The 68,136-nt window shown below is 33.5% G+C and overlaps 6 protein-coding genes, 1 long non-coding RNA gene and 1 pseudogene across 8 annotated transcripts; 5 read left to right on the top strand and 3 right to left on the bottom strand.

The window, feature by feature from the left end:
• Positions 1-10,508: 10,508 nt before the first annotated feature.
• On the top strand, positions 10,509-14,016 carry LOC105769413 (receptor-like protein kinase 7). The gene is made up of 2 exons (XM_012590030.2): positions 10,509-13,302; positions 13,405-14,016. The coding sequence occupies exons 1-2, from the start codon at positions 10,749-10,751 to the stop codon at positions 13,800-13,802; spliced, it is 2,952 nt and encodes a 983-aa protein (XP_012445484.1). The 5' UTR covers positions 10,509-10,748; the 3' UTR covers positions 13,803-14,016.
• Positions 14,017-17,131: 3,115 nt separating this feature from the next.
• On the bottom strand, positions 17,132-17,623 carry LOC128040995 (NAD(P)H-quinone oxidoreductase subunit J, chloroplastic-like; annotated as a pseudogene).
• Positions 17,624-24,185: 6,562 nt separating this feature from the next.
• On the top strand, positions 24,186-27,624 carry LOC105770197 (receptor protein-tyrosine kinase CEPR1). Its single transcript, XM_012591286.2, has 2 exons — positions 24,186-26,891; positions 26,975-27,624. The coding sequence occupies exons 1-2, from the start codon at positions 24,413-24,415 to the stop codon at positions 27,370-27,372; spliced, it is 2,877 nt and encodes a 958-aa protein (XP_012446740.1). The 5' UTR covers positions 24,186-24,412; the 3' UTR covers positions 27,373-27,624.
• Positions 27,625-29,575: 1,951 nt separating this feature from the next.
• On the top strand, positions 29,576-30,606 carry LOC105770926 (uncharacterized). The gene is made up of 2 exons (XM_012592299.2): positions 29,576-30,017; positions 30,328-30,606. The coding sequence occupies exons 1-2, from the start codon at positions 29,661-29,663 to the stop codon at positions 30,355-30,357; spliced, it is 387 nt and encodes a 128-aa protein (XP_012447753.1). The 5' UTR covers positions 29,576-29,660; the 3' UTR covers positions 30,358-30,606.
• A 10,378-nt stretch (positions 30,607-40,984) lies between these two features.
• On the top strand, positions 40,985-42,951 carry LOC105769397 (tubulin alpha-4 chain). The gene is made up of 3 exons (XM_012590006.2): positions 40,985-41,182; positions 41,459-42,064; positions 42,161-42,951. Exons 1-3 carry the CDS (start codon positions 41,090-41,092, stop codon positions 42,812-42,814), a joined length of 1,353 nt encoding a protein of 450 aa, XP_012445460.1. The 5' UTR covers positions 40,985-41,089; the 3' UTR covers positions 42,815-42,951.
• Positions 42,952-43,222: 271 nt separating this feature from the next.
• LOC105769396 (xylulose kinase 2) lies at positions 43,223-47,939 on the bottom strand. Of its 2 annotated transcripts, XM_012590005.2 has the most exons (11): positions 47,653-47,938; positions 46,626-47,280; positions 46,395-46,483; positions 45,992-46,056; positions 45,615-45,670; positions 44,765-44,885; positions 44,621-44,695; positions 44,484-44,537; positions 44,102-44,196; positions 43,835-44,009; positions 43,223-43,709 (listed from the first exon to the last, which is right to left on the bottom strand). In XM_012590005.2, the coding sequence occupies exons 1-11, from the start codon at positions 47,709-47,711 to the stop codon at positions 43,480-43,482; spliced, it is 1,674 nt and encodes a 557-aa protein (XP_012445459.1). In that variant the 5' UTR covers positions 47,712-47,938; the 3' UTR covers positions 43,223-43,479. The 2 variants fall into 2 exon arrangements, with proteins under 2 accessions (XP_012445459.1, XP_012445458.1); XM_012590004.2 differs by having other exon boundaries at positions 44,621-44,885; positions 47,653-47,939.
• Positions 47,940-49,145: 1,206 nt separating this feature from the next.
• Positions 49,146-52,240, top strand: LOC105767518 (uncharacterized). The gene is made up of 2 exons (XR_001125499.2): positions 49,146-49,456; positions 51,998-52,240. It is a non-coding gene; the product is annotated as an uncharacterized LOC105767518 (long non-coding RNA).
• Positions 52,241-57,677: 5,437 nt separating this feature from the next.
• On the bottom strand, positions 57,678-62,462 carry LOC105770262 (uncharacterized; the record flags this gene model as incomplete). Its single annotated transcript, XM_012591383.2, has 15 exons — positions 57,678-58,342; positions 58,424-58,474; positions 58,547-58,752; positions 58,829-59,087; positions 59,261-59,515; positions 59,586-59,645; positions 59,769-59,961; positions 60,026-60,159; positions 60,276-60,521; positions 60,700-60,757; positions 60,887-61,081; positions 61,179-61,243; positions 61,614-61,771; positions 62,121-62,206; positions 62,284-62,462. Coding segments are annotated over 15 exons (2,436 nt in total), but the record flags the coding sequence as incomplete, so codon positions are not given.
• Positions 62,463-68,136: the final 5,674 nt, after the last annotated feature.

Here is a 68,136-nt window from a genome sequence, read left to right as displayed (position 1 = left end):
TCTTCCATACAGAGCTTCAAATGGTGCCATTTTAATACTAGTTTGATAACTATTATTATAAGCAAATTCGACTAAAGGTAAATACCTTTCCCAGCTACCGCCGAACTCAAGTACACAACACCTTAACATATCTTCTAGGATCTGAATCACTCGCTCTGACTGCCCGTCTGTCTGGGGATGAAAAGCTGTGCTAAAATTTAATTTGGTGTCCAAAGCTTCCTGTAATTTACTCCAAAATCTCGAGGTAAATCTCGGATCTCGATCCGAAATAATAGATATCGAGACCCATGTAACCTCACTATCTCGACACATATAACTCCGCTTAACTTTTCAAGTCGATAATCGCTTCGACGGAATAAAATGTGCCGACTTAGTTAACCGATCAACAATCACCCATATCGAATCTTTCTTCTTCGGAGTTACTGGTAATCCAGATACAAAATCCATTGTGACATGTTCCCATTTCCACTCTGGAATCATAATGGGTCAGAACAACCTCGTCGCACTTGATGCTCACTTTCACCGTTGACAAATCAAACATCTTGCTACATACTCACAGATTTCCGCTTCATTCCGTGCCACCAATACATTTTCTTCAAATCACAATACATTTTGTACTACCCGGTGAATAGAACACATACTATCGTGAGCCTCTGATAAAATATCATTTTTCAAGTCTAAGTTATTCGGAACACATATTCTATTACGATAATATAACATACCATTTTCATCAATGGAGTATTCTGAACTTAACTTATCTTGAACCATCTGTCGTTTTATCATCAATTTTGGGTCATCATCCTGTAACTCCCGAATCCGTTGAAAGAACACAGGTTTAGCCTTTAATTCTGCTAGTACAGAACCATCCTCATTAATAGATAAATGAGCATTCAATGCCCGTAGTGCAAATAATGATGATTTCCGACTAAGTGCATCTGCTACGACATTTGCTTTTCCTTGGGTGATAGTCAATAACAAGATCATAATCTTTCAGCAACTCTAACCATCGTCTCTGTCTTAAATTTAACTCTTTCTGAGTCATTAAATACTTCAAGCTTTTATGATCAGTATACACATAACATTTCTCACCATATAAGTAGTGTCTCCATATCTTTAAAGCAAACACGATCGCTGCCAATTCCAAATCATGTATAGGATAATTTTTCTCGTGCGGTTTCAATTGCCGAGAAGCATATGCCACCACTTTGCCTGACTGCATAAGTACACAGCCCAACCCATTCAGAGACGCATCACTATATACTACAAACGGTACACCCGATTCTGGTTGAGTCAACACTTGAGCCTCTGTCAACATCTTTTTCAACTGATCGAAACTCCGCTGACATTCATCTAACCACATAAATTCAACATTCTTTTGTAGTAATCGAGTCAACGGTAAGGTAATTATTGAAAAATCTTTGACAAATCGGCGATAATAACCTGCCAATCCTAGAAAACTCCGCACTTCAGTAACATTCTTCGAAACTTTCCAATTTACCACTGCCGCTACCTTACTTTGATCCACTCTTATTCCATCAGCTGATACAATATGACCCAAAAACGCAACTTCATGGAGCCAAAATTCACATTTGCTGAATTTGGCATACAACTGTTTCTCCCGCAAAGTCTGTAGTACAATCCTTAGATGTTGTACATGTTCGGACTCTGTCTTTGAATAAATCAATATATCATTAATGAACACAACCATAAATCTATCCAAATATGACTGAAAAATTCTATTCATCAAATCCATAAAAGCAGCAGGGGCATTGGTTAAACCAAATGGCATCACCAAAAATTCATAATGACCATATCGAGTTCGAAAGGCAGTTTTCGGCACATCACACTCTTTAACTTTCAACTGATAATACCCGGATCGAAGATCTATCTTAGAAAATACTGCAGCACATTTCAATTGATCAAACAGATCATCAATACGAGGCAAAGGATATTTATTCTTTACCGTTACCTTGTTCAGTTGCCTGTAATCTATACACAGTCTTAAAGAACTGTCTTTCTTTTTCTCAAACAAGACAGGTGCACCCCAAGGCGACATACTCGGTCTGATGAACCCTTTATCTAATAACTCCTGCAATTGCGTCTTCAATTCTTTTAACTCGGTTGGAGCCATTCTGTACGGTGTCATTGATATAGGAGTTGTTCCGGGGATCACATCAATTACAAATTCAACTTCTCTATCAGGTGGTAGACCGGGTAACTCTTCAGGGAACACATTAGGAAATTCATTCACCACTAGCACTTGTTCGAGCTTTAATTCAGAACCCCGAGTATCTAGGATATAGGCCAAGAATGCTTCATTACCTTTGCGTAATAATCTCTGAGCAGAGATAGCTGAAATAATTCTGACTGTATCACCCATATTTTCTGACCCAACTGAAATTACATCTCCTGTTTGACATTTCAAACTGATTTGCTTATCACGACAATTCACTACCGCATCATGTCTCATTAACCAGTCTATCCCCAGAATAATGTCAAATTCACGGAAGGGTAACAACATCAAATTAGCGGGAAATTCATAGCCTTCCACTTTCAGTGGACAATTACGACATATCAAATTAACCATAACACTATGACCTAATGGATTTGTGACTTGTATATCAAATTCAGTGGACTCAACAGATAAATTCTTTTCAGATGCTAACATAGTGCAAATATATGAATGAGTAGACCCAGGGTCTATCAACGCATAAACAATAACATCATAAAGATAGAAAGTACCAGCAATTACATCAGGAGCAGTAGCCTCTTCCCTTGCTCGAATGGCGTAGGTACGTGCTGGTCCTCTATTCTCTGATCGACTAACTGATTCCCTCGTGCCCGAACGGGTAGTCCCTGTAGCACTGCTCTGGCCCGAACGTCTACTTCTTTGGGGAATGGTTCTCTGTATTTCCTTCTGTTCCACTTCATCTTTTTACAGCCGGGGACAATCTCGAATAAGATGATCAGTAGCCCCATATTTATAACAAGCCCCCCATCTTAGTCCTGCATTCTCTGAAATGATATCTTCCACAATATTGACATTTAGGCCTAGGAGCATTCTGAACACTGCTCACACTTGCTGCAGGTCTGTCAAATACCCTAAAATCAGATTGTCTTGGTCTATCTCTACCCGATCTTCCCATCACTGATGTAGTTCGACTAATTTCTTCTCTAGATTTCTTCACTGGAAAATCTGAAAATGACTTAGAAGCACTTCTTTTGAATGACTCTTTACTTTTCCGATCCCGCTGCATTTTTCTGTTGTATACTTCTTCGAGCTTTTGAGCACGGTCTGATAGAACAACGAACTCTCGTATTTCATTACCCCCAATCATCCTTCTAATTTCATCATTTAACCCTTCTTCAAACCTGATACACATTTCTTCTTCAGTAGGTACAATGTCTCGGGCATATTTGCTGAGGTAGACAAATTCTCTTTCGTATTCAGCTACTGATTTATTTCCCTGCCGTAGGTCAAGAAATTCCCTTTTCTTTTTATCCAAATACCGTCTGCCCACATATTTCTTCTTAAATTCATTTTGGAAAAATTCCCAAGAAATTTTTTCTGCCGGAACCACAGCCTCAATCGTCTCCCACCAACTATAAGCTTCTTCTTTCAACAGAGACACAGCACATCTCAAATAATCATCTGGTGAGCAAGCCATTTCTTTAAAAATTCTTATCAAACTCTGTAACCAATATTCAGCTTTGACGGGATCATCATCAGTCCTTCCCCGAAATTCTTCTGCTCCAAATTTTCTAAGCCTTTCCAATGGAGAACGCTTACTGGATTCAGTCGTTGTAGGAGGTGGAGGAGCAACCGGGGGTACCATCGATGGAGCAGTAGGGGGAGGAGGTGGTTCAGCCTGATTTCTTTCTTGCCTCATTTCAGTATACCACTAATTCATAATCCCATAAATCATATTCTTTAGTTCTTGCTCTCGCATTTGGGAAATCGGAACATCACTGATTGTTCTTTGTTTAGAATTTTGTATTCTACTGTTGACTTCTTCTTGCTCAGTACGTTCAGATATATCTGACATCTTTATAATTGAAGAATATCTATAAAAATAACAAAGATTAGATCCGATCATACACATCACACTATCACAGATTTATATGGCATGTATTTCTAAACACTTTACACTTCACACATATTCCGAGAACCGGCTAAACCGGGCTCTGATACCAATAAAATATAACACCCCTTACCCAATATCATTTCCGGAGTCGAGTATGATGCGTTACTTGACTTAACTTAAAAGTTCGGGGCATAAAAATTTACTTTCAAATTTAATTTCATCATTCATAATAAAGCTGTCCACCTGCGCAGCAGTCACTAAAATAATTATAATTCAAGCTACAAAACTCAAAATTTAGATCCGTAAATTTTCCCTAAAACTAGACTCATATATCTATTCACCATAAAATTTTCAGAATTTTTGTTTCAGCCAATTAGTACAGTTTATTAGTTGAAGTCCCCTTTTCTGACTTTAGAAATTCATTAAAAATTTTACAGAAGGAATTATGAGTTATAATTTATATGTATAGATTCCTTAATGAGTCTATTTTCAGTAGAAATAAGTTTAAGCACCATATTAAGTCTGTAATAAGAGATAATTAAATTTTAGTGATGAGTGGTCAGGATAGTCGTTCAGAGAAACAGGGGAGACTTCAACTAATAAAATGTACTAATTGGCTAAACCAAAAATTCTGAAAAATTTATGGTGAATAGATATATGAGTCTAGTTTTAGGGAAAATTTACGGATCTAAATTTCGAGTTTTGTAGCTTGAATTATAATTATTTTAGTGACTGGTGCGCAGGTGGACAACTTTATTATGAATGATGAAATTAAATTTGAAAGTAAATTTTTATTCCCCGAACTTTTAAGTTAAGTCAAGTAACGCCTCATACTCGACTCCGGAAACAGTATTGGGTAAGGGGTGTTATATTCCGAATCTAGGATCCAGTCAGACGTAAGCTTGGAGCTATCGCTCGTTGACACTAACAATAAATCATCACCACTTTCGTCGGCTAAATTAGCACTAGCTACATTTTCCTCGTTACTTTCAGCAGCCCTTTTATTTCACAATTTATGACAATCTGCTTTGATGTGACCTAACTTTTTACAATAGCGACACATTTTGTCTCGCTTCTTTGATGATACCAAAATGAAAGCTTGCTTATCTGCCTTGCGATCCGAGCCAAACTCATTGTCGAGTTTGTTTTTCCTCAACAAATGACCATTCACATCCTCGAATGAGAGTTTGTCTCCATCATAAATCAGAGTCTCTCTGAAAAACTTTTATGAAGAGGATAAAGAGCACAATAATAGCATAATCTAATCCTCATTGTCAATCTTAACCTCAATATTTTTTAAATCATTCAAAAGATTAATAAATTGACTAATGTGATCTCTAAGAAACTCACCTTCGTACATAGGGGTGTGCATTCGGTTAACCGACCGGTTAACCGACCCGAATTAGTTAAAATCGAATTAACCGACCTCCAAAATTTTTTAACCGTTAACCGAACCGAAATTTTTTTAAAAAATATTAACTGAACCGAATTTTTTTCGGTTAAACCGGTCGGTTAACCGAATTAACCGAAAATCATATGATTTTTTTTGGTTAAAAATTAACCGATTTAACCTATTTAACCGATTAACCGATTTAACCGACTTAACCGATTTAACCGACTTGACCGATCACTATATAATTAAAAAAATTACACAAGTCTTTGAATTACTACATAACTAAAAATATTACATAAGTCTTTGAATCACTACATAATTAAAAATATTACATAAGTCTTTAACACATAAAGTAAATTTACAATTAATTCATATTTTGAAAGACACCTACTGCTGCTCAAGAGAAGATGTGGATATAAATTTGGGTTCAGATTGTTTATAAAATTTTTATTTAAAAATAAATAAACTTACATTACAAACTTGGGAAAGAAAACATGAAACATGCAGTATTGCATGAAACATGAAACATGCAGTATAATGCACTATTTACATTATAAATTTGCGTGCACTATAATGTACAGAAGAAAACATGAAACATGCAGTATGAAACATGAAAACATGAAACATGAATTATTCTTGGGCTTAGTTCTTGGGCTTGGAGCCTGGAGGAGAAAAAATATATTGGGCTGGCTTAGTGGGCTTAATTTAAGGCCTATTACCTTACAAAATTGGTTAATCAATTTTTTGATTAACCGACCGATTTCGAACCGATTTAACCGTTAACCGAAAATTTAAAAACTCTTAACCGACCCCCGACCGAAAATATTCGGTTAACCGACTGATTAACCGAATTCAGTCGGTTAACCGAATTTTTTCGGTTTTAACCGAATTTTGCACACCCCTATTCGTACATGCGAAACGTAAATAGACGTTGTTTCAACACTAAACGGTTAGCCAAAAATTTAGTTGCATAAAGAGTTTTTGACCTTTTCCATAAGGCGGATGAAGTTTTCTCCATCAATACCTCCTGCAATACCCTATTCGCGAGGCACAACTGTGTTGCAAATAGGGCATTTTCATCAAGTGTTTCCCATTCTGTCTAATCTAGATTCTCAGGCTTTTTTCTGGTAATGACCTTTTTTCAAGCCGGTCTGAACTAGATTTGTCATGATTCGAACTTGCCACAGATTTTGTGACCCATCGAACTTCTCAATGTTAAACATTGTTATTTCCATCTCCAAACGGGCTGATCTACGAAAATTGAACTAGCTCTAATATCACTTATTGAGGATCGACCCAATTAAGCAATGAACAAGTAAAAAATAATAGAAGAAATTGAGAAATTGAACACACAAATTTAACATGAAAAAACTCCTTCAAAAAGGATAAAAACCACCGGTAAAAATAATTTTACTATAATGGTAAAGGAACAAATAGTACAAAAGATGGAGATAAAAACCTAAACCCCGAAACCCGAAAATAAAGAACCCTCAAAATAAAACACAAAATTCTCTAAAAGTGTTTTGAGTTCTAATCTTTAATGGGTATATTTTCTAATGTTGTAAAAGAGCTTATTTATATGTTAAATTGTAAGTCAAATAATAATAAAATAATCTAAACTAATCAAAGTTCGATTGAAACAAATAAACAGAGTTTAACTAGGAGATTATCTCTCAAATTTGACTGAAATATGAAGCATACTCAACAAAATATAAATTTGAAATACTTGATTTAATTGAAATTAAATTAAATTAAATTTATGAAAAAGTCAAATATAATTAATTTTATAGTCCTTCAACATGTAATTAAATTTTTATTATCTTATAATTAAAATTTAAAATGAATAAATGAAATAAAAATACATAAATAAATAATAATAACAAGAGTATAATTATTTTCATTTAAAATATAAGATGTTTTATGGGATTTTTTAAACCAAAAAATTAATGGACATTTTTGAATCCATGGAAGGATAAATATATTTTACACTAAATTTAAGGAGCATTCGATTTGTCGAATCTTAGATTATGTTCCGTAGTAGAATTATAGAAATGTAAATTACCTTATTTGGTTCATTAGACTGGAATGTAAGGCTTAGGTGGAAGGTAAGATTACCAAAAAGCATATTTTACTCAACTGTTTTCGTTATGGAATTTGTTTTTTTTAACAAGTTTAGTTCCTTTAACATTTTCTAGTCTTAACTTCCATAAAATTATGATCATTTATTACAATTCTTACTTTTTATTATAATTTTTATATTAATAAGTAAATATATTATGTTGAAATAAATTTATAAATCACAATTATAATAATTCATGAAAAGTGATTGCAACACTAACCATAATTATAGTTGTAACCATAATTAATATATTAATAAATAAATTATTAAATAAAATATAATAATTATAATTGTAAAGTATGACATCTAATGGTTAAACAAAAATATCTTTTGTTTACTTTATTTAAGAAAAAATTAAATGGATTAGAATAATAAAATAAATAGTAAATTGGTCCAAAATTTAAGATCACGCATGAAATCTAAGATTAATTAAGGAATGAACTGTAATGAGATTACACTATATATTACGAGATAGTCGAAATGTTGAAATCTGAACACTATAATTTCATTCTAAAATGTAACATTGCGAATCGTAATCTAAAATTTTTAAATTCAAAACCATGGATTAGGATATAACAAGAACAAAATTACAGATTGAGGTAGTTCATTATGCAAATTTTATATTAACTTCGCTAATGGTAATCAAGGAAGATCCTATTGTTTTCTAGGGTTAGTCTACCTTACGAATATTCCTGGAGATAATTATATAATAATACTAGTCGTTTGGGGTCCAACAGCCATGATCCACCATCTGCCATAAGAATAAACAGAGGAGGGTAGCTATATAAAATCTTTGAACAGCAATATAAATATTAAATGGAGGGAGTTGGTATTTCTAGAAACCAGAGTTTAATTTAATTCTTCTATATATGCTTTGTCATTTGTTTGAATTTTAATATCCTTCCTTTCTCTCGAAATTCCAATGAAAAAGTCTGAATTGTCCTTAGCACTACTGCATTTTAATATTTCTTTTTATACCCAGAAAAAGAGGACAGAGATAAGCACTATAATTATTTTTTTAATCTAGAATTGTGGTAATAACTAAGACTTGTCAAAGATAAGTTTTTAAAATGCCATTTGGGACATCTAGGATTATATCTAGTGGCATAAAAATCAAGTTTTAATCTTAATTTCACAACAACACGAAAGGTGATATATTTTTATTATGGGTAAACTACAAAAATAGTCATTTTTGTTTGCCTCATATTACATTTTAATTATTTATATTTAAAATGTTGCATTTTAGTCACTTACATTATCATTTTGTTACAAAGTGATTACTCTATCGTTAAACTCCGTTACCTCCTGAACGACAGTCCTACGTGGCAGTCCAAATGGGTTTTAAATGCCAACTTGGGTGTCGATGAAAATAGGTTTTTAATTAAATAAATTTAGTTTAGACTGCCACGTAGGACATCCAAGTTGGCATTTAAAACCTATTTGGACTACCACGTAGGACCGTCGTTAGGGAGGTAATGGAGCTTAATGGTAGAGTGACAATTTCGTAACAAAACTAAAGCGTAACATTTTACACATAAGTGACTAAAATGTAATATGAGGAAAACAAAAGTGACTATTTTTATAGTTTACCCTTCTATTATTTAGGTAATGGAATAAAATGCTTAATTTTAGATTGTCCTTTTGCCTTTTTATCCTTCGATAAACCATGATTCATAGCTTTTCATCAATGGTTTTTTTCTTTTTTTCCTTTTTCAAATAAAGGCAAAAGAAGAAAGTATACTTTATTTAAAAGCGAAATGTGAGTAACCTTTCATGGTTTACACTTTCACCCTTTGTTCTTCTTCACCTACTACAAATCATTTTTGTTTTGAATGGTATTCAAAAGATAATCATTAACAGTAATGTCGTATTAATATTAATTTAACACATTATATATCCATTTTTATTTTTTACAAAGAGAAAGACAATAGAGTTGAGCAAGAGCAGTAGACAAAATTATCAGGACAATAAAATGGATTATAGGATCCATATCAATATTTTGAACACACTTGTTTCTTCATAAATTTTAACACGCCATATTCTAGTATGGGAAAGTGGAAGCGGTGACGAAAATGAAAACGCCTGAAAACTTGGATCGTCATGTATACAATTTACCCTACCAAGAAGGCACGTGTAAAATATTTAAAATATTGCCTTCTAGAACGCGAGATTCAATGTATCAATCTTCTTTTTGGAACCAAAAGGAAAATATACCAACCTTCTTCGAACCAGCGACCTTTCAGATTTTATATGATTGTTAGGGTCAAAGAGAGATGTTTTACCACGCGCCCGACAGGAGCGTTTCAGATTTCACGTTGTCCTTTTTGTAGGTCCACGATCATTATTATAAATATATATATATATATAGATTTTTTTGTTTTTCTCTGGAAACAATTCAACATCTGCGGCTCCATGAAACTCCACACGTCTTCCACGTCATAATTAATTGTAAATAAATTAGTGGAAAGTAAAACCCACTATTGTCACTCCAGATTTGCTTACTGCAACCCCTTTGCGGTTATTATATAAATTACAAAAACAAAAACGTCCTCTTCCTTTACCTTTTAACAAGATAGGATCAGGAAGAACAATAATCCAATGAATCTATAATTGCTTTAACATCACGTTGAGAGATCAGTGAATCTTTAAAAAAGAAAAAAAAGGGGTTGAGTTAACTTCTGATAATGTCATATTCAAGACTTTCTTTCTTGGCTCTTTTGCTAATTGATTAATAAATTTTGAGTTATTCTGTAATATTTACAACAGGTTAAACTTAAAAGCTTGTTGTGTTCCGAACAAATGTGCTTTTCCCCTTGTTCTGTTTTTCTTTTTACTTCTTTTAAGAAATTTACTACAAAACAATAACGGTTACAAACAGACGAAGAAAAAGGAAGTCCCGTGTCAACCCTGTAATAATAAATAAACTGCCTTCAATATAATGACAACTTTCGTCTCTAGAAACCGGCAAATTTCCTTGTTCGTCACTATGCTTGCTTGGTCTGGCAGATTAATGTGAACGCCAAGCAGCCATCTTTTTTTCTTAAATGCCACTACCTTGAGTCCACTCTTCGTTTCAATTCTTCTTCTTTCTCTGTTTACTTGTATAAAAGAAGGGTCTTCCCTTTCTTGTCTGTTTCTTCAAATCGCCGGCATGTCCAACGCCTGTTCCCACCGGCAAATTTTTCTTTCTCTATGTTTCCTGTTCTGTTTCACCTTCCCTTGTTATGTAAAATCCGATGAACTTCAAATACTGCTGACGTTGAAATCAGCTCTCAATAAATCAAGCACCGATGTTCTCGATTCATGGGCGGCTACCGGTTCCGTTTGCAGCTTCAATGGAATCACCTGTGACGCTGGAGGGTCGGTTAAGGAAATCGAGCTTTCGAGTCAGAAGTTGACGGGCGTTCTTCCTTTGGATTCAATATGCCAGCTTCAATCCTTGGATAAGCTTTCCATGGGGCACAATTCATTGTATGGTGCGATCACCGAGGATTTGAATAACTGTTCAAAGCTTAGATATTTGGATCTCGGGAACAATCCTTTCTCGGGTCCATTCCCGGATATATCAGCTCTCAGCGAGTTGCAGTACCTTTATTTGAACGGCAGTGGATTTTCGGGTCGTTTCCCATGGAAATCGCTAGAAAACATGAACAATCTTACTGTTATGAGCCTGGGGGACAACCCTTTCGATCGAACCCCGTTTCCGGATCAAATCGTGAAGTTGAAGAAACTGAATTGGCTTTATTTGGCGAATTGCAGCATTGAAGGGAAGATCCCACCCGCCATTGGAGATCTCACCGAGCTTAAAGATTTGGAGCTCCAATTAAATTATTTATCAGGTGATATTCCATCGGAGATTGGAAAACTTCGCAAGCTCTGGCAGCTGGAGCTTTACGCCAATGAACTCACCGGAAAACTTCCTGCTGGATTGAGAAATCTGACAAGCCTGGAATATTTTGATGCCTCGAGCAACCATCTCGAAGGGGATATCTCGGAAGTGAAGTATTTGACCAACCTGGTGAGCCTGCAGCTCTTTGAGAACCGGTTTAACGGTGGAGTACCGCCCGAGTTGGGTGAGTTCAAGAAGCTGGTGAATCTGTCACTTTATACCAACATGTTGACTGGTCCCCTTCCTCAAAAGCTAGGCTCTTGGGCTGATTTTGACTACATCGATGTATCGGAGAATCTCTTGACGGGTCCAATTCCTCCAGATATGTGCAAAAAGGGAACCATGAGAGGGCTCCTTATGCTTCAGAATCGCTTCACCGGTGAAATCCCGACGACTTACGCGAGTTGTGCCACTATGAAGCGGTTCAGAGTCAGCAACAACTCGCTTTCAGGCATAGTTCCTGCCGGAATATGGGGATTGCCCCAAGTGGAAATAATTGACATTGCTTACAATCGTTTTGAAGGTCCAATTACATCTGATATCAAAAATGCAAAAGAGATTGGGATATTGTCAGCTGAGTTCAATCGGTTATCAGGTGAGTTACCTAAAGAGATTTCAGGAGCCACGTCTTTGGTTAAAATTGAGCTAAATGACAATCAGATGTCAGGAGAAATCCCTGATGGAATTGGGGAACTGAAAGCATTGAGCAGCCTTAAATTGCAGAACAATATGTTCTCTGGTCCCATACCAGACTCATTAGGCTCTTGTGCTTCCATCAGTAACATAAACGTGGCTAACAATTCTCTTTCGGGCAAAATCCCGTCATCTTTAGGTTCTTTGCCGACGTTGAACTCTCTGGATTTGTCTCGAAACGAACTTTCGGGTAGAATTCCAGAGAGCTTGTCGTTTCTCAGGTTGAACCTTTTTGATCTGTCCTATAACCGTTTAACCGGTCCTGTACCCCAGTCTCTTGCCGTCGAAGCATATAACGGTAGCTTGGCCGGAAATCCAGGCCTTTGCAGTTCAACTATCAAATCTTTCAAGCAATGTCCACCGGATTCCGGAATGTCGAAACATGTTCGTACGCTTATAGTTTGTTTGGCCGTAGGTGCAATCATGCTTGCTTCACTTGGATGTATCTTATATTTAAGGAGGAAGGAAAAAGATCATAACCGTTCATTGAAGGAAGAATCATGGGATGTTAAGTCTTTCCATGTGTTAACTTTCACTGAAGATGATATTCTTGATTCTATCAAGCAAGAGAATCTTATTGGGAAAGGAGGGGCCGGGAATGTATATAAAGTTATGCTTTCTAATGGTGTAGAACTCGCTGTGAAACACATATGGAACACGGATTCTCATGGCCGCTGGAAGAGCCGGAGCAGTACCCCGATCCTTGGCAGACGTTCGGGAAAGGAAAAGGAGTTCGATGCGGAGGTACAGACACTGAGCTCAATAAGACATGTCAATGTGGTCAAGCTTTACTGCAGCATTACTAGCGAAGACTCGAGCCTGTTGGTGTACGAGTACTTGCCTAACGGGAGCTTGTGGGATCGGTTGCATACGAGTCGAAAAATGGAGCTCGATTGGGATACAAGGTACGAGATTGCAGTCGGTGCAGCTAAGGGACTGGAGTACCTTCATCATGGATGTGAAAGGCCGGTGATCCACCGGGATGTCAAATCGAGCAACATATTGCTGGATGAGTTTTTGAAGCCTAGGATTGCAGATTTCGGACTTGCCAAGATTGTCCAAGCCAATGGTGGCAAAGACTCAACCCATGTCATTGCAGGCACCCATGGATATATAGCTCCTGGTAAGTTAAATTTCAGTTGTTTACTTCCCAAATGAAGCATTGGTCACAAAATTATCTTTTACAGATCCTGTTTTATTAATAGTACAAATGTTAATTCTGCAGAATACGGTTACACATACAAAGTAAACGAGAAGAGCGATGTGTACAGTTTCGGAGTAGTATTAATGGAGCTAGTGAGCGGAAAAAGACCTATCGAACCAGAGTTCGGAGATAATAAAGACATAGTGTCTTGGGTTTCAAGCAAACTAAAGAACAAAGAGAGTGTTTTACGTATAGTGGACCCTAGAATCCCAGTTGCTTTCAAAGAAGATGCTGTGAAGGTGCTGAAAATAGCCATTTTGTGCACGACCCAGCTGCCGGCACTTAGACCAACCATGAGAAGCGTGGTTCAAATGCTGGAAGAAGCTGAACCATGCAAATTGGTCAGCATCGTAATCAATAAGGACGGTGAAGTGAAGAAAAAGGAAGCCATGGATTCTGCCGACCAGTTCAACCTATAGTCCCAAAATCCTGTAACATTGCCAGCTATTGTAATAACCATTTTTGTACCATATTGTAAAATTGAATCAGCTCTGATCACTTGTGAAGTATTAGCTAGAGTCCGTGATAGTGGTATTAATTGTACGCTTTATATGAGACAAGAAATGCCAGTTTTCTTCTCTCTTTTTTTTCAGATGAAATCTGCCAAAAACAATAAACACTGTTATCATGAAATCTTATGACATTACTCATCTGAAACAATTTGATCCAACAGGTTTTGGAAGCTACCAAAGATTTCTGTTGTATCTCGTAACATACAAGATTATATTTAATCCAATTAATTTGTTGGAAGGCGTTGCGTCGGAAAACAAATTCCATATCTTTTAGGCTTAGCTGACCAATCAAGCAAGAGCCAATTTAGATGATGATTCTAATTCTAGAAGCCTAGGCTTGATCTCAACTTTATATTATTTCCATGGCAATGGTGACCCTCAGATTATTAACTAATTTGCCATAAACTTTGCATAGCTGTGACGTAACACTCGTGTTATTTTAAACCATTTTAATTTACTTATACGCAACAAAAAAGGGGCAATCAAATGGACAACGAAATGCTGATCGAAGCATATAAATAATTTTTGCAATTTATTGAGTATTAACTTGACACACACTCATATATGTTTCTCTATTTAAAATGCAAATTGATATAATATGTAGGAGATGTTGTTAATTCTAAGGGTTTAATTTGCTTAAGTATTTTGCATTTTTACTTATTTTAATGATATAAAATTTATAAAAACAAAATAAATCAAAATTATAAAAAATTGAAAAAGAAATAGAATGAAGTACACGGAGACAAGAAATTTAAATTGTGGAGTCAAATTTTGAAAAGTTAAAATGTTTGATAAATTTGTAATTTGAGCTGTCAATTCTTGAATAGCTAGAAAGGCTAAATTTAATTAGTTTGACTTTTTTTTTATATTGGTTTGTATTTCACTTTGACTATTCACTCTTTCTTGTTGTTCTTCTCCTACTTTACTTGTAAACTTTTTAAAAATACATTTAAACCTTACACAAAAAGTTTTTACTGAAGCTAATATACAATTAATTATTTTCATTAACAAAATAAAAATCATTTAAGTGCTTTTTGGTATCATGGTAATACAATATATCAATTTTCAAATACAAGATTCACAATAATTACACGACAATAATAATTTCTAAATAAAAATACTAAATATTTAATCAATATTTTTAAAAATCAAGATTATAAATACAACCAATTTTAATTTCTTCACGGATTTGTATTAGTTAACATGTACAAATTATTATCCAATCAATATATTAGAAATCTCATACAAAATCAATATCCAAAAATCATTCAATCAATAAAAACTAGATCTTGTATAAAAATCTTAATCTATCACAAGAAAAGTCGAACGAATAAGAGAATTTTGAGAGAAAAGTAATGAGTGTTAAAAGAAAATAAAATGGATTTTAGTGGATATGGATATTCTTTTGTTTTTATATAAAATAATTTTGTAAAAATAATTATTTTAAAAATTTTGGTAAATAATTTTCAAATTTTTATGGGTCAATTTATCAATTATATAATTTTTTTATAAAAATTACGAGTAAAATTTCTTTTATTTTTCTTTAATTGCCCCACAATCATGCATGTGGCTTCGTCAATAAGTACACGTGGACTGTCATGCAAGTTATAGTGTTTAAAATTTTAACATTTTAGTTAGTATTCTTGTTAGAAAAATATCATTTCGACTTTTTTTTTTCAAAAGATTGATAGTCAAATTTGACTCTTTATAAAAGATTGTGGACCAAATTTAGTTTAAAAAAAACAAGAATCAAATTGACAAAAAATATAAATATTAAGGGCTAAATTTGGCATTATGCTAGATGTTTTCGATGAAAAACCTTTAGCTATTTGGTTTATTTTTTGTTAAACTTTGCTATCGGTCCTTATTATGGATTCAATCCATATACTTTAATTTGGTAATTTTAGTAAAGATATTTTTCAAAATTTGAAATTTCAATCTTGACCCAATAGTAGACATTATATTCATTAAGTTATGTTATTTCCAACATATAACACAAAGAACATATTATTGCCTATATAATGTTATGTCATGCTGTTATTTTTATATATTTCTCACTAAAAGGTCGGCTAAATGATTTTACGGTTGATGTTCGCATCAATACTAAAATTTTGTAATTAAAAAAATATAATGATTGAGAATGATCTAATATAAAATTTAAAAAATAATGAAATTAATATATATATATATATATATAAATTAAATCCACACTTAGCATGCAACTAATAACAAAACCTGTCCTTTATTATTGAAAAAATAAAACCAAGAGATACAAATATTCAATAAATATTGCTAGGCGGGATCTTAAAATATTGTATTTATTATAATATTTTCCTATTTATTAAATATCGATGGCTAGGTCACCGGGCTTTAGCCCATTTAGACAAGATTATCAATTATCAATGCCCGGGTCTTGAGCTTTTAGACACAAACAACCCAAATTGATATCAATTAGTAATTGTCTAAAAAAGGAAAATTGGGTATGGGCCTAGATGCATGTAATAAAAAATGTGTTGGTGGAATGATATTATGTGTACTTGCATATAAATTTTGTGATTGATATTTTAATAGTTGGTAAACACATTATGCTCATCGTGCGTGCCCCTTCCCCTGTTGCCGCCTAAGTATATGGGATATTTTAAGAAATGAATATCCTTATTACTCCTTCGTCATATGAAATATGAATTAGTAAGTAATAATAGCATGGCATTTTGAATTCGAGATGAAATTTTTTTTGATTTCTTTTTTTTTTACATGGTCTATTTTGACGAGGTATTCTTATTTTTGTTGAATTTATTGTCTCAAGCATTCAATTCAAAATGAAGACTAATAAAATAATTAAAAAATTTTTTACAAAACGATTTAGAAAATAATTAATACGATTTGATTCTTCAACCTCAATTAGGAGTACCCCTGAAGCCCACTTCCCATACTACGAGTGAAAGGGAAAAATGTAAAGACTACCATTAAAGCAGCCCAAACAAAACTTACTATATCCATGTGTATTATGTCCCCTATCTCTATGATTATGAAACAAACATGAAGGAATTTAATTTTTCCATTATTGTTCACTAATAATAGTGGAATTATTGGCGTAGGGTCAAAAAGAAAAAAGAATTGTGGCATGCCACCGTTGATGAATGACTTCAATAAATTCGCTTATAACAAGCTTTTCAATTCCTCAGTTTGAGCTACGAGAGAATGTACAAATATTCCGTGAATATTTGGAGTTGTAATTAGTTTCTTATCATTCGATAAGCGTCTTGTATTTTATAAAAATTGGGGGCAATGTAATCTTTATGTAAAGGCCACCCTGTCCAACTTTCGGGCATTAAGATACGTTTTAGTCATGGATGATTTTCATAAGAGATTCCCAACATGTCATAAGATTCTCGTTCTTGAAAATCCGAACTTTTCCAAACCCAAAAAACAGATGGAATTCTAGGGTTATTCCTTGGAGCAAATACTTTTATACATACCTCTTCCGGTTGATCGACACCATACTCTATTCTCGTAAGATGATACACACTGGCTAACAGTCCGCCTGATGCTACATCATAGGCACATTAGGAACATAGATAATTGTAACCATATACATATAAAATAACAGCAATGGAATACCAATCCTCGGGCTTTATTTGTAAAGTCTCTATTCCTTGGTAATCAAAACCCAAAGATCTATGAATTAGCCAGTGTTTGACTAGTCAAACAGACAAACGACGCTGCATCTTTTTATCTATCCCACACTTTTCTTTTTTATTTGTCATTCTTGTAAGATAAGTATTTCGCATTTATGAAGTAAATGACACTTCAAAAACATTTTTAGATTTATGAATATTGTATTCCTGACAATTTTAATCATGGTGGGGTAATTAATTAGAGCATCTGAGTCTAGGTTTAAGAAGTATATTTCAATTAAATTTATCTTTTCTGTTGTCTTAATGTTTTTTATGCTCGTTTAAAATATTGTAAATTTATATTTAATTTTTATGTATTTATAGGTTATTTTATGTCGATTTTAAAGCACTCTTCTAATTATTTCATATTGACATTTGTGTTATCTTTTATGTTTTGAGTGTTATAAATTTATATAACTTTTCATGACATGTTGATCTGTGAATGTTGTACTCGTAATATTGTTGTCGTTGTTTTTTTTCCCTTTTTTGTGTCATGTTGTTTTACATAGTTTATAATAGTAGTCCAACTTCGAAGAACATTATATCTATTTTTATTGCGATTTAATTAATTTCATATTTTACATAATTTTTAGAGTAACTCGACATAAGAGGAAAAATAATAATTTGTGTCATCTTCATATTATTCATTTCATGTCTTTCAAAGATTGTAAATTTGTATAAATATATGCATTTTATGTAATTTTGGATCATATGTACTGTTATAATCGTTTGATGTCTCGTATTTTTCATAATTTATCATAATAATTTAATTATAATCATAATTTATTTATTTGAGAATTAAACCATAACATAACTTAACATTAACTAATTTAATGCATGAGGTAACACAACTCAACGGTCATTTATGTTATTAATTAAAGAGGATATAGTTCCTCCCCGACTTATGAATAGGAGGATAAAACGTTTCAGTGCATTTGAATCCACGTCTTTCTATATTGATAAAATTAAGACTCAATCAACTAATTATGATAAAGTTGAATATGATTTAATACTATTGTCTCATGAAATTGCATTCGATTTTCGTAGAATTATTCACTCTCTTTACACACTTGGCAAATCGTGTTGATATTTCATATTATTTGTTTGTTTTTGAAGTAATATTTTTATGTCATATTCATATACTTATATATTTTTAAGTTTTATAAATCCTATTACTTTTATGTGTAGATGTCGTATTTATATTACTTTTATGTGTTATGTTTTGTAGATATATTTAATTTAGAGAATAATTTATTTATATAATTTTAACGGTGAGAATAATTTATTTGGTAATATCATATTCGTCTTGTATTTTAATTGTAATACATCGATAAAATGTATCATAAATTTTTAAAATGAAGTATTTGTTTCATGTTTTATTTTTTTCGCGATTTTAATTCTTTCAAATTTTTATCAAGATTAACTCTAAATTTATTTTTTGTAAGAATTAAATCAATGCACTAAACAATTTTAGAAATCATAAGAAAACCTTTGAGGATTCCATAGGAAATTATTGTAGGGAATGAGGGAGAGGGAAAAGCTTATATTGGAAGCAAATTTAAAGTTTATGTGAAATATCTTAGTTGATTCTTACATACACTCTCAAAAGTTGTTCCTAGGCCTTTTCTTTATTTATGAATCATTCAGTCACTTTGATTGATGAAATGAAATAGACAAGAAAACTAATTTTCTTTTTCCTGGAAAAGTTGGTGTGAAAGAAAATGATAGTTATGTATGTAAAGTTAGGGTACACTATTTTATGATTTATTTCCACTTTTCATCATTTACCTTACAATTTTTTTAATGAAAACAATATGTAATAGTGTAGATTGAGTCATAAGGCAAACCGTAACCCTTATTTTCATTATATTATGGAAAGTAAATCAAATTGAAAAAGGAATTGAGCCTCCAAAAGAATAATATTATGCTCCCCTATATAATAATAATAATAAAGCAGATTTATTATATAGAAATAGGGTTAGCACTTGAGGAACATTATTCAGTGCATTCAGCTAAAATCGATTACTGTCTGGTCATATTTTGGCACCTATTCATCTATTTTTTCTTAAACGAAAAAATAAAAATAATAACCGAATTCTTATGAAAAAAGTATATTTAATTGTGTTCTCAATGACCCAAAAATCAATTGGCTTTTTTATTAATGGAAATTGTCAAGTTCGGGGTTTTCTGTTAACATTACTGACATATTTGACAGAAAGTCATCAGAAATTGCCAAATGGAAAACTACTTTTTAAAAATAATTAAAATGTGCATATAGAACGAATTAGATAAATTTTGCATGAATACAAAATTAAAAAAATTTAAAATTTATAAAAAAATTAAAAAATGTTAATATTTTAAACATAATTGAATATCACCCATATGCTTTATCTTCAATACTCTCATAAATTTCTCTTCATTCTCTGCTCTCTTGATTCCTCTTGTATGTTCTCGTTACTTGTTTTGAATTTTACACATTTTTACTCATTAAAAAAAATTGAAAAAGCTTATTATTTTTAGTCCACCTACAGAACACACACTTAACCCGATGAATCACCTCATTCACTGTTCTGTCCACAGTCTCCACTATGGTAGAAGAAGGGTGGGTTTGGATGGGCGATTAAGTGCGGTGCGGTGCGGTGCGTTTAGTTTACTTTTTATCTCACGCTACAGTATCGCTACAGTATATAATCTCACCGCCACCGCTGTTTTTACACTAACCACAGGTAAACTCACCGCCTATCCAAACCCACCCAAAGTGTGGTAATGTAATACGATCGCAACTCTTGCAATAAGGCAAATGGATTGTAATTACACCTCTTTTTTTTTTATTTGCTTTGAAGGAAGGTCATGAAAGACGCATGTTTTAGATCCAATTCCATCATCTCCTTAGCCTCCAAGAGTTTTATAGGGTTAAATCTTACATTATAATTTAGTTTTGTTTAATAGTAAGTATCCATATTATACTTATTTCTGTGCCTATGGGAATAATTAAATTAAAATATCTGGATCACAATGCTCTAATAATCACTGCTTTTTGTAATTTCATTTGTTAATATTAAGAATGGTTAATTAGTATTAAAATTGTTAATATTCTAAAATTTTTACAATTTTAATATATTTTTTATAATTTTGAATTTTTTAGTTTTACATTCATCTGTATAACCAATTGTTCATATTTATTTAAATCTGGACAACAATGCGTCCAAATTTATTTTATAAGCACATTTTACTTATTTAAATATTTAAATATATATATATATATATTACTTTTTACTAATTTGATAGTCATATGACAGTTTCTAGTGACTTCTATCAATATGTCAATAATGTTAATGATCAAACTGGTCAATGACGGTTTTTGTTAATGGAAGGATTAATTGATTTTTTGAGGTCGTTGAGAGATCAATTAAATGTACTTTTTTCCATAAAGATTTAAACAATTTTTAAATTTTTACCGAAGACTTTTTTTATCCTTAAGCTTTTTCTTTTTTGGTTACTTATTCATCTACTTTAGATCTAATAATTTGTATAGTTTTTATTTCACTTTGGGACGGACTAACATTTACTCTTACAATTTGTCAAATTTTCTTAATATGCTATTTGAAAATTTTTCTTCGTTGATGTTAGTTTTGAAATTGGATAATTTTGTTGTTTTATGATAATGTGACATAATTATTTAATTTTTTATAAAATATATTTTTAGATGTTGAGATAACACTAACACGATATCAAAGTGCTATCAAATTATAAGAATCAAAATTTATAAAAAATTTAAAATTTGAAGATAATGTGGACAAAAAAAAATCAGAGACTAAGGATTACTTTTATAGGTAGTAATCATACTTATGGTCTAATTTTGTCTCTAGTCCCTCTAATCTTTGAACTTTTGAAAAATTCATTCTTCTGCTTTAATTCCAAGAATTTAGTACTTCTAATTTGTTAAGAATAAGAGTTAGCTAAAAAGTTAGTCAAGAAAGTTAGTTACGTACAGTTGTTGTATAGTTAGTCAGTTAGCTTCAGTTAGTAGTTACTGACCTACTGTATTAAATACTCAGTGTTCATTTCTTGTATTTTCTTAATGAATTCAGTCTATCTTAAAATGGTATCAGAGCAAAACCATTTTGAAATGGAAACAGCGTCTCATTGAACAAAACATGGCGTGAAACAAATACTCGGCCATCTGTAGCAAGACACTTGTAACCCTTCTGGTTAGGGCTAAATCCAAGAAAAACACACTGTTGAGATCGAAACTGAAGCTTATGCTGCTGGAACAGTCTTAAGTACGAATAGCAAGCACTCCCAAATACTTTCAGCTGAGAATAATCAGGTTGAGCCTTAAAGAGTCTCTCATAAGAAGTTTGATGCTGCAAAACAGGTGTTGGTAACCTATTAATAAGGTGAACTGCATGAGAAAAAGTAGACGACCAGTGTACCAAAGGCATTGAAGTTCGAGCTAGTAACGTGAGCCCCATATCAACTACATGACGATGTCTCCGTTCAGCCACCCTGTTCTGTTCTGATGTGTATGGACATGTTATTCGATGTTGAATTCCCAGCTGAGAGAGAGTATTAGACAAGGACCGATACTCACCCCCCATCTGTCTGCAGCATTTTGATGGATGTTCCAAATTGCACTTGCACCATCTTGTGAAAATAAAGAAAACATCAAAACACTTCTGACTTTGATTTGAGAAAATACAACGAAGTATATCTGCTATACATATCTACAAAAGACACATAGTAAGAAAAACCATTTGAAGGCACATGGAAGGGTCCCCAAACATCAGATGCCACTAGCTCAAACGGAAATGAATACACTGTTTGTGAGGTACTGAAGGGCAGTTTGTGAGATTTGCCCAACTTACAAGGTGTACACACAAACTGTAAGTTGCTATGTTTGAAAGAAACACCACAAGACTTCAAAACACGAGCAAGTGTATTAGGACAGGGGTGTCCAAACCTGTCATGCCAGATTTCAACAGAGGAAGGAGTCTGAACATTGCACAGACGAGGAGACTCGAGGCTTTGAGTAGGATTAGGCTTTTGTGAAGTAGATCGAGAGAAATCAAACCTATACAAACCATTATGCATGTGGCCCTCCAGTAGTATCCTCCCTGTCTGAATGTCCTTCACAAAACATATCTCTGGACAGGATCAAATTGTTGATATTTTGACCAAGCCTTTGTCAGTAGGGTTATTCGACAAATTCAGGAGAAAACTTGGAGTGGTTTCCATAGGAAGGGATGTCATACAGAAGCAAGGAAAGTCTCATGCAGAAACAAGGAAAGTCGAGAAGCATAGGCCATGTTAGGAATAAGAGTTAGCTGAAAAGTTAGTCAAGAAAGTTAGTTAAGTACAATTGTTGTATAGTTAGTCAGTTAGCTTCAGTTAGTAGTTACTGACCTACTGTATTAAATACTCAGTGTTCATTTCTTGTATTTTCTTAATGAATTCAGTCTATCTTAACATAATTATCTTATCTAAAAATTAATATCTGATAACATTATTAATTAATTTCGGTTAAATTTGGATATGTGCTACCTATGGATTTCAATTCTTAACAAGAACTTGGAATATTAAAATATAACATATTCAAATTTGACACCAATGTTTCAAATCAGAGATGTAAAAAGACTAAATTTTATGAAATAAAAGTAGAAAAAGAAAACTAAATTTCAAAGGTTTGAAGAGTATAAGGACTGAAGTCAAATTAAACCTAATATGTTAAATATTTAGCTGAGAATCAAAACAACACCAAAGACTTTATGAAGAGTGGGCATCTTTGCTACAAGCTATTCATCCTTGAGCATATCATCTCTATTCCCCGCTCTATCCAATCCAATCCAAAGATTCCCTTAAGCTTGTAGCATTGTGAATATAGTAATTATATAAGCTTGTCAACTGCATCCATCTTAATTTCCACGAATTATCATGCTAACTTAAATCGCCTACCTGCAGATAACATAAGTATTTAACCTAATAAACTACTGGCAGTGTAGTGTTTTTTCACTTACTTTTAGCGTTAGATCAGTTGGAAGGTGATGAGCTTTCCAGCAACTCTCTCTTTCTTTAAATCATTTGATTCGATCTTTATGAAATAAATATTGAGATGTAAATAGAAGCTTACTTAAAATTCTTTGGTACTTTAACTTAATCTGATCCAGACAAACAAAAACAGGATTCACTGTACTATATCATATTATATTATATATGAATCTCACACGTGAGAGCAAATTCCTGTTGGGACATGAAATGAAACAATGATATGAGCATAATTTTCCACAAGCAAATTAACAGCTAGCAGCATTATAAATGTATAGCAGTAGGACCCCTAGAAAAAGGAATTTATATGTTCGTACATTATTGCACCACGTACAGCGATAGAAGAAGAATCATGGTATCTTTCATGTAATGCCAGAAAAGCAGTTGGCTTTTGATTACAAAAATACATTACACACATGCTCTTGCTTTGAATAAATTTGTATATTTGATGCATGTAAGTGGCAATATTGGCAACATATAGACCTGCAAATTTGTGGAACTTTGGGCCATGGCCATCCACGAGAAAGCAGGACTGATCACATCAAGAGCCAAAGGGATGTTATTCCTGTATATGATATGAGGTAGTGGGGTATAAAACATTGAAAATAAAAGCCTCTTTATGCAAAAAGAAAAAAAAAAGAACAGGGGAACCTGCTTTCTTTTCCATCATCGAGGGGTTATTACTGTTGCACCCCATGATCCCCTCAATCAGCTCATTTATATACTCACTTTTCCACCTTTCTCTGCTGCAAACAATTGCCTTAACATTAAGCTTCTTTTTTCATTTTCTATGAAATGGCACCGAAATTTATTCATCTCCTTCTGCTGCTGGCGGTGCTTAGTTTTGTGTTTTATGATTCTTCCCAAGCTATAAGAGATGATCAATTTCGGTTCTTTAACCTCATGAAGGCCTCTCTATCAGGAAAGGCCTTGTCTGCATGGGATGTCAGTGGAATGAAAAGTTATTGCGATTTCCGTGGTGTCAGCTGCAACAATAGAGGCTACGTTGAAAGCATTAACATCTCAGACTGGTCCCTCTCCGGTAATTTCCCGGCTGACGTGTGCTCTCATCTACCAGAGTTACGCGTTCTCGATATCAGCCGCAATAATCTCCGTGGCAACTTTCTTAACAGCATCGTTAACTGCTCTCTCTTGGAAGAGTTCAGTATGAGTTCCGTATACCTTAGAACAACACTTCCGGATTTCTCGAAAATGACTTCTCTGCGTGTGGTCGACTTGTCGTACAACCTCTTCACAGGTGACTTCCCCATGTCGATAACCAATCTCACCGATCTCGAGGTGATCTACTTCAATGAAAATGATGGCTTGAACTTATGGCAACTTCCGGGGAACATTTCTAGGCTCACAAAGCTCAGAGTTATGGTCTTCACGTCTTGCATGTTGTACGGTTCAATCCCGGCATCGATTGGGAACATGACATCGCTTGTTGATCTCGAGTTGAGTGGTAATTTCCTTTCAGGTCAGATTCCAAAGGAGCTTGGATTGCTGAAAAACTTGCAGCAGCTCGAGTTATACTACAACCAGCACTTATCTGGCTCAATACCTGAGGAACTGGGAAACCTTACAGAGCTCGTAGACTTGGACATGTCTGTCAATCGGTTGAGTGGAAGCATTCCAGAATCTCTATGTCGACTCCCCAAACTTCAAGTCCTTCAACTTTACAACAACAGTCTTACAGGAGAAATCCCTGGTGCTATTGCAGAGTCAACAACCTTGACCATGCTGTCACTCTATGAGAATTTCTTATCAGGACAAGTTCCACAGAATCTGGGGAAGTCCTCCGCTATGGTTCTTTTAGACTTGTCGGAGAACAACCTATCAGGTCCATTGCCTGCAGAGGTATGTCGGGGTGGAAGGTTACTGTATTTGCTTGTCTTAGATAACAAGTTCTCTGGAAAGTTGCCCGATAGTTATGCAAACTGCAAGTCTCTTATTCGGTTCCGAGTTAGCAAAAACTACTTGGAAGGCGCCATACCAGAAGATCTTCTAGGACTCCCTCATGCTGCAATTATCGACTTGGCGGACAATAGTTTTACAGCTCCTTTTCCAAGTTCAATTGGAAATGCCAAGAACTTGTCCGAACTGTTCATGCAGAACAACAAGTTGTCAGGTTTTTTACCTCCTGAAATCTCGGGAGCTATAAATCTGATGAAGATTGATCTCAGTAACAATCTCTTGTCCGGTCCAATACCAACAGAGATTGGTGATCTGAAGAAACTGAATTTACTGATGTTGCAAGGGAACAAGCTAAGCTCTTCGATCCCCAGTTCACTTTCTTTGCTGAAATCTATCAGTGTTGTTGATCTTTCCAACAATCACTTGACTGGGAATATCCCAGAGAGTCTGGGTGAACTGTCGTATAACACCATCAACTTTTCAAACAATGAACTTTATGGTCCAATTCCTCTCTCGTTGATTAAAGACGGGCTGGTGGAAAGCTTTTCAGGCAATCCAGGTCTTTGTGCTCCTGTCGAAGTTCAAAGTTTCCCCAAATGTTCACACAAGCACAACCAAAAGAAGCGAAATTCTATGTGGGCAATCATGATATCAGTCATTGTCTTTACTATCGGAGCCATCCTGTTCCTGAGACGGCGTTACAGCAAACAAAGAGGTGTAGTAGAACATGACGAGACCTTGTCTTCATCATTTTTTTCGTACGATGTGAAGAGCTTCCATAGAATATGTTTTGACCGGCACGAAATCCTCGAAGCAATGATTGATAAAAACATTGTGGGCCACGGAGGGTCTGGCACCGTGTATAGAATCAGGTTGCGAGGTGGAGAAGTTGTTGCAGTGAAGAAGCTGTGGAGTAGAACAGCAAAAGACTCTACTCCAGAAGACCAATTGATCTTCGACAAAGGGTTGAAGACCGAGGTCGAGACTCTTGGAAGCATAAGGCATAAAAACATAGTCAAGCTCTATAGTTACATCACGAACTTCGATTGCAAAATGTTGGTTTACGAGTACATGCCGAATGGGAACCTTTGGGATGCTCTTCATAAAGGATGGATCCATTTAGATTGGCCAATTAGACACCAAATAGCACTTGGGGTCGCACAAGGCTTGGCATACCTTCACCATGATCTGTTGACACCTATTATTCACAGAGACATCAAGTCAACCAACATCCTATTGGACGCCAACTATGAACCCAAAGTTGCAGATTTCGGAATAGCCAAGGTTTTACAAGCCAGAGGAGGCAAAGATTCAATCATTACCGTCATAGCAGGCACCTATGGCTATTTAGCCCCAGGTATACATCTTGTTTATTCATATATTTTTAGTTTTTTTTTTTTAATTGTTCAATTAAGTTCAATCAATGTGTTTGACGGACAGAATATGCGTATTCAAGCAAAGCAACGACCAAGAGTGATGTGTACAGTTTTGGAGTGGTGTTGATGGAACTGATAACCGGGAAGAAACCGGTGGAGGCAGTTTTCGGGGAGAACAAGAACATCGTGTATTGGGTTTCGACAAAGCTGGATACGAAGGAAGGGGTGATGGAGGTGTTGGACAAGCGAGTGTCGGGGTCATTCAAGGACGAGATGATTCAGGTTCTCAGAATTGCGATGCGTTGTACATACAGGAATCCATCCCAACGTCCACCGATGAATGAGGTTGTTCAGCTGTTGATTGAGGCTGACCCTTGCAGATTCGATTCTTGCAAGCTGTCAATTAATAAAACCAAAGAAGCATCAAATGTCACCAAAGTAGAGAGCCAACCAGAAGTATGATCAGATCAGCGGTGTATGATGAAGCAGCAGGGTATCGACCATCCGCCCACCCTATGTTATTCGGATCAGGATGTAAGTTTCAAATATAAATGTTTTAAGTTATTTCATGTATTTGGAAGATTTTACCTTGGTATTCATATCAATATTTGTGTGTGTAAAGACCAATCAAGCTCTTTTTTCTTTTGTTTTGCTCTTGTAAGTTGTAATCAACTTAAGTGCTTTATGATGATGCATAGCACCCTTACGAAATAATTGTGTATATAGCTCTTAATAGGCCTTTCCCCCACCTCATGAGAGTGATTATTAAGAGGCTTTTATTTATTGAAATGGAGTGGGGGTAGTTCCTGGTTCTGATTATAAAAACTGTAAGGCAAGCATGATTCCCATGGTGGGGTCCACACCATACAAGCTATCCATTAAGAGATGATGAAATTGCTTGACTTTTGAAGAAGCATCCATTGTCTACACATGTAAGTTAAGAGACAGACAAAAAACCTGAGATGCCTTCAGGTTTCTCTTCTTTGATTCCATTTGTTCTTTTTTATTATTATTTAGCTGATTTGCACGAGACATGCATTAAGGATTCGAAGGGTTGGAGCTTGTTTCACCTTAGATAGTGAGCCACGAACCATCCACTCACAAGTTGGAGCACCCCTTCATTTCTTGAAAGGTATTTTTGCAAGAACAGGATTTCTCCATTTTCTACATCAAATTTCATTTAAATATCTTCACTAACAAGTTTAAACTAATAATACATTATCAGTAAATAAAACTATATTTAAACTATAATAATGATAATAATCAAGTAAAGAAAGTTGATGGAAGCTGGTATAGTAGCTAGAGACATGTAGACATAGTTGAATTATTTGCTTCAAATAATGCAAATAAAGTGTATGGTCTGCGGGGTCCCCATGGAAAGAATAAGATTCAATGGCAAAATATGGTTGCTTTTGGAGATGGTGGAGAGTCCATATGGAAAAGTGGGAAGCTATGATCAACGGAATTGTTCTCTAAAAATCAACCAAAAGGACAGGTTATTAAAAGCAAGCTTGGGCTTTCCAATAAAGAAGAAAAAAAGCTTGACTATGAAATGAGAATAGAAGCTGCTTTCCAGGTTAAAGTACAATTTGAGGGTAGACATGAGGCACAGAAAATGGTACATTTTTTCAATCACATCAATCTTCCAAGTAAGGGAAAGTCAAAATTATATGAATGATTCTTATCAAATTTACAGTTTCCAACTAGGGTTCCAGGCACAGAAAACGATAATGAACTACCCAAAGGTCAATTAATTACAGATTCTCTTATACTACAGGGTTAAACATCTGATACCAAAATAAATAAGGAATACTACAACATTTAGTCCTTGAAATTTGTAATTTTTCATTCTCTTTTTTAATTCAAATTAATCTAGGAGATGAACTTGGATTCTGTTAAGATATGATAACATGACATTCTGAAATTGTACCGCATCATCACCTGAATTTTTTTAAAAATTATAATTTTATTTTTAATATTTTTGTATTATATTTGAAATAAATTATCACTTTACTTTTGTAAAGTGTATAGTTGTAACTTTCTACTGGTTTGATTTGGTTTCCTTCAATCTTTTGCGTTGAATGTTTAAATGAGAAGCGGAAGCAGGAGGTATGATCTCTAATGAAACTCCATTATCTAACTTGAGCCTTACAAAAAAGGCCATGAAAAACTCCAAGTAAGCTTCTCCTCCAAATTAATAGTTGATAAGGTTTCTTATGTGTGGTAGTGGAAGGAACCAAACTATAATATTCATAGAAATTGGTTGCAAAAATTGAACACCAAATCATAGGATAAACATAGTGTTGGCTGCTTGATTTGTTTTTCAGCTTCATTGAGAAACTGCAACAAGACATATTTTTTTTAAAGCATTTGGGTATTTGTACAGCAAAAAAGAAAGTGTAGCTTATCATATGTTTTCAATACTCAATATTTTGATTTTGATTTTTCTTAATTTATGCTAGTTATTATATATTTTAAATTTATGTTATATATATTAATTTTTTTTAAAATAATATGGGTTGGGTTCGGACTCATCATCTATAATCTGGGCTGGACTTAGGTAAAAATTCAGGGCCATTTTCAGGCCTAGCCTGAGCATATCATTTGGGCCTAAAATTATGTTAAGGACTGGCCCGGCCACGAAGACCTCTAATTGGGAGTAAATGACTCAAATGGATGTTCTGTGGAAATTAGAAGCGAGTTGGCTGAACCAAAACTCCTAACAGCAAACAATCCGACTTTGGAAGAAGATGTTGAAGTTTCTATCCAAAGTGAAGATCGAGTTCAATGCATTGGACCCACGCATAGCTTCATGCATGGAATTCTTAGCCCAGTGCAACGCCCGCAAAGCTAAAGAGTCCAACCCCGCCTGCCAACTTCAGGTCAAGCGCCGAACCGACGATCACCCGCCCCAAATCACCGTTACTTTCGTCAACGGAGTGGAAGAAGCTTTTGATGCCACTTCCACTCCTGCTCAAACCATTAGGACCATGATCCTCGAGAAAGGTCAGATGCTTGAGACTGAGCAAATGTTCCGTGAAGCAGGCGAGAAGTGGCCCGTTATTATACCCGAGGAGGAACTTCACCAATCCTTTCCTGGAACCAAGGTTTGGGCACTTTTCTCTTCTGGGTTGGTTTCCAATTGTTGCTCTTTATGTTTTGTTGGTAGAGGCATTTTGTCGAATAATTGGTATGTCTTGGTAAGTTGTGGAATTATCACATAATGTGGTCTGACTTTGACTCTATTAATATTCTGTTTGCTTAAAATGATAACCTTAAGGATATCAAACCTAATGATAAATAGTTATTCCAAGTATTTGTCTTTTGTTTTTATTTTGTGCTGTTATTTTGTTTAATCTCTCCAAATATATACACTAAATTTTTATATACACATGGTTTTTTCCCCTTTTTCTTCAGCCAAGGAAAGCAGAAGAGAAGAAGCAGTAACGCCAATCTGTCTGACCATTTTACTGGATCTCACTTTGGAAGATCATAAATATTCCATTGTATGATGAAGCCTGAGAAAGTACCCTATATGAACATTTTGAAATCTGATTTGTGGTGCTAGAATGTGTTTTCTTAAAATTTTCTTTATCAACTTCAGTTGAACTATAACTGTTTGAGCTAATCTTTAGAATCCCATTTGGGGATTTGATTTCAACTATTCAATGTCATAAGAAAACTTTGTTTGCTGCATTTCGCTGTAGAGGTCTGCAAATAATAGCAGGTTTGCTATCATATCATATGACTTTGTTTCTGCTTCCAAATGAATAAACTGTGGCATGCTATATACACCCTATCGCTGAGCACAAGGGTTGAAACAGGCATCAAAGTAGTTAAAACTTTATGTCCCAGATTATATTATAGTGCTGACTTCTCTTTATATTCAATTGATTGGTGTTGTTCTTGATGAACTCTGTTTGAATCATCAATCATATGTATCATCATCTTCTTCTCAGGTGAATCATCTCAGTTTGCAGATCTTTTTAAGTCAACCTGGCTAGGAGCAGACACCACTGCTCTTGCATTAAGGCCTTAAATGATTTGGTTACCTTGACGTTTGCTCCGTGAAAAATTCTCTTTTTCTTGCATGATTCTGGACTTGTTTTGCAGTCTTACTACCAATCTCGAACTATGGTTTCTGATGTCGAAGAACCTCTGATATCTATGTTTGCATTCGCTAGCATGCCTTTTTGTTTTTTATCTTTAGAAGAAGAAACCTTACCTTGTTCATTCCTATCATGTCTGGTTTTCCATGCAATTTTTTGAAAGAATTGCATTAAATATGTTGTTTTGTTTGTTGGTCATTGACTCATTTCCATTCACTAATAAGAACCCAGTCCTTTATAAACTTTTTTCCGCAAGGCTCCATGTTTCCCATATCCAAACTCAGGTGAGTAGTTAAGGGGCTAGTTAAAGTTATTTAGCAAACTAGAATTATTTAGCAAGCTAATAAGAACCCATGTATCCTGACCTCCTGTAGTTAAGGGGCTAGTTAAAGTTATTTAGCAAACTAGAATTATTGGCCATTCTTGCAAGAGCATCGGCCCAACAGTTTCCTTCACGAAAAACATGGATCAAACATAATTATAAATTATTTTAACATTAATTATATATGTTCAATTAGTGCTTTTTGTTATCTCGGTATAATCTTGATGGTTTACGCTTGAATCAATGAGATGAATAAATGAAAATGAATAATTAAAAAAAAGATTTTATGTATCACTATTCGCACTGAATGTGTTTTATCAGTATAAGCAAGAGAGAACTTGGAGACTAATTAATTTTTTGAATTATTATTTAATTGATTATAATTAAATAATTGAAGTTCAAAGTAGAAATTAACTTAATTAATCATTGTAGTTTTGTTGAACAAAATAATTAAATTTATTTTTCATATATTCTAGTATGATAAAATCGTCATTATTTTAATGGAATCAGAATTTATTTAAAGTAAATAAATAACATTTTGAGAATATAAAACAAGTTATTGGTTTGATAAAATTATACGGATTGATTGAAAAAACTAAAAAGAACTATTTAATTGTACTTGATACATGAAAAAGGCTCAGTAGGCCCATAATACATGGGATGGGCAACACACAGGGTTCTCGAAGGCAATGTGGGTGCCGCTACCCACCTTATTATCCTAGTAGGGATATGTGTTTTTTGATTAAAATATTATTATTTTACTTCTCATGTTTAACTAAAACTCTTGTGATTTTCTCTAAAAATAAAGATTATGGACTAGGTCAAATATACAATACTAAGCATTAACACTCAAGGTGAGTTTGGATGGGTGGTGCGTTTACCTGTAGTTAGTGTAAAAACAGTGGTGGCGGTGAGATTAGATACTGTAACAATACTGTAGCGTGAGACAAAAAGTAAGCTAAACGCACCGCACCGCACCAATCACCCATCCAAACCCACCCTCAGTCAATTTTTAGTGAAATAAATTCTAGTTTTGAGAGAGTTTTGCTTGTGGTTTTTAGCCCATAGAGAATTATCAATCTTCTCTACTAGAACATCCATAAGGTTTTCATTGTGTTCATCGATTCATAAATTAGAGCTTGTACTCTAAGTAAGCCGATGTTCGATAAGAGCAGAAAATATTGTGTTGGTAGAAAGCTGAGAAATGACTCAAACTGCCTATTCCATAACACGTACAAATTTGGTAAATGGTTTATTGCCATAAATAACATAATTGCTCGGTTTTAGAAAAAAATCATTGTGCAACAAAACTTTTTTCTAACTGAATTTTTCCAATAGAATGATAGATAGTATACAAAGATCTGACAATGGGTTAGCTGAGAACAATTTGTTGGGTTTTTTTTTTCCCTAAAAATTCCAATTGCCAACTCCTCATTCTCTGTTGCAAGTATTGTTTTATCTTATAATTTGAGAGTAGCCAATATGAGACGTGACAATTTTAATTGTTGTGTAGTTGGTCAAAGAGTATTGCTACATTGGTGTCACTAGGGTGACTGGTGAGGTCATCACTTGCCGCTAATTAGGGATGAGCAAAATTCGATTTGATTTGAAAAAATAAAAATAAAAATTGAATTTCGAGTTATTCAAGTTATTCAAGTCAACTCGAATAACTCAATTCGAGTTTGAGTCGAGTTGAATTTCACAATTCAAATAACTTGAATATTTTGAATAACAAATTGATGTAAATACTCTTTTGGTCACTGTCAACTTTGAAAATAAATAAATTGGTCTCTCTCTTAACAATAATTACAAAATAATTCAAAATAATTTTCAAATATTTAATATAATTTTAAAATTAAAAATATTTATAAAATTTTTAAAATTTAAAATTTTCTAAAATAATAGTTTTGGGGACCTAATTAATGATTCACATGTATTATATTGAAGTATCTTATTTTTATTATTATTTTGCTTTGAAAAATATTTCAAATATATATAGTCTCAAATTTATATGCTCTAACATAAAATTAGTTATACTATAACAATTTTTTTATTTGACATGTTTACTTTTTTTTAATTTAACTCGATTTGAAATAAATTCAAATAGAGTTAGGATAATAAAATATGACTTGTGAACTCGAAACTTTTTCACTCGATTTGATCGAACGCTCACCCCTAGACTTGTCCATGGGCCGGGCCACCCGGCACAAAGGCCCACCCAAAAATGGGAGTGTTTGGGTAAAAATATAGGCCCGAAAAATGGGTTTAGGCTAAAAATAAGGCCCATTTAGAAAACAGGTCGGCACTTGTGTAAGGCTTTTTAGCCTGAGCCCGACCCGAATATGAAAACAAAAAAAAACCTCCTGTTTTTTTATTACTTTTTTTTGCTATTTTTTATTATTTTCTTGCTATTTTCTTCTTTTTTTATTATTATTTTGCTACCATTTCACAATCATGTTGCTACTATTTTGTTGTTATTATTTGAATATTGTATAACTCTTGTTTTATTGTTAATTTTGTTATTATTTTTCACATTTGTTTGTTAAGTTACATTTATATTAGTGTTATTTAAGTATACATATTTTTTAATTTATTTTTAATTTGTTGGAAAATATTTATTTAAATGTTTTTTTATATTTTTGATGTATTATATTTTTTAAAAAGGAATTATATAAAATAATAATATAAAAAATTAATATGGGTGGGTCGGGCTTGGGGCAAAATTTCAAGCCCATTTCTCAGGCCGAGCCTAACAAACAGGCACAATGTTTTTGTTGAGCTCGACCTGAACCTAGCCCGACTTATGGACACCTCTACCGCCAACAGTTAAAGGAACAAAAGGAAAAAAAAAAACATAGAAAAAAGGTTTCTTTTTTGTAACCTTTTCCTTTTTTTTTTTTTAGTTTTTTTACAATATTTTGCAATCGAGTTTTAAAAGTTTTAGAATTTCAATCCATTAAGTTTAGTAAATTCACTTCAATTTTTATTTAATAAAAATTAATACAATGTCTTTTTTTTCTTTCCAAAAATGATAATTTATTAAAAATTATAAAATTTTCCTTACTATTTTATGAAATATTGTTTTCATATTAAAATTCAAAATTCAAAAAATCCTAATACAATAATTTTTAAGGAGGTGATAAAATATTTTTCATTATCTTATAAAATAATATTTTATTAATACACAGAATCAAACTCATATATTTTAAATTATAATTAATGAATCTCACTAAATTAAGTAATTCTCAAAAATTGAAATATCAGGGAATTACAGCGATAATTGGGATTAATGAGTTTCATTTTTTTTTTAAATATTCTATTATATGTGATTCCAATTTATACTAGTAATCATAAAATGAAAAATTAAAATATAATTACAACAATAAAATAGTTTCCTTAAAAAGATTAAAAAATAAACTTTTTATAGTTTCATACCTATGATGCTGTTAGCGACAAAACTACAAATAACAAAATCAACCTGACAAATTTGTAGGGATCTTTTGTTGGCCCCACAGGTTTCTCCTGTTTTGTCTCTTGCAAACCAATGCATTCAGGATTAATTTTTTTCCTATAAAAAGATTAATTTAATTTTTTATTTAATTTTTCACTTTTTAAATTTATGTTTTTTTATCAAGCCACCCTAAAATAAAAAGAAAAATTAATGTCTTGTTAAACTATTTCGGCACTGCATACACACGATGGCACATCAGTATTTCATTAATTTTTTAAAATTTAAAAAATATAAAAAAATTATTTTTAAAAACTAAAAGCATTAAAATTATTAAAATTTATAAAATTAATTGAATGCCAACGTGTAATCTACGTGACAGTCTTTCTGTATGCCACATCAATTCTATCTATTTTAGAGTGATTTGACAAAAAATATAAGTTTAAAAACTAAAAGAGCAAAAACAAATAAATAAAGAGTTAAAATGATTTTTTATAAAGTTGGAAGGTAAAAAATCATTACCTTGGTTTTTTTCCTTTTATGGATTATTGGTTTTTATATTTTTGAATTAATCATATATATTAAAATATAAATATAAGTTGAGAAAAATTGGTATAACTCTAAATTAACTATATTTTTATGTTTAATCTCAAATGTAATAACACAAGTATTTGAATGTATCAAATTAATTGCATTATTGTATTAACTATATAGAATTCGTATAGCAGTTGATATTTTCTCCTCTAATTTTAGACAAACGTAAAATAATATAATAATAAGTCACACATTCAGCCTGTGTTTTAAATTCCTACAAAATTCATGCCCTTTTTTAAATTTTTTCATCTTTAAATTTAACAAATAATTAATAATAAAATAAAATACTTCAATCATTCTATCTTTACTAATCCTCTTATCTCTCTTTTGTTAGAAAGCAGGTAGAATAAGTGATATGGGAAGATAATGAGTTTTGATGATTGAATTTCATGCGTTTTATGCCCCAGGAGAGAAATTCGTGTATTTAAAAATATAAATTTAATTTAATTAACATTTATATTATCGTTAGGGTAGGAGTTCATAAATTTTAATATGCTGAATCATATTATTCTCCTAGTAAAAGAGGTTTTTAAACAAATTTATAAAAAAATAAAAGTTAAAAGAAATATTGCTATATAAGAACTAGAGGTGAAGTTAGAACACCCAAAAAAAAAAAAAAAGAGAGAGAGAAAAAGAGGCAAAGAAATTGGAGAGACAAAAATGGAGCGAGTCTTACCAGAAACGGAACAAAGCTAAAGTTGAAAATGGCTTTTCACCGGCCTTTTCTTTAAATCCCACAAAAATTAATAATATATTATATAACTTGTTTGCAATTCCCATTTTAGACATAAACCTCATTTTTATCTTCCTCCCCTTTCCACGTTTCTCTCTGGAAAAAAAATATAACCTCAGAAAATAGTAACCAGCTTTCTTTGCTTTTTTTTTTTTAAGGGGCTCGACCATAAACCCAGCGGCAAAACCTTAAAATCTGTCACTGTAATGGCTATAGAGGGGGGTTCATTGACCAAGCGACCCTTGGTCTTCAAGAGGTGTATCCTCTCCACACCATTGTAAATCGGAGGTTATTTTTGTGAATTCACAGGAGAGAGAGTACAATGTAGCTCTGTTCCTCCCTGTGTAAAACAACTCCCCTTCCCTTATTGCTTGCAAAAAGGCAGACAGGATGGAGCCAGGCAAATATAAATATTTTCATATATAGTTTTTTTTTCTTGCTAAAAGTAAAATCTTACGACCTTTTTTAGTTTAGTCTTTTTTTTTCTGGCGTTTTTCTCTTGTTTTTCTTTTCTTATGAGATTTTAAAGGTGGAGGAGGAGCTTACAGTTCATCATCATCAACTATGGGCATTCGTAATCATCTGTTGAAATGCACCGAGGAAGAAGACGGTGGGGTTTGTGAAGCATTTTTCTTCGTAGTGTTATTATCATTTATTTCTCAAAGATACTTTGTTTTTAATATATTTACTGACCGTGATGCTGATGATGTAAGTTTTCCCCTGTTTTCCGTATATTGACTTTGCTTCTATAAATATAGAGATATAGTTACTCTATTTCTGGTTATGCCCACATTTTTTTTCATGTATCTCATATTTTATTTTTCACTATTTGCTTGGTAGATGAAGTGTGGTAGGAGATGTAGGTGATTCTGATGTTGGTATTTGAAATACAGAAGCCACCTGAAGATGGAATGGTTCCATTTGCCTTTAATGACATTTAGAAATTGTTTTCTATCTCTAATTTCATTGCTGCATTTGATTTCATTCTAATGGAATGATTCCATTTTGCCTTTAATGGCATTTAGAAAATTGTTTCCATATTTAGTATTATAATGGTCCCTTGAAAGCCAATTGCAGAAGAGTACTGGAAAAGAAGCATTTCATTTGTTTGTGGTCCATGCATGTAACAAGCTTGGAGTTTTTTATTAGTGAAACAGGGAAACAATTGATTTGTCAATTATGAGGTTTGAGAACGCTACTGTGATTGACTTTTCTGTGTTGATTTACATTGATGCATTGTTGGGGTTTTGAAATTTGAGTGTCTTGTGGTTTTACTTTTCAAGAATTACTTTATAAGTGACAGCAATGGTGATATTTAAGTAAACTTCCTCCCACTGCATGTTAACATCTTAAGTGAATAATGATGAGATAAAGTATGGATTGGTTGATTTCTGCAGCTGACATGAGTTAATTTAATCAATATTCCCGATATATGTGTGCTTTCAGATTTGGCTATCCTTGGTATATTGTATTAAACATTACATGTTCAGGCAGTTCAGCTCTGTTTGCTATATGTCATCGGTGTGAACTCTGCCTTTTACCGTCTAATGTGCCACTTACTCTTTCCTTGTGCACAGACAGTTGACATTTGGTATAAAAGAACTTACCTAGGTTCCCTGAAAATCTTCTGAACAAGTGTACGCATTGCAATTACTGAATGCGTTCTTCATTCGTAGTCTGTTCTATAGCTTGGACTTAGATATCTCTTTCTGATCTTATTTGTTCTTGTATTAACCATGTGGAACAATGGTTCAGTAAATCAATTTTTAGTGCAGGCTTTACTAGAAAATCTGATGACAAAAGGCTTGGCGAACCATGCCTGCTGATAGAGAATAGTTCTTTAATTAGATCCATGGATTCTGTTATATGATATGCTTTTTGTGTCCCCATCCTACTTTATGTTAAAATCATGATTGCAATTGCTTTCTGTTGATCAAAATATAGATATACGCATATTGTTTCCTGTCTACCTAATCAAAGTAAAGCTACAGTAGTCCCATTAAAAATTCACCTAGCCAATGTAACTGTCAACTCAATAGACGTTAGGCCTGGTCCTTTCTGTCTTTAATATCTCCTATTGGCTAATTACTTTGTAGTTCCTCAAGTTTTGATGTACTGCTGAATGCTACTTAATACATGTACCTTTCGATATCTCTGCATCTAACCGCTTGTGAGGTAGTCGGTCTTCCAAACTTGCTATTCTTTCACTTTGAGAAGTAGCTTGCTCCAATATTCTACTCCTTTACTCAAAGGCTAGTTCGTACCCGTGTTCATGCAAATATTTTATAGCTTTCTCATATTATTTAGATTGCTTTTATCCAGGTTTCAATGATTCAATTTCTGCTTATATTGTTTCTTTTGCAGCCTTCATCTGCATGATAGTCTTAAGTTCTCATTCTTGTGGCATGAGTGTCTCTTTGCCAATTACACATGTACACAATATGATGCCATAATATTTTCTTTGGATGCTGTTACAGATGATTACTTCCTCAGAATCCAATTCTACATCTATTTTCGTAACGAAGTTTGTTTGAGATCATTCTTTGTAGAATTAAAAACCTCATTTAAATATGACCTACATGGTTTTTCGCTACAAGCACGATTCATGTCCTGTCATCAAGTCTAACCAAGTACAATGATGTGACTCTGTAGTACCTTTTTCTAATGCCTTCCACCATTTTCTTTCATGCATCAATTCAGTCTTGACTTGTTTACGATCTTTCCTGTTGTCTTGAAGCTCGGTTTTGTTACTTATTCAAATGCATGGGTTTCTTCCAGTAGTGCGTGTATTTAGGATAACATTTTCGCATGTAGGACAGGACATACATTTTCTTTAGAGAAAAATCCGGCAGAACTTTGAAGAAATGATGATTGTCTGTCGTTTTTTTCATGTTTGTTTATGGAGTTTGCTCGGCCTGCATTTTTGGCCAAGGGACCAAATAGAAATAGTCAGACTCAGAGTAAGGCTTCTGTTAATGACATTTATGAAAAGTCAAATTGGTAGGTTGGTTCTGTTTGTGGAGTATTGAATTTGAAATTTCAGTAAGCTGCGTTTAGCCTCAAAAAGAAGAGATATTTCAAGTCGGGGATCCTGGAATTAATGAGTTAATGCTGAACAGCACTTTCTCCATGTCTTGATTTAGACAGATAAAATAGCCTTTATTAGATTATCATCTCTTTTGTCGAAACCTTCAAACTATTGACAGTTGATTTAGACAGATATTCGAATTGGATTAAGAGTTTCAAAGCTTTAGTATTGTTAACATGACAACATGATATGTAATTAAAAAAAAAGGAGGGTCTTTCTTTGACAAATGTTCCAATTTTATTTTTTACATTATGTTAATAATGGTTAAATTTCAATTCTGATCCTCTATTTTCAGGTTATACATAAAAGGTCAAATTTTAATTTGATCCCTATGCTATGCTCAATTTTGAGGTTTAATTTTGAATGCAATTTGGTCATTCTATTTTTGTAATACTATTAATTAATTTAAATACTTAATATTGTTAACTATTTTAATTTAAATGTCAAGGTCAATATTTTGTAGGAACATTATTCCAACAAAAAATTATTTTAAAATAACAAGTTTGAGTGAATGTTTTAAGGAAAATAATCTATATACACATTTTAAATGCTATTTTTATTGTTATATGACTATCCAATAATTTTTTTAAATTTCCAAATATCACATGTAAGAAGAATTTAATATAAAATTGAAAATAGATGAGGTAGATTTTCGAAATTAAAAGTAAAGAGACGTAAAATAGGTTTAACATTTTAATTTTATAATATTATACATATAAATAAGGAAAAACGTACTAGTTTTAGATAGGAGTGCAGCGTATAGGTACAGAAATTGATTTGAAAACAGGTAAGAGGTGAAATTCATTGGTCCATTCTATCAGATTCGGGGCCCACTGATAGAAACGTAAAATCCACTCTTCTTTTGATAGCCCATCCACTCACCAGCCCCTTTTCATTATACTCAAATAAACATAATTTAGTTCTCCCCGCAATACTTAAATCTTTTCTATATAAAAAATTCCTTATGAATTATCAGCAATAATTCAGACAAAAACACTTTAAATCAATTTTTTAATAAGTAATATTATAAATATCATTATAAGAGTATTATTGTTTTAAAAACTCTTTCATATAATGTTTTGAATAAAATAACTTAAATCACTTCATAAAAACATGCAAAAGATACTTTCTTAAAAAACTACCTCACGTGACAAACTAGATTATGTAAATTACTAAAATATGTTCAATTTTAATATAAATATATAAAATGTAATAAAAAAATCAATCTTAAAAATATCAGAAAAATATTCAATATTTTCATTTTACAAAAAAAAGAGATATTTTTAAATCTTATTCTGAAAAACAAAAACTAAACCTTTTTCTCTTATAAAAGAATCTCTTTTAATAGATCAATCAGTTAATCATTTTAGGCATTTTACTTTACATTTAATGATCATAAAAACAAATTTTAAAAATACAATAAAATACATAATTTTATTTAAAATCTATAATTTATTTTAAAGATAAAAATATATATTTATATTTTTGTCTCACCCATGCAGATATAAATCAGTAATTTAATAGCTAAATTTTATAAATTTTCTTTTTTCAAAATAACTAAAAGAAAAATCAACCCTTTAAAAGTAAAATTAATTAGTAGGTAGTTAGAGGAAAGCCAGCCAGGCAGGTACTGGCTTAAAAATAACGACAAGCCGAACCTCTCCTCGCTGTCATCATTAACCGCGGTTAACTAACCCTGGTTTTTCCAACCTCAAATGTTATTTTGTTTTTCGAACCTTTTTTCCTCCCTATATAAACCCCTGCTAGTTTAAACAATACCTCAGATCTCATATTCCGGAAGGCGTCTTGATACACGCCCCCATTTATTTTATTTTTCAAACAAATTTTCCCTTCAATTTTCGTATAATTTCCTAGGAAAAGAAATATGAGAGAGTGCATTTCAGTTCACATCGGTCAGGCCGGTATTCAGGTCGGAAATGCTTGCTGGGAACTTTACTGTCTCGAGCATGGCATTCAGGTATTTTTTTTCCGATTTGTATATTTCATTTATTTTGCTGTTAGATTCATTTTCCCCTTTTTAATTATTTTAACATTCTGATTTGGTTTGACTATGTTTAAATCTATTAATTGTGTTTCTGTTGTTGTAAATTGTGATCGGACTCGTTAAAAATGGATAGATCTGGATTAATTGAAATGTTAGCTGAACGATTCCAGTTCTATAGATAATTTAGGCAAGATCTAAGGTTTTGAATGTGGATAATGGTGGTGATCTTTTAGAATTTTCGATTTTCAGCCTGATGGCCAAATGCCAAGTGATAAGACTGTTGGTGGAGGAGACGATGCTTTCAACACCTTTTTCAGCGAAACTGGTGCCGGGAAGCACGTCCCTCGCGCCATCTTTGTTGATCTGGAGCCTACTGTTATCGATGAAGTGAGGACTGGTACGTACCGCCAGTTGTTCCACCCTGAGCAACTCATCAGTGGCAAAGAAGATGCTGCCAACAATTTCGCTCGTGGCCATTATACAATTGGCAAAGAGATTGTTGATCTCTGCTTGGATCGTATCCGAAAGCTTGCTGATAACTGTACTGGGCTCCAAGGCTTCTTGGTTTTCAATGCTGTTGGTGGTGGTACTGGTTCTGGTCTTGGATCTCTTCTCTTGGAGCGTCTCTCTGTTGACTATGGAAAGAAGTCGAAGCTTGGTTTCACCGTCTATCCTTCACCTCAGGTTTCTACATCAGTTGTAGAGCCTTACAACAGTGTGCTGTCCACTCATTCACTCCTTGAGCACACTGATGTCGCTGTTCTTCTCGATAACGAAGCAATATATGACATCTGCAGGCGTTCTTTGGACATTGAACGACCCACTTATACGAATCTTAACCGCCTTGTCTCTCAGGTAACTATAAGCATTTTTACTAAAATACTCGTCTTTATGTTATGAAGTTTAATGATTGTTATTCATACATGTGGTGTTTTGGCATGTATGATTCAGGTTATCTCATCTCTTACCGCATCTTTGAGGTTTGATGGAGCCCTGAATGTGGATGTGACTGAGTTCCAGACTAACCTGGTCCCATATCCCAGGATCCACTTTATGCTTTCTTCTTATGCCCCTGTCATTTCAGCTGAGAAGGCTTACCATGAGCAGCTATCGGTGGCTGAGATAACCAACAGTGCTTTTGAACCCTCTTCAATGATGGCCAAATGTGACCCACGCCACGGGAAGTACATGGCTTGCTGCCTTATGTACCGAGGAGATGTTGTGCCCAAAGATGTGAATGCGGCTGTGGCCACCATCAAGACCAAACGCACGATCCAATTTGTGGATTGGTGCCCTACTGGATTCAAGTGCGGTATCAACTACCAGCCACCAACTGTTGTTCCAGGAGGGGACCTTGCCAAGGTTCAGAGAGCTGTCTGCATGATCTCCAACTCAACCAGCGTTGCGGAAGTGTTTTCCCGCATTGATCATAAATTTGATCTCATGTATGCCAAGCGTGCATTTGTGCACTGGTATGTTGGTGAGGGCATGGAGGAAGGAGAGTTTTCCGAGGCACGTGAAGATCTTGCTGCCCTGGAAAAAGATTATGAAGAAGTTGGCGCTGAGTCTGGTGAAGGAGACGAAGGGGATGAGGAGGAGTATTGAGGGATGCACCGTTATCCGTTTGCTACTGTGATGTATTTTCTTGTTGATTTTGGATGTGTGTTTTCAGGGTTGAATACCTCGGATGATGTACTAGTTTTTGGTATTTTCTATGAATAAAGTGCACGGTAAAATTATAAGATCGAAGCCCTTCAGATTGCATTTTATTCTTTTTACTCAAAAAATAATAAATTAATCTTTTTAAGATTTTTAAATCATTTGTCATTTTTTAGTAAAAAAAACAAAATGTAACTTGACGATACTTATATTGCACTGCACGTCAATGTTTCCTGTTAGGAAGATGGTTGAGATCCGATCAATATTTGGCAAGTATTAAGGAAGATAGATTTAAAGCTTTTCTCACCGCGAAAGCACTGTGGAGATCAACTTGACATCATTGGCAAGAGTAAATAAAAGGAAATTCTTGAATCACAAATAAACACTTTTTACCAATGGACCAATCATTCGGGTTCCCATTATTGCCTATCCAAGTTAAAAAATATGACATACCTCTTCTTCTTCCTTTTTTAACCGAACTCTGATAATACCTTTTATTTGCAATGATTTAAATAAAAGGAAAAAAAAAAACTACAACTGTCCATGTTAAATTTGAATTGAACTCTGATAGTACCTAAAAATCACGAGATATAACACACTATTATTGACTTCTAGTACCGCCCCAACTTTTTGACAAGGTTATTCTCTAGTTCCATTCTCTTCTTCATCAATAAAGCATACTTGGAAACCAGTTTCTGGTCTTCAGCAGCCATCGAGAGCTTGCAGCTCAGGGATGTCTTGTCTAAATCCTTGTACATACAAGACATCGGCACAAAACTGCCCCTTTTGTTGCACAACCAACCATGAGCAGCCCTCAATGCAGCTCCCAGAGATGCTGAATCTGATTAATTTAACGAAGCATGTGGTAATCATGTAATTCGGACTTCAGATATAACAAAAAGAATGGCAAAAAAGGATGAATTCATTGGCTTAAAAGAAGGATAAGTACATATAGCAACAACATACCAGGTCTTTGAACCGTATATATATCACAGCCAAAGATTGATGCAATTGAGCTGAGAATGCTTTTATTTGCTGATGCTCCACCAGTAGCAATGATTCGTTTTGGAGGAGAAGGCATTCCGAACCTTTCTGCATGAGCACGCATCGACAGAAATTGGCCCTCAATCAAGGCGCGAACCTGCAAACAAAACCCATTGTTTTTCAAGAAACAGCGATAGTGATACTCATCAATGTATAAAAATAAAACTAATTATTTCACGAATAATTTACCTCGGAAGGAGGATCAAATTCTTGGACTTCTTGTAAATTCAAGCCATCCAGAGTTTCCCCATTGAAATTTTGAAGAATGTAGCGGTGGAAGCCAACTGAATTTCAAACAAGAAGCTTTAAGATAATCATTGGGCCTAGGAAATACACAAACTTCAGCAGATTGAAGATTGCTCAACAATATAAATTATCACATACATGTGCTTCATTCCAGATTGCAAGTGTAATCAACTTACCACATCATAAAAGTTTCCTATCTTGTTCTTGCGAATTCCATTATTTTAATGGCTTTCATTATTAGTTAGCAATATAGCTATGAAACTAGACAACCCATGGTATTTCATTACTCAAACCTAAGACCTGCAAGAAAAATCTTGAAACCCACCAGGCATTGGAGGAAGAATCTCATGGTCCTTGTAATAGAAACCTATCTTCCCACCTGTTGCAAGAAATAGAATAAGAAATAAAGAACAAATAACTTTCATATACATGAAATGGCCTTAGAAGACATAATTTACTGACCATTTAGTGGAGGAGTTTGCTCGAGAAATTTGTTAAAAACATCCCAAGATTTCTCAGCATAGCAATTACGTACATCTATAAACATGAAGACTTTGTTAGATAAATACACAACCAGCTTAACAAATAGGAGGAAGTTTCTGATACCTTCACGTGTCAAAGACCCATTTTTGTAGACCAACATTACCATGTAGCCTTCTGTATCAACAGGATTCGGGAAAACATGCCCTTCTAAACCAGGTTGAGGATCCTTGGTGATTCCAAAGACCTGCAACAAGAATGGGCAGAATCAAGTTGGAATACATCCATGAGGGCACAGCTTAAGACAGACATCAACACTTCTTTGCACAGCAGACTAAACAATAAGAACTTGAAAGCGTAACTTCAAAGCCTTGAAAAATACACCTAGTGACAAAAGCTGAAAATTATTACCAAAGAAAAAAATCTAATACACCTAGTGACAATAAGTGTTATTTGATCCATTTGTATTTCCCGAATATGTACTTGGTGACGAAGATCAAGCTTGTAGTGCTCTAAGCTCAATGTGTTCAAGGATAAAGGAAAAATGTATATAGTGCAGAACAAATTGACAATTTCCAAAGGAAAATTCTATCTCCTTAAAATCATTTTAGAAAGTTTTAGAAGATTACAGGAAACAAAGAAGCAAAAGAAACACAAAGCAAAATATTATTATCAGTAATGCATGCGATTAGAATCATGAAAAGTAACTCTTCCAAAAAAAAAAAGAGGGAACATTCTGACTTAGTTGTATGGTCAAAGCAAAAATAAAAAACCAAAAACTTCAGGGGAGTGTCAGACATGAACTCTGAGAAGTATAGGCCCTACCACTTAAAAGTTCAAACAGGAATCTTTGTTGACATGGTTGGGACATAAACAAACTAAAAGATTCAGGTGATGTTGCTTACATTGATTCTTTGAGTCATTGTAAGCATGGAGATAATCACTGATCAAATAAGGAGGCATAAATAGCACTTACAGTGTCACTAGTGCCCAAACTGATTGCTAGATCCCCAGGAGTGTTTAGAGTTAAACCTGCATGCCCAAACTATTTTAGTTGATGAAAACAGAAGAAATATAGACTAAATATTTGAATATTTAATAGATTAAATACATTTAAGTGCATATCAATTTGGTTGCCAATACATATTACGCTCTATTCACTTCTATGTGATAGATTGAATATTTGAAGGAGAGAATAATACTAAATTTAACTATAGACTTTAAGTGCATATTGAGAGGAGACTGCTATAAACATACATTAGGGGTTGATTAGAAAACTAGAACAATTTTGAGTAGTGGAGATCTAAGTCACATAGAGAATTCAATTAATAATAGATGAAGAGAGTCATGGACCTGCTAAACTGTTAGGATTGTCTCCAGACCACTGAACCACCAAGCAATTCTTATTGAACTTATACCTGAAAAGACATTAATGAGTTTCAATGTGTCTCTACAGGCACAACCTGTCTCTAATTTATACCAATGCATGCTGGGAAATACATGCCTTCATTCAGTATAAGAGCTCATATACACAACCACTGCCCACAACTATATGCATGGTCAAGCAAATACTTTATCAGTATACATACATAGGCCCTAACAATTTGAAGGCCATACACGCTATAACCCACATGCAGAGTGTTGTTCATCACAAAAGAGAATGCAAATAGTAAAGTTTAATACCAATTTTTAACCCTTTGAAATGTTGGTAACAAATCAACAAAGGTGAACCTCCAACAAAAAAGATGCCACTAACCTCTCCACAAAATAGGATGCAATAGAACCAGCAACAGCATGTGCAGGAGCTAGCTTTCCAAGCTTTTCCTCCAAACCTGGAGCTGTAGCCTGTAATAGAATTAAAGTTCAACAATACCATTATTCATTGATTAACATTGAAAATAACAACCTTAACATAAGAAAAACCAATGAAAAAGATTCAGAGATTGATAAATAAACTACAAAAAATCAGCTAGCATGCAAAACAAACCTCCAATGCAGCTTTAGACCAAGCCCTTTGCTTTATATCCATCAAGTTCATCCCTGCACCATCAGTTGTATCAATACAAGCATAAGCCCCTAAGAATAGACATGCCATGAAAGAGCTAACAAGAGAGATCCTCTCAGTGTTCTCATAAGTTTCTTGTTGTGTCTCAAATATCTTCCGAATTTGTGGTCCTGTGTATCTCTCATAAGCTCGAGAACCAGTAATTTTAGACAACTCCAATGCACCACCGACAGCTTTCTCTATTTCTCTACACTGAGCAGTTGTGCTGCAGTCCATCCATATCGGTGATTCCTTAACAGAAAAGGCATCGCGGAGCTGATCAACTAATGGCTTCTTGGGGTCCAATGATGATAACAATGCAGAACTACCTTTCTTCCAATAAACACTGCCATGTTGCTGTCCACTACCAGAAACGGCAGCAATCTTCCCAAAATCCAAATTGGATTTAGAAAGCCTTTGAAAAATAAGATCCAAAGCCTCCACCCACATTATGGTGGGTGAAACAATTCTGCCATTAACATTAGCGTCTCTGTAAACACCATCCTTAGTCTTATAATGAGGCAAATCAGAGTCAAAGTGGATCATCCCTGAAGCAACAATAACGAGATTGGAGTCCAAAACAGTTGCCTTCAACGACCTTTACTCAAAGGGGGGAAAATAAAAAGATCAAAACATCAGCTTAAAAAGATTCTAATTTTTCATCCAGCAGAGTCCTAAAGAATAACAAAACATCAATTGAACCCAATTGGATAATCATTAAACCTTGATCATAACAGCTTCTACAACTCAATTTCTTTACAACATAACAACAAATCCGCTATTTGGCTACATGGGTTCTTCCAGTTTTCGGTTTAGAATCTAAACCCTGATCATAAAGGCCACAAGTTTTCAACCTATTTTTATTTAAAAAAAAACATTTTTTTGAACATTATAACATGAACAAGTAGGTAGTTTAATGACATTGGAATTTGGATCATGTAACTAAACGGAGATGAAAGAGAGAGCTTACTGAGTAGAACTATCAAATCCAACGAAGAGGGCGTCATTAGGAAGAGATAAATCCCCCATAATTTTAAATGAAATCAGAAGAGGACTGCTTTGAAGAAAAACAAAAAGGAAATCAAGAGAAAGAGGCAGTGGTAGGTGTTTTGGTTAAATAGCAAAGGTGATTAAAACAGCTAAAGAGTTTCCATAAGACGGGGATAGTAGATAAGGATGAGGACAGATCTTTTTGTTGGATGATTAGTAATCAAAGAGTTTCTTTTTACTCCTCCCTCCCACCGAACGAGATCCTACTATCCTAGTTCACGAATCATGTCTTGATATTTTATTATAAATGTATTTATTTATCAAAACCTTAAATTATTATAAAAGTTTAACATATCTTACTTTCTATAATTAAATGTAATTTCTTTTAGTTACATCAAATAAATTACTAAAACAAATCACTTGTGATGATCAATTTAAATATTTTAAAATCTCTTTTCCTTAATTGAGATTAATTATTATATTTTTGTAAGCTTTTCGTTAAAATATTTGTTAATGTCATAACTAATCAAATTAAATATCTTTTATAAAATTAAAATTTATAAGGTTTTAATATTTTTATGAGAGTAATTATTTTATATTTTATATATGTATTTATTTACTTTAACAAAAGAGTTAAGATGTAGATAAAGATATATCCTCTTTACCTAACCAATTAATTCAAATTGTAGTTATAGTCTAGACTTTCACTAATGTGTTATTCAATTTTTTCATAAAAATTATAATTGTTTTGAGGAATAAAAGTTGGAGGAGATTAATATGGTGCTTGGTTTAGAGGGTCGAGAACCATAGATGATGGGAGAGAAGAAGGTATTGTAAAAGGTTTGAAAGGAGAAGATGTTAAGAGGGGAAATGTGTATTGATAGAGCAGTGTTTCTATTTCGTTATGGGGAATGGAAATGTATTTAAGGGAGACATTTTATAGGTCATTTATTTTCTTTCGGTGGGTTGTCATTCGTTATAAATATCTCTTTAAATCGACTATGCTTTCTCAAATGTTAGAGCTTCCATTCTCTTGGCAATAGCTAAACAATCCAACCAAAAGCCATGAGTTATACTCCATATTCTTAGCTTAACCCCACGTTCTAGAAACATGCAGAATCCTTAAAATAGTTTGATGCCCATAACTTTGTCCTACATACACAAATGGTTAAAAACCTTACCCACTTGCTGGTTTTCTTACTTTTCTAACTCCATTCCCGTGACGTCTTCTCCATGCAAAACCTTCCATGTAACAGCCCAAAATAGGGCCTAGTCGGAACAGTAGTTTCAAGACCAAAAAAAAAAACTCAAAGTAGAAATATTTAATTTATAATTATTTTAGAGTCTATGATATGTTTGGGTGATGGTGTGCAAATTTCGTTAAGAAATTTTATCGATAAAGTGGCCAATTTTATTATTGGGATTCAATTGTATTAATTGCAAAATATGAGTTCTAGAACATAAGTACTTGTTTTAAATGGGGGTTTAAATTAGAGGTCTTTAAATGACAAATAGACCATCATATTTTGTTATGGACAAAACTAGTCATGGAAGGGTAAAAATTGAAGGTATAGTAAAAAGGGCATTTTTGTCATTTGGGTGTTTTAAGGCATAAAAGACAAAATTGAAACCCAAAAATCTGCTCATTCTCTTCTCCATACTGCCGAAACTTTCAGAAAGCCATGGCTAGGGTTTCAAGCTTTTTCAAAGTTCAATTATCGAAGAAATCGAGATTTGGACTAAGTACGGGGAAATATAAATCAAAATGATTGATTCGCGTTGAGGTAAGTTCATATGGTTAGTCTAAGTGATCGATTATTAAATTTGAATTGAGATGATGTTTTATTTTATATATATTTGTTATTTAATCATGACTTTATGCAAGTACAAGATTAGATTGAAGGATCAATTGTGAGAAATACAGGGTCAAGTACATTCGTACTACAACTCATGATGAATTGATGGAAAAGACCATGGTTGGACCATGGCAGTGAGTGTGCCAGTGTAAGACCATGTCTGGGACATGACATCGGCATGACGAGGAGTGCTAGTGTAAGACCATGTGCGGGACATGGCATCGGCACGGACATAGGAGAGCCAGTGTAAGACCATGTCTGGGACATGGCATTGGCATCGATATGTGATCCCATGTAAGACCATATCTGGGATATGGCATTGGCGTCTAGAGGTGCTCATGGGCCGAGCCGGGCCCATAAAAAAATTTCGGCCCGGGCCCGGCCCAAATATGGGCCTAAGATTTTGCCCAGGCCGGCCGAGAAAAAATCATAAGCCGGGCCGACCTGCCCGCCCATTTTATTTTAAAATTTTAAAAATTAAAAAGTATTTTAAAATATTTTAAAAATATTTTAAATTAAAAATTAAAAAATATTTTAAAAATATTTTAAAATTAAAAAATTAAAAAAAGTATTTTAAAAATATTTTAAAATTTAAAAAAAATTAAAAAAGTATGTAAAAAATATTTTAAAATTAAAAAAATAAATATATTTATTAAATCAGGCCGGGCCGAAAAAGTGGTGCCCGAGGCCCGGCCCGTTTTCTAAACGGGCCTCTTTTTTTGCCCAAGCCCATATTTCGGACCTATATTTTTACCCAAACCCTCCCATATTTCGGGCGGGCCGTCGGGCCGGGCCGCCCGGCCCATGAGCACCTCTATTGGCGTCCTACTAGGTGTACGAAATATCCCGAACATCCCTAATATTACAAGTAGTTCGACGGGAAATTTAAGGAGTATGCTCAAGATAAGTAAGAGTAGGATATGTGAGTATTATGACTAGGCACAGGTAGCATATGAGACTCATAAATAATGTGCTCAGATTATGATGCATTATTAATAAGGATGCAAACGAGTAAGTTTGTATGTGATTAATTCCTTGTTTTTACTTACGTTTTAACATTTTTTATGAGATATGATTAAATATGGAATAATTACTTGAGGTGAATAATGAATTACGGTTGAATATGTAAGAGTTGGAAAAAGGTTTAAAATATATATATATATGAGAATTTGTGGTTGAACCTTCGGAATGGATTGGATATCGTTGGAAATATAGGTGAATGCTATTCACTGATTCCACCGGATATTAATGAAAATAAAGGTGATTGCTATGTGCTGATTTCATGGATACCAATGGTTATATAAGTGATTGCTATGTGCAGAATTCACCCTGTACCATTGAGTATAAAGGTAGTTGCTATGTGCTGATTTCACTGAGTACTATTGATTATAAGGGTGGTGTTGTGTGCTGATTCACCGTGTAACTGAGATTATTTCAAAGTGTTTATTGGGAAACTAGTTAAGTGAAAACATATGTTACGAACAATGTGTTCGATCTTTAATCAACCCTTTGGCATGATGAAATGAGGCATTGAAATTAAGAATGAGTAAATTTAACAACAAAACAGTTTAGGACAGAAACAATTGTGTGACTTTGAAAAATCACCAAAAATTGTGGAAATTGAATTAGAGGTTGTATGAGATATGAAATTAAAGCTGAATGAGTCTATTTTCATATAAAGGAAATAGAGTAAGCAAAAGAGATATATATTTTGAGATATTTGAATTCTAGCGAGACAGGGATAGAATGAATTCGAAATCCCCTATTCCAACTTTGGAAAATTACTAAAAATTGTAAAAAAATAATTATAGTTTGTAATTTACATGCTTAAATTTATAAATGAGTCTACTTTCAATAGAAACAAGCAGGGACATCATTTGAATTTTGTGCAATGAGATAATTAATTTTTAGTGAAGAGGGGTCAGAGTTGTCGAATAGTGAAATAGGGGAATATTTAATGAATAAACTGTATTAACTGGCTAGACCAAAAATTCTGAAATTTCTATGGTAAGAAATTATGTGAGTCTAGTTTCAGGTAAAATTTACGGTTTTTCATTTGGAGTTCTGTAGCTCGAGAAATAAATAATTAATTTTTAGTGAAGAGGGGTCAGAGTTATCGAATAGTGAAATAGGGGAATATTTAATGAATAAACTGTATTAACTGGCTAGACCAAAAATTCTGAAATTTCTATGGTAAGAAATTATGTGAGTCTAGTTTCAGGTAAAATTTACGGTTTTTCATTTGGAGTTCTGTAGCTCGAGAAATAAATAATTTAGTAACAGTGACTCAAGTAGACAGATTAATGTGAATATTAGTAATAAAGTGTAAGCATGTGATATAATGACTGTATCATCATAAGAAATTATTGTGAGGATTTGTCCACACAAGTTTAATAATTTCTCATTATTTTCATATGAACTTACTAAGCATTTATGCTTACTTCCTCTCTCTTTTCCTTTACCTTATAGTATCGCCAAGTTAGCTCGGGGATCAGTGGACGTCGGAGATTCGCTCACACTATCAATTAGAACACTTGGTATATCTAGATACATAAATTTTTGGGTTATGGCATGTATAGTAGGTTTGGCCGTTTTGTCATATATGTCATATTTCTTATGGCCAATATTGACGGTTGTTATACGCCTATGATATGGTTATTCATGTATGTGGTAATTGCATAATTGAATGTTGTGGAGGTGGTTTACAAATGATTTCATGAATGACGATGTGTATGGGAATGTGAATGTAAAATTGGATATTCGGATGTCCAATTATAGTGTGATACATGTTGACGAAATTTTATGACCCAGTTTATATGTTTAAGAAATTTTAAGTCCGGTAACACCTCGTACCCTGTTCCAGCATTAGATACGGGTAAGGGGTGTTACATTCCAAGGCTACTCCTTCTTTGGGCCATCGAAGAAGATGAAGAACGAGAGAAATTGGAACAAGGTTGGGAAGAAAATCATCCATAGGAAGCTATCTCCTAGCTATTTAGAGCCTTTATTGCGCTAATTTCAATCCTATGAGAGCCGTCCATAACTAATTATGATGTCTCCCACTAATGAATCGGCTGGTTGGGTTCTCAACCTTGTTCATTTCAGTTTTTAACTTTCCCATTTCTCCCAATATAGGCCGTCAACTTGCGGTCTCTTCCAATTTAATCCCTTATTCATTCTAAATTTTAGATTTATTGAAAACCGGGTGTTATATATCTTGTTTACAAGATTTGCTTTGAACTTGTTTACTTTCCAAGTGTGTCATTTTCACCTTCAATGGTTAACCTTTGTTTTTTAAGGTTTGAATCTAGGGTTGTCTCCCTATTAATTAATATGGTTGTTACAACTTTTTCACCTTTATTTCTTTGTGAACTACCAATAGGTATTTAAACCTCAAGTTTGCACAACCAACTAATCCCAACACCAAATAAGAAGAATAAGAAGAATTGGTTTTTGACATGGAGATGTTGGACCTCCAACTAGACAAACAAATCTGCGAAAAAGATTAAGAGAAACTCTTTCGTAGGTAAGGTCATAGTTAAAAAAAAACGAGAAATTAGGTCTTGTTAAAGCCATTCTCTCTAAAGCCCGACCCCTCCAAAGGCCGATAGAAGTTCACGATCTAAAGCGAAATATCTTTTGATACGACCCCGGCCTCGTTGATGAATCCGAGTCGTTGATGTGCCCGATCGTGAATTTGAGTAATATTAAGGTTTGTCGAAAATAGGTTAAGAAAGAATAGATAAAGGCTCAAATTGGTTCAAAGAGGTTATGGAATGAATGGAGATTGTTAGGTGAACGTAAACCAAGTATTCAAGTTGATCTAACACAATATAAGTGTGTTATCCCGAAACTTATACGAATGCTTAGGTTGAGATGGTAACGGTTAGGAAGGTAGGTAATAGAAACGCAACCTCGACCCACTATCAATATTGATAGGAACCTCGGTATAACTTGAACGCCACACTTTGGGTGCAAAGTGATAAGTTCGAAATACAAAAACGGGTTGACGCCACAAGGGTTACTTGATAAGTCTAACCAGTCCTTGGAGAACAATGAGAGTTGAAAACAAACTCACAAAGTAAACAAATTTCATATAAAGTTTTAAAAATATATTGTCTAACCCGAAAATGATTACAAAGCAACTATTTATAGCTAATATTAAATGTCAAACCGAATGGTCACAAAAGGTAGATAAATGGACAGTTTTAATTCAGCTTAATTAAGTTGAAATTGCTTGGAAGCTTCCTTAATCGTCCCTTGTAGTTTCCTAGGTCACTTGGCTTAGAAATCTGAAAAGAAATAACTTCTAGAATGAGAGGATTCGGCTGGACATTGATGGAGAACTTTATGGACTAGTCCCGATTCGGCCTTGATACTTTAAAATGGCTTTAAAAGCTTCTTTGGGTAGTGTAAAGTTCGGCCTTGAAGAGAGGAAACGCCAAGCATGATGTTGGCCGAATGGCTACTTGGAAAAACCAACCAACAGCCCTTTGTTGTTCACGAAAATAGCACATGCTTCAGCAGCTCATTAATGGACGTCCCTTGCATGCTGGACAGCACCATTAATACATGTTTTTAATTCAAAGTACATGCATGGCTGGACGCATGTTTCCTTAATGTCATGCAACATATTCAATTCGGCAGTAGCCTCTTTAATGCATTCCAGCATGCTTTCATTAATGTCGTCCAAGGGAGTGTACAAAGCCACTAGTGGCGTCTTCCAAGGAGCTTTGAAGAATGAAACGGCAGCCCCTTTGAGGTTCACGAAAAAAACATATGGGGAAAAGAAATCAGCAGCTTATGCTCATTAAATGGTCATTAAATGTCTATGCTTTACATTAAATTCGGCCAACACCTCCTTTATTGCTGCTCATTTAATTCATGTCTTTGCTTCCCTTTAAATGCCGTTCCTTGCATGTAGAACAACAACTTAAATGCATGTCTCTTTTGCCATTAAGTAGTTGTTTCCAGCTGAATTAATTACCTGCAGACACAAAATAAATTCGGTCAAGACATAAATTAAACCTCATTAAATTCGGCTGAAACTAATAAAAAACATTAATAAATTCAGCATATTAAATAGATGTAATAAATAAAACACAATCAATTAAACTCAAAATTATTAAAGATGTTCGATTTAAACATATTAATTTACTAACACTTATTTGAGTGAATTAAATAAATAAACTAACTTATTCAATTTATTTCAAACAAATGAAATTATAAGAATTAAAATAAACTCAAATTGAGCAAAACGATCCCATTGAGCTGGAAACGAGCTAAACAAAGCTCAGTGAGATGCAATTGAGCTAATTTAGCTCGCATGGGTGTGCAAGAAATACTTATGGAGCTGATCGAAAAATGTGCCCGGGCCGTAGTCGTATCATCTTTCTATTTATTTTTAATAATAAGCATTACTAGGAAGAAGTCGATAAAAGAAAACCATGGTTAATAACAAACTATTATTTTCTCCTAAAAGATTGGTTGGTAGGAGCCACATTCAAAGAGATAGACTTCCCAATGTCTAAGTTCTTGATTAGAGCCAGCAATCTTCCTATCTAGATTATCACAACTAAGAATGTGATCAAAGTAAGTCAAATGATTTCTTGACTTTTAAATGGACTTTGAGATCGAATTCAAAGTATGCCAAGTGGTACATACAAATCAACAACTGTTGGGTCCAAAATTGATATTTGCAGGCAGAAAACAAGTAGTGCCAGAAGCAATACTTAGACTAGTTCTAATTACTTCATGCATTAATAATGAACAAGGAAAAAAAACCTGATAAACACACGATATGTTTATGCAGTTTGATTTCCCTACATCTGTGGGGCATTGCCCATATAGAATATTCACTATCTTAACTCCTCGTAGAACAAGTGATTTCAACCTCTAATACTCACAAGATCAAAGTCTTCATGTACCTAAGATTTAGGGCTAGTTTGGCAATGCTTTTGAAAAGTGCTGTAGAAAAGTGCTTTCGAGAAGTGCTTTTGAGAAGTGCTTTTGAAAATTTTGAGTGTTTGGTATTGCTGTCAAAAAGTACTTTTGAGAAATAAAATGTTAATTTTAGACATGATATTAAAAAGTAACAAATATGTATTTAAATAATGTTCAAATTAGTTAATATTATGATATTTTAGCAAAAATATAAAAAATAATTTATTATAACTTATTGTTAATATTTAATATATAATATTAATTTTAAATATTTCCAAGTAGTTAATATTAATTATTTATTAAGTTTAATTAGAATATATAAACTATATTTAAATATTTAAATATAATAATTAAATATTTGTAATTAGATATTGACACAATTGTATTATTTTAAAAATTATTTTTTTTTATTTTTAATTAATGCTTTTAACACATTTGTATTATTTTATTTTAAAAAAGTCTTCTAACGTCTATTTGGAAGAAGAAATAGTAAGGTTAAAAAAGTAAAATATCATTAAAGCACTTTTAATGAAAAAACTAAAATTTCTATTTTTTCGTCTATGAAAAAGCACTTAAAATAAGTTAAAAAAATTTCTACATTGATGTCTGTTCTTTATTGCTTTTTAGGGAAAAACACTTTTTAATGAAAAAGCTCATCTGAGAAGCATTGGAGAACACAGCCTTAGACAACTCTCTTCTAAGTTTTTCCTGTGAAAATTTAGGATATTAATCAAGCCACACACTTGATTATTCACTCAATGCACTCAAATAAACATTCCTCAATGAACAAGATAAAGTGCTTTCCGTTCATTACAATACCTATAAAAGTCTCCACTATATGAGTAATTAAGACTTGCTAACATATTATGTCAATTACAATCAATCTTCCCTCAAAACAAGCAAGGTAATAAGCATAAATAATATCTTCAGTTAACTTAGGATAAGCCTTGAATCTTCAGGATATACTTTCAAGTTTTTCCTTATTCGATCCTCCAAATTCGGGAAGTTAATTGCTTCGATCCAAATCTAAACCAATCTCTAAGATATATTGCTACGTATAGTTTAGATATCAAAGTTGGGTTAATTGTCATCCAAAGTATTAATAAAAATCATAGTTCAAAGATTTTTGTTGTCAAAATTTATCAACTTAAATATTACAAATTTTTAAAGAGACAGTGTTACTACTACTTTTCTTTGATCTAAAAATTGCTCAAAATTTATCTTAACAACAAGAATTTGAAAGTAAATATCAAACTCAAAAACAAAAAATCTCCCATGTATAAAAATGGCTTTCCCATACGAAAAGGATACCTAATTGTTGCTACATCTATAAAAATGTAGCATCCAGTTAAACGAAGCAGAAGCCAATATATTTGGACCATGGTTAAGGTTCAATGCTAGGAATTAAAAAAAATGTTAACGTTTTGAAAAAAAAAAAAAAGCTTAATTCAATAATAAGCCCTCACGTTATATTTTTTTAGTCTAATCGAATATTTAAATTATAATTTCATGATCATTATTTCAATGATTACCCTCTATTAAAAAAAAGAAATCAATTTAAGAATATTTTTAATTATTTAAAATTTAAAATTAAATATTAAATAAAATTGAATTGAATTATTATTAAATATTGTATTCCTCTCCTCTATCTTTATCTTCTTCCTTTCCAATTCCTCCATTTTCATCCTCTCTCCTCTTTCATATTTTCCCACAAGCCCTTTCTCAACCCCTGCTCCCCCCAATAAATCTCCACAGCCCTCCGTTATCTAAAATCTCTCTTTCTCTTCCCTTTTCCAATACACCCTACGCAAAGCCCACTTTCCATATTGCCTCCATTGTTCCACCTCTCAAACAATCGTGGCATCAAACTTCTCTCTGCTTTGACCCTCGCTGCCATTATATTTGTTTGTGTGGCCGTCATGCCGCCCACCACCACCATACTATGTCGACACCATCACCTTTCTCTTCATTCGTAGATAGCTCCTCAGTCCTCACTCATATAGAACATGGCAAACTATTTGTCATTTCCTATGGAATTTTGGCCAAGTTGGTAACCTTTTCGATGGTATGATTTGCACAACTATGAATATAAAATCACGAAGTCCCTTTCGGTTATTGTTGGTGATGAGCGAAAGCGGATGAAGGTGAAGATTTATTATTTAATATTAAATTTAAAATTTTTATATAATTAAAAATGTGTTGTGTCAGCTCTGAAGAGTTTGTTTCTAACAGAGATAAATGTTAGGGTCCATGTTGGTTACAGAAGCATCTTCAAACCTATATTTTACGGTCAATACCGATACAATTATCTACCTGTCAGATGTGTGAGTAATTATTACATAAACCCTTCTCACCCCAATTAACTATTAGATTTTCTTTGAATGTTGTGCTACATGTTATGTGGTGAGAAAATAATGTTAATCTAGCAACTGCACTTTCCTATACGCCAATGTTGCTCTTTTGTGACTGCGATGCTCGAAAACTAGAAACCGAGATCACAAGCTCAGCATTTCGCAACCAATATGGAGACCAGGGATCGAATAAAGTGGAACAACAGAAATGATGGACTGCTCGTGACAACTATTTAAACAGATTCGGAAATGACCACATAATGAAGCGAGCAAAAATGTCGGACTCCAAAAACTCGATATGTGCAGCCCGTCCAATGAACGAGTTTAAGTTCTTGCCATAAGCGGATGTGTCAAAGTTGACATCGGATCTCAAAAACACTCGATCTTCAGTTGTAGGAGCTCGTAACTGGTCCAAACAGGAATTCAACATCTCCAAAAATGCTTTTCCCTTTTTCGAGTTGTCCACTGATGCTGCCTTGCATGACTCAATCCTCGCAGAATGATACGGGACGTAGCCATCCTGAGAGAAAAATCATGTCTAAATGACCTTAAACGTAGAACATTTTAAGTTAATACAGTTATTGGAAGTGGCATGGAATACCTGGGGTGAAGAGAGGAGGATTATATTCTTGAAATTTTCCAGAGTTTTTTGCTGAAAGAAGCAAAGAAACGATTTCAGAACTTTGGAGCTTAAAAAACGATAATGCTACTTCGATCTCAATACCTTACAAAGTTTGTAGAAGAAAGTGTTACAGATATCGGGGTCATCGGTGAAAGTGAGCTGATGGATGCATTGTGTCCCCTTGAACTTCTTCAAAACCCATAATCCGGAATTGAATAAAGAATTTGAACTGTATAGATATCCCAAGTGTGGACCAGATAGAGATAGGTATGTATGAAGGTATCCCAGGTAAGGTTCCATAACAGTGTCTGCAGAAAGAAATGCATATATATCTAGCAGGCATTTCGAAATACAAAAAAGGGGAATCAACAAGAGTGTATCTACCTGCTATTGCTGTTCTTATTATGACGTTTCCAATAGAGTGGCCGACAAAACTAAGTTTGATATCTCCTAGGCGTCCATATTTTGCAGCTTTATCCATTTTCTTTTTAAGGAAAGAAATCACCTCCTGCGCCAGCCTCAGTCCCATTTCTCTGAAGTCTCCAGATGTTTTCTCTTCATTTGCCTCCGACATGAGAAACTCGATCTTTGGATCCAACAAAAGCCATTGGTTGCGAACAAGCCGCAAATCCAGATGATGCCCCTATTGTATGCAACTTAGGATTAGACATTCATTAACTGACTTACCCATCGGTCTCTAATAAAAATTACTTCAGGACATACTCAGACTCAAATGGTTCATTTGGGAATAGACAATATCGAAATAAGGCATTAAAGGTACAACCTAAGGAACAAGTATATGAGAGTAAAACTTGCCTGAAATCCGTGCACAAAGACAACAATCTTCAAATCACGGACTTTTTTTGCAGTAGTTGCACTTGATGGCTTTTTCCCATCTTCAGAACTAACATCAATGCGTGAGGGAACTGAATCCTTTAGGTCCAAATTCTTCATGTATGAGTTATAACTTAAACTACGTTGAGGAGTATTCAGAACACGTTCTACAATTACAATAGGAATCGCTGAAGGATCTCCAAATATTTGCATGTCTTGGATTGACCGATTATTAATCTGTGTGCAAGCAAACTTTGCCACTTAAAACTGGGAATAAGGACTATAACTGTTAAATAAAGTAACTTACCTTCATTTGTCCAATACTCCGTCGATGAAGGTCAGCCCGCACAGCTGCCATATGCGCAGGCTGCATTGCACAATATCAATTTCCCAAAATTAGAAACGAGCGAAAAAACTAGTGTTGCTCTTCACTGAGTATGTAAGTTAAGAGCAACATATTTACTCAATGAAAACATAAATAAGTGTTCACATCATCAGATAACTTCCACAAACTTGAACCCCTCTTATGCCCAACATGGTGGGTTGTTCTCTCATCGGAACTGCCATTTATATGATGTTGAGGCATTTCAGACTTAGAGTAAACCATCCATATCGACCATTCAGCTTTCCGATCCTTAGCCCATGCATCATGAAGGACTTCCATTATCTTTGTTTTATTATCCCTGGAATGAAATACAATTTCAACACCTAAAATAAGCACTAGAAGTAAAAATGTAATGAACTAACCTGTGGAAAGTCAGAAAAGTGCTCCACAAATGTAACACTTGATCACCAGATATATTAAACATTCTAGTTACATCTTCTTTGGATAAGTTCTGGGGCAATCGATCACTTTGAAAATCTAATCCACCATTAGCTTTCTGTTAAAAGAGAGGAAAGTATTGTAATTTTAATCTGTAATAAAACTATAAAACTGTAAAAAAAAATGTAAAAGATAGGAAATAGACTGTGCTGCTGGGTAAAATAAAGCAAGGACCTCAGGACCGTTTTGTGGCTTGCCTTGTCCGGAAACTTCATTATCAGCAGTAACCTGATTTGCTTGGAGAAATGAATCAAATAACTTCGTATCATTCATTCTGGAGGTATATTCAGTCAAATCAACAGTTCGGTTAATAGCACTTCCAAGCTTTTGTAGTTCTACAATCAAGGTTTCACGAGCATCTAATAATGCCTTTACAAGCATGACCTGTTTCAGGTCACTAGGAGCCGCTTGATTCAGTGCCTGCTCAATCACATAATTGAACTATCAGTACATAGAATATTGATTAGCAAGGACAAAAAGAAGCCACATTAAAGAAATAAGATGATTTTCCACTATTGCTCAAGTAAATACAAAAATAGACCAAGTTGCGATTAGGGGATGGGTTATTGTATATGAATATTCAATGTTTAGAACAAACTTGAGTTGATCCACCAGTACTTTCATGTGCAACATCAGCAGTGGCAGTACGCGAATTGCTGAAACAATTCAACAGTTCAAGTTACTTCAACAAATCGATAGAACACAATTATCTTTATAAATAAACTACCCCTCTTCCTTCCTCTCATTTCCACGAAGAACCATTATTTCTAGAATCTGTGACAAACCTGGATACCTTCATTGAGTCATGGTAGGAACCAGCTTTTAGGAGAGTGATGTGAACACTTACATCCACAAGAACAGCGTGAAATGCATCAAAATAAACAGGGCAATAGGAATGCAGTCCTAAAAGAGCTTTAGAAGGTATCCGAAATTCATGGACAGCAGCAGGGCAACTATCTGGAGAAGCCTGAAACTCAGAACTGAATACAGTGCATTCGGACAGATTATGTGACCTTTTAACTTGCAGAAAGAAAATAATAACAGAAATGAAACACACATGCAACTTGTCAAACTTACCCATTATCCAACAGAGGAGCATACAAAAGCTCAAACTTCAAAACGACAGCTGATGTTGAAGGACCCTGTCACACAATGTTACATCAACACCATAACGGGATATAAGAGAACATTATTAGCAAACCAATAGCCAAACCAATCAAGGTAGAAAAACTTATACGCAAGTCCTTTTCAGTACCAAAATCAAATGAAGCGAATACTGGTGCAAGTCATAACTTTCAGGAAAATCCATGGTCATTTCTATTGGAATATAGGTTTTAGTATCCACTAGGAAACAACGTTCAAAGCATTCAAAACTATCATAGACTAACATAGAGTAATATATTATTCTAATGAAAGTTTATAGAGTCTGTAAGTTCTGCAATTGGTTTGCTCTCCGGCTAAAAGGAGTGTGATGTGTGAGCATGTCGATATGTGCACAGAGAGATGGCGTACCTCATTTCCCTTTAGAGGTAAATCAAATGCAACCATGGTAAATAAAAGAACATCCTGTCTCGCATATTTGATTCGAAAAGGCTGTGTTAAAAAACTGTTGTCTTTTTCATCAATCCTCCATACTCCATATCCACCACCCTCACAACCAAAATTTGGAGCTGCAATATTTTTCTAGTCTTATTAGCAAAAAGCTGCTTGAGAACACTATAACATTGTACTTTGAAAGCATATGCAAACTTAAAAATAAGTAGGAATAAACAACATATAGTTCCAAATATATTCACTGTTGAACAAGATGAAATTCAATGGTCGATCTTAAGTATCAAAGGATATTAAATTTGATTGCTTCAACTGCATCAAAACTATTCTGATCAATGAACCGGCTACCATAGCATATTCTTCTATCAGCAGTGGCGCTTCCCAATTTAGGTCTCTAGAGGGACCGGTTTCAGTAGAAAACACTACAGTGTAGCTACATTTAAATTGTTTCATAAGTTAACAAGTTACCTTCATATTGCAAGACTCTCGAAGGCATCGCGGTCGTAGCATGTGCATCATTGTCCCATCTCACGGTAATCTTAAGTTGATACCATCTAAACCCACAACAAACGTAAGAAGGACGGTGTGCAGAACTCAAAACAAACATAAAACACAAAAATTCCTTCCATACCCTTGCTGGAAAAGATCGAGGTTATGAAACCTATGAAGGTAAATTGCAATCTCATGGGAAGTATCCAACATGACCACCGGCTGTAATATAGCCGGGCCCGGCTTTGCATCTGGTAACCCCTTTGCTTGTCCCCCTTGCCTATGATTCAAACAACTTGACCACCCAAGACATTGAAAAGTATGTAATCAAGTATCCCCAAATCTTGCATCCCTCCTTAAGTAAATTCCCATAGAATTTGCGTTTAAATTCTCATGGAATCTTAAAAAAAGCAGCTCTTTATACATCAAAGGTTTTTAAATTCTCCTTGTACAAAACTAGTGCCAACAGCTGCAAATAAGGAATTACAATAAATAAAATTTAAGAAAGAAATAATCATACTCTTTTTAGAACTTCAAATTAGAATTTAGAGACGATAATGCTAATAAAATACTGCTATATTTTTTTTTTTTGCATTGAAGGATAGCTGCTACATTATAAAAATGTGCTGTTTAAACCTAAGGTAAATTCTAGTTTTTTATTGACAAAAAAAGCAAAAGAACAACATTTTGATATTATAAAGAAAATCGAATTGGCTTTGTTCAGAATAAAATTGTGACTGTTAATTTACAACAAGTTCTAACCTCAAAAATAAAAATAAAAAAGACTACGAAATTGATGTTTAAATTAAAATGAACACGAAAAATGAAAAGAAAATGATGGGCAAAAGAGAGAAAATTACGAGATAGAAACAGAAGAAGGACAAACCTGGGCTTAGATCTGCATCCTTTTTTGTGTGCGAAATGAAAATCTAAACTAGGTTTTCCAAAACCAAAAAACCTAAAAAAGGGAATATTAGAAAAGAAATGAAATGAAGAGAAGAGATCTCTCGGAATGTGGTCTTTTTTCTTCTTCTTTTTTTTTTTTTGCTTGATTCTTTGTAAAGAACAAAAAATAAATTATTTTTACCTATTGATAATGTTCCCTGTTTTAACGTGGTGTTTTTGGAGTTCATTTCAATTACACATGCATGCATATATATGGGTATGTTTTTAAGGAGAAAAAAGACGTGGTGTTTTTGGAGTTCATTTCAATTTCACATGCATGCATATATACGAGCCTGGATGGGTATGTTTTTAAGGAGAAAAAAGTCATATTTTTCTAAAAGAATATTAGTGACTTTATTTCGTAAGTAAAAGAAACAAAATGTCTTTAATCTTACTGTGTATTTTCCTTGACATTTATGATTGATAAAAATTTTTAAAAAACTTTAATCTTAAATACAATTTTATACATAAATTTTAATTTGATTTAATTCTCACAAATTATTAATATAATTATTGATATAATATTATTTTATGTTTATATATTACATACTCAAATAATTATATATTTATCTAATTTAGAATAAATTAGTGTATTTTTCTTTTAAATGTGAATGATTAAATTAAAATTAAAATTTCATCACAATCAAATTTTTATTTGTATAATTGCACCAGATTAAAACATGAGATTTGTCCCAAATTTAAAAGAAAAAGAAAAAGACTTTGACCTTTGTTCTATTATTTTTAATCAATTTAGTTCTATTATGATATATATATATATATATTTGGATAATTTATATATAGTTTATAGAGCAAATGTTGTTGAAGTAAGGAATCCGAATCAACAAGCCTTGTTATATTTTAATTTGAAGGTTTTTCTTTTCCAATTCATATTTTGAAAGATGTGAAATTGGATAAACTAAAGAAAAAACAGATTATGTTGACTATTGTTCTATTAAAATTTTAATTTCTGAAATTATAATGCAATAAATTTTAGATTAAAAGGTATTTTTAATCATGCTCAAATAAAAATTTATATACATATTTTTCGTTCAGGGCTTCAAATATTTTTTATGTGTTTAAATTTTCGAAATATGATTTAATTAATAAATACACACCCAGAATCTTACTGTGCACATCCAGGATCACGCTGTTGACTTAGACCTCAGTGGATTTCTATTCTACTTTAACTGATTTTCTTTTTTAAAAAAAAGTTTGATACAAGTGGTCCCTTGCTATTTGATCAATCAATTATTCGTAAATAGCAATCCATGTGTGAAATTCAGTTTCCCATTTTGTTTGTTCATGCTTAAACGTATATATAGATAAGTTATTCCTTAAATCTAAAAAAAAATTGTTTAATATTTGAAATTTTTATTAAGTATCTTTATTTATTGAACAGGAAAAAAAGGGGTAAATTATAAAAAAAGCCCTTTTTTTCAAAATTTACCGAAATGGGCCCTTTATGTAATTATTTACCGAAATGGTTCGTTTTCCGCGAAATCGCGTCTACGTCAGCGCGATGCCAGGGTACGCGATTTGCTGACGTGGACACAAATCGCACCCCCTAGGACGCGATTTGCTGATGTGGCATGAACAGTTCATGTTTTTTAGCTTGAAAAACTTTGAAAGGCCATAACTTTTCGCTCGGTTGTCCGATTGAGACGAATTTTTTTTAATTTCGAATAACTTTTCGAGATCTACGCGCTGACAAACTGTCGAAGGCGGTTTGCCTCAGTTTTCGTCGAAAAAGATCCTTGGTTCAAATCTTGTTGGTAACAATTTTGAATCTTTTTTGTACTTGTTGCTATTGATGTAATATTGAAGAGTTAATTGATTCAAAAAAAAATTGTACTTGTTAAGATTTGAACCAAGGTTCTAAGGGGAAAGAGCAAGCATCTTAACCATGTAACGACCCAAAATCCGTGGGCACCAGAAAAGTGTGTATTATCGGGCCTCCGTCTTAGTAAACTGAGTCATAAATAATTATTAGAAGTAATTATGAGTTTAGTTGAGTGCTTAATTAGGTGAATTTAGTCTAATTAAGAATAATTAGGAGAAAAGGATCAAATCGAATAAAGAGTGAAAGTCTAATTATAAATTAAAAGAAAGTAAAAAGGGTTAAAGTGGCAATTAAGCCACTTACATGGAAAGAGGCGGCATATATGCGTTGAATTCAAGACTTATTTAAGTTATATATAAATATTATATGTATATAATAATAATAATTATTATTATTTATTTAAATTGCAATTTATATTAATTGTATTATTTTATTATGGAATAAATTAAAATTAAGACAAATGTGTGGTGATAAGATGGTACAAGTGTAATAATGTATAAATATACACTTGTATTATAATTATTAATTACTTAAAATTTAAGTAAAAGATATTAATTAATTAATTAATTATATTATGAGATTTTTATTTGGTAAACAAATTAAATAGTGACAATTGTGCGGTGTTGATGGTGTACAAATGTGAATATATGATTGAATATTTAATAGATATTTAGAATAAATATATTATTATAGTATAAAGTAAATAAAATAAAAGGAAATAAAAACAAAGCAAAAAAAAAGAAACAGAATAGAAAGAACAAAGAAACAGAGAAAGAGACCAAACAGAGGAGAAACAGGGGAGAAAGAAGAAAAAGAAAGAAAAAGGGAAAATAGGGTTTTTAAAGCTTGGAATTTAACTTGCTAATATCGCACCCGAGGCATCCACGAGGGAAGGAAAAGAAAAAGTGGACTAGGAATAGACACGGGAATTACGGTTTGTATCACTATAATTCAAACTTTATTATTATTAAATGTTTAATTTGCTAATTATGTGTGGTAAGTATTTTAAGGTAAGTGTTTAATAAATGATAAATTTACAATGTGATAATGGGATTGAAACCGATATTGAATTAAATTATGAAATACTGGATATTGTTTGAGTACTGCGTCAATTGTGAAAATACTGAAAATTTGTTACGTATAATGTATTGAATTGTGAAATTACTGTAGTAGTGATTACTGCAATACTGTGAAACTGATTGAAATAAGGAATTTATAATTGATACTGAACTAAGATGAAAAATTGTACTGAAAGTGAATTAAATACCCTATTAACTAGTCGGGCTAGTCGGATATAGTTGGCATGCCATAGGATATGGAAGAGTACGGTGTATTTGCCGGCTTACTGATTAGGCACTTATGTGCCGATTACTGTTACTGTTACCAATTCGGCACTTTGTGTGTCGAAATACTGTTACCGTTACTGTTACAGATTCAGCACTTTGTGTGTTGAATACTGTTACTTTTCTTATTCTTATTACATTCTTGACATTTCTTGGTGTGTTTGGTTGGAATCCGTGTATCCATGAGTCCGAGCCAAGTTAATAGGGATAAATGAAATAAATTTACTGATAAAACTAATCTCGAATGATATATTATATGTGAAGAGTGAAATTTGAAATAAAGAAAGATAAAAAAAAAAGAATGATATTTATATATAATTAATTGCTAATATTAAAGATTGAATTGTTTATTAGTAGTGATAATTGTGATGAAAAGTATGTGTGTAACACCCCTTACCCGAGGCCGTTTCCGGAGTCGAGCACGAGGCATTACTTAACTTATCTTACTAATTCGGAGCATAAAAAATTACTTTTGCAAATTATTTTCACTATTTACAGCAAAGCTGTCCAATTGCGCAGCGGTCACTAAATTAATTATAACTTGAGCTACGGAACTCAAAATTTAACTCCGTAAATTTTCCATGAAACTAGACTCATATATCTTCCTACCATAAAATTTTTAAAATTTTTGGTTCATCCAATTAGTACAGTTTATTAGTTAAAGTCTCCCCTGTTTCACCATTCAACTATTCTGACCTCTTGTTACTAAAAATAACTTTTCTTGTTATAGGATTTTCATATGCTATTCCACTTGTTCCTACAGAAAATAGACTCATTAAGGAATCTAAGCATGTAAATTTCAACTCATAACCATTTTGTACAATTTGTAATTATTTTCTAAACTCAGAACAGGGACTCCAAAAACAGTTCTGACCCTATCTTATTAAAATTCACATATCTTAAAATATAAATTTCCTTTTGCTACACTGTTATTTTTTCATGAAAATAGACTCAAGAAGATTTAATTACATATATCATTCACCCTCTAATTCATTTTATACCATCCTAGGTGATTTTTCAAATTCACGTCACTGTGCTGCCTGAATTCTGTTTCTTTGCAAAATTTTATCCTTTCATGATTTCCATGCATAATTTATCACCTAATCTTTCATAACAACAAACACCTTCATCCTTAACCATTTTAATGACCATACATCATCAAATACTTACACATCACTTATTAGCAAAATCATCATTACAAACATACAAAATAACTAAATCCCTATACATGCCATAACTCAAACGTGTTTTGACATAAAATACCGAGCAGTTGTGGTTGATAGTGTGGACGATCTCCGACTTCTTTAGGATCCTTGAAGTAGCTTTGCAATACTATAAGAGAAAGAGAAATAAAAGAATTAAGCATAAAGCTTAGTAAGTTTACTAGCAAATAAATAACAACATTACACACAAATAATTAAACTCAAGTGACTATATCTCTAGTTTACTCTTTAGTTAATCTCATACTAGTTCTCTTACTTATTTACTTAGAATACTTGTGTGCATAACTTACTCAACTCTTGCTGCATCGTTGAACATCAATTGATAGTATAATAAGTTCTTAAGTCTTACAACTTACCTGAGCTTGCCATTTATGCTTTAAACTGAACTTTCATGAATATGATTCGTTTACAAGCCCGTTGAGCTACATTGGAATAATAAGGATACTCGGGTCTCTTCTGATAATAACATGCCAAAGCCATGTCCCAGACATGGTCTTACATGGGATGTTCTCATGTTGGTGCCCATGCCATGTCCCGGACATGGTCTTATAGGGACCTCTCATCTAGTGCCAATGCCATGACCTGACATGGTCTTACATGGGACCTCTCATCTCGGTGCCAACGCCATGTCCCAGACATGGTCT

The sequence above is a fragment of the Gossypium raimondii genome, chromosome 5, assembly GCF_025698545.1.
Source record: "Gossypium raimondii isolate GPD5lz chromosome 5, ASM2569854v1, whole genome shotgun sequence".
Taxonomy (NCBI): domain Eukaryota; kingdom Viridiplantae; phylum Streptophyta; class Magnoliopsida; order Malvales; family Malvaceae; genus Gossypium; species Gossypium raimondii.
This window is presented reverse-complemented; position numbering and strand designations above follow the sequence as displayed.

Coding starts and splice junctions, on each gene's coding strand:
- LOC105769397 (XM_012590006.2), top strand. CDS start 41,090: ATGAGAGAGTGCATTTCAGTTCACATCGGTCAGGCCGGTATTCAGGTC. Junction 41,183..41,458: donor GTCTCGAGCATGGCATTCAG/GTATTTTTTTTC, acceptor TTCGATTTTCAG/CCTGATGGCCAAATGCCAAG. Junction 42,065..42,160: donor TTAACCGCCTTGTCTCTCAG/GTAACTATAAGC, acceptor TGTATGATTCAG/GTTATCTCATCTCTTACCGC.
- LOC105770197 (XM_012591286.2), top strand. CDS start 24,413: ATGGCACCGAAATTTATTCATCTCCTTCTGCTGCTGGCGGTGCTTAGT. Junction 26,892..26,974: donor CTATGGCTATTTAGCCCCAG/GTATACATCTTG, acceptor TTTGACGGACAG/AATATGCGTATTCAAGCAAA.
- LOC105770926 (XM_012592299.2), top strand. CDS start 29,661: ATGTTGAAGTTTCTATCCAAAGTGAAGATCGAGTTCAATGCATTGGAC. Junction 30,018..30,327: donor AATCCTTTCCTGGAACCAAG/GTTTGGGCACTT, acceptor CTTTTTCTTCAG/CCAAGGAAAGCAGAAGAGAA.
- LOC105769396 (XM_012590004.2), bottom strand. CDS start 47,711: ATGGGGGATTTATCTCTTCCTAATGACGCCCTCTTCGTTGGATTTGAT. Junction 45,671..45,991: donor CAATCCTAACAGTTTAGCAG/GTCCATGACTCT, acceptor TTGGGCATGCAG/GTTTAACTCTAAACACTCCT. Junction 44,538..44,620: donor GCAAACTCCTCCACTAAATG/GTCAGTAAATTA, acceptor TTCTTGCAACAG/GTGGGAAGATAGGTTTCTAT.
- LOC105769413 (XM_012590030.2), top strand. CDS start 10,749: ATGTCCAACGCCTGTTCCCACCGGCAAATTTTTCTTTCTCTATGTTTC. Junction 13,303..13,404: donor CCATGGATATATAGCTCCTG/GTAAGTTAAATT, acceptor TTAATTCTGCAG/AATACGGTTACACATACAAA.